Source organism: Abramis brama (assembly GCF_963993115.1).
Source record: "Abramis brama genome assembly, chromosome: 22".
NCBI lineage: Eukaryota > Metazoa > Chordata > Actinopteri > Cypriniformes > Leuciscidae > Abramis > Abramis brama.
Window position 1 is genome coordinate 6,359,326 of NC_139984.1, and position 57,212 is coordinate 6,416,537.

The following is a 57,212-nucleotide window of genomic DNA, read 5'->3' on the forward strand; positions in this document are numbered from 1 at the left end:
ACATTGTGTCAGATAGAGGCTCACAGTTCACCTCTCATGTCTGGAAAGCCTTCTTTCATCTTTTCTGAGTATCTGTGAGCTTATCTTCCGGCTATCACCCCCAAACCAACGGCCAAACCAAATGCAAGATTCAGGAAATTGGACGTTACCTGCAGTCATACTGCCACAACCACCAACACAGCTGGAAACGCTTCCTACCATGGACCAAGTGTGCACAGAACTCCCTTTGTTAAAATATCACAGGACTCACCCCCTTCCAGTGTATACTTGGCTACCAACCACCCCTATTTCTTTGATCGGGTGAGCCATCAGAGATTCCAACAGTCAATCACTGGTTTCAAGAGAGCGAGAGGATGTGGGACTAGGATCATGTCCATCTGCAGGGGGATGTTCAAAGGCACAAGAGTCAGGTCGATGCCAGAAGAGCAGTAACACCCACCTACCATCCGGGACAAAAGGTCTGACTCTCCACCAGGAACATCCGCTGACTCCCAGATTTATTGGCCCATTCACCAGGTCGTTCAGCTCCACTCACTCATTCCTAATTACCAGAGTACTAACCTGCCACACCTGTCACATCCTGTCAAGCACCCATTATAAGCAGACTGCTCTCACTCACTAGCTACGTTTACATGGACACAATCGGAATGAAATCAGTACGATTGATGAATGTTTACATGAATGATAAATAAAGTAATCGGGTTGATGTGCGCGTTTATATGTCACAAGTTTCAAATCGGATCTGATGTGTTGAACATGCGCACACTGCACACCTATACAGAGTTTCCCGCTTTTCGCGCATAAATATTCTCCTCTATTGGTTCTTTATTTGTTTTAAACAGCAGGCATAATATTAATTCGTCTCTGGTCATAATTTAGAGCATATTAACCGTTTTGCCGTGCTGCTTATTGATCACGCAGTAAAAATGCCCCTCCCCGCGGCCAAAACCAGACGTCTGTGGATGAGAATCCAAAACAAGGACTGGTGGGACGTTGTCCTGCTTTACTTCACAGACGCGCGAGTGAAATGAGAATTTTAGAATGGCGGGAAACTTATTAATATGACACTTTATTCAACAGGGAGAACAGCTCGTTCCACGCGTCATACGTCATTACGCTAGTTAACGTCATTGCACATGCGCAGTCCTTTCAGTTTCGGTTTTCAATCCGATCAAGTGTTTACATGTTCTCTCGATCGGATTACAAAAGGGATAAACCACCCCTTTCAATCCGATCAAAATTTCATTCGGATCGAGCTCAATCGGATCGATTAAGGTGTTTACATGGAGTTTTTTTAGTCCGATTGAGCCGTCAATCCGATTATAAGTGTCCATGTAAACACAGCTAATCATTGTCTGGTCTCGTCAGTCTCAACACGGGAGTGAACTTACCTGACAACTTACCTTCATGTACTTACCTTCATCGTCTTCAAGACACTTGTTCCTTCTACCCAGTTATCCTCATCGTGTTCATCCTTCCTTCAAGAAGAAAATAATTGTCAGTTAAGTTTGACTGTCGTTTGAACTGCTTATTCACTCACCTGTTTGACGATCCTATAGATCGCAACCAATCAGTGAATAAAGAACTGTTACATGTCTCCTCTCCTGTTTCCTGACACCACCCAATTTGGCAGCACTGCTCCTGATATTTACAGGCTTTTATACAGCATGCAATTAATTCATCTCAGCTTTAAATGAGGCTAAGGCAAAGATAGCAAGCACACTGAAGATAAAGACTATAGTACTGTATCCTTATGATTTCACTATGATTAAGATTTATACTTCAATACAATAACTGCTCTTTTCCTTCAACATTAAATCTTTACTGTCTTGTAGAAAGCATGTGAATTGATTTGATAAAGTTTTGTGGACATGACATGTTTGGTAATGTTTAGTTAATGTAAATGTCTTATATTTGTATGATTCATAATATACGTGGTATTTGTAAGCAATAAGGTACAAGAGGCTGTGCTGTATCGTGAATAAGTCACGGCTGAAGGGCGTTGTTAGGCACGACGCGAAGCGGAGATACATAATATATGTGGTCTATCTATAGTATGACCACATATTGTCATACTGTACTCCCATAATACTGAATGTTGTTGTAATGTAATATATTTATACATTATTATACAATATACATTATTATGCAGCATGTGCAATCAAAATTTAGCAGCTGAGGTTTAATATTTAACACTTGTATGCCCCAGATTACAACATAGAAATGAATAACAGTCTCTTCTGTCAACATTAATGTATTTGTATTCTGAATTCAGTTATTCTAGATTAATCTATTGGTGTCCATTTAACAAGCAAGTGTGTGTGTGTGTGTGTGTGTGTGTGTGTGTGTGTGTGTGTGTGTGTGTGTGTGTGTGTGTGTGTGTGTGTGTGTGTGTGTGTGTGTGAGTTTGTTTTCATGACAACTGAGGACATTTTTATGATAACACACCTGCAAATGAGGACACTCGGGAAAATAGGTGATATATGAGGACATTTTGGGTGTCCTCATTTTTCAAATGGCTTTAAAAACATACTAAGCAGTGTTTTTTTTTTTATGTAAAAATGCAGAATGTTTCCTGTGATGGGTAGGTTTAGGGATAGGGGCAGTGTAGGGGGATAGAATATACAGTTTGTACAGTATAAAAACCATTACGCCTATGGAATGTCCTCACAAATCACATAAACATGGCTGTGTGTGTGTGTGTGTGTGTGTGTGTGTGTGTGTGTGTGTGATAAAAAATATTTTTTTTTGTATTATATATAACCATTACAGGGAATTTAAGAAAATGTATTAAGGAAGCATGCGTTATATGGATCAAAGGTGACAGTAAAGGCATGTACTGTTATATTTCAAAATAAAATTATATTTCAAATAAAGCTGTTCTTTTGAACTTTCTATTCATCAAAGAATTCCATCAGCATATTCGAATGATTTATGAAGGATCATGTGACAATGAAGACTGGCGTAATGATGCTGAAAATTCAGTATAGTTACAGGAATAAGTTACATTTTACTATATATTTACAGAGAAAAGAGTTCATTTAAATTGTAATAATATTTCTCAATATTACTGTATTTTTGATCAAAAGAAAGAACTTTTTTGGAAAACAAAACAAAAATCTTACAGACCACCTTAATGCATATCTTATTATGCATGTCAAATATTCGACCCCATAATTCACTGATTAAATTATCAGAATCAAGTCAAAATCATTGTAATCAAATCTATTTATATTGTCATCTGTTGTACTGGCAGTCATTTGTCAGTCTGCAGATGCTGATGTCACACCCCAGGTTCCAAAGGTCAGCGTTGACATGCCTACAATAATGGTCCTTATGTGTTGGACTCTGTGGAAAATATGCCATTAGAAGCACATATGCATATCAGTTAATTAGTAACTAAACTTGATTGCATAATTGCAGTTAAAAGCATCATATTCTGTAAAGGGTTTTACAGCACTTTTATTTAGAACTTACATTTAAATCTTGCAATGTTACATACAAAAAATAGGTGTTGGCCTGCATATAGAATTGCTTGGAAATACTTTGGACTTTGTTTTTTTTGTACAACATCAATTCCATTTTTGTTATATGTATTTGGAATTAATTTTATGTCACAATGCCAAAACTGTAGCAATTTTTGTCACGGGTGGAATAACAGTGAAGTGGGGATTCAATTGCAGGAAATGAAGGATCATTAATTAAGTGGTAAAATAAAACAAAACTACCCCGAGGGGGGAAAACAAGACAGGCATCTCAAAACCTGACTTTGGGAGGAAAAACCAGAAACACGAGGATACATGAAGTGACGAACCAGCACAGGACTGCAAACACAGGGAGACTAAATAGGAAAGCAAACAAAAGAGGGCAACGAGGGAAGCAGGTGGGGCAAATTAATCAATCAGGTAACAAGATGGAACGGGCTAGACAATCAACGGGAGAGCACATGGCACAAAGAAACACATGACAAGCCATGTGCTCACAACAGACAGGACTATAACACAAGCACATGACAAACCGGGAGTGTCAGAGCTCTGTCACCAAACCAAGATGTAAACTAGACAGAAGTGACAGTAGCGGCCAAAAGTGATGTTCGGCCTTGGAAAATTGACATCTTTTACCCTTTATTCAAATATTATCAAAAATCTGTTAAATATTTTGTAAGCATATTGTGTATTTGTGCTTGGACCCAACCATTTTATTTGTGATAACACAATGACACATGCTAAATTGTGCCAACATAATTTCTTTGTATGACAGTCTGGCAAAAAATAATGAACACAAGCACAAATGAGAGAGAACCAATGAAATATTAATAACTGATTATGTTGTAGTCAATGTATGTTTTTTCCTGTGATCTTTTTGGTTTTATATGCATTTTAAAAATAAAGCTGTAGTTTGTCTTTCTTTTTTTTTGCCAAAAGATTTTGCCTACTTCACTGTAAAAAGTATTTTAATGCTTTGGAGTGCACAAGTATATTGCAGGATGGCTTACTTCCCCCAAATTAAAAGTTTTTATCTAAAGAGTAATGATCAGATGTTATTTTTCAATAAGACAGTGCTCTTGTTCAAATTGCAAAGACAACCAAAATGTGGCTTGAGAACAAGTTTATCAGGCTCATGTTTTGTCCTGGTCAGAGTCCTGATTTGAACCCTATAGTGAACATTTGGTCTCACCTTAAACTCAAATGAACTGGAAGACTTTTTCCAACTACTCATAAACTGTTTGAAGCCACTGACATTGAGTGGAACAACACTGACTCTTCTTCCTGAAAAAAAAGCTGTCTGCAAGTTGGGGAAGGCTACTCCGTGCTAACTTACTTTATTTACGGTATTTGTGCATTCGGTCTTTGTCAGATGACGTCACACACACTCGAGTAAAATCTGGCTCAGTCGGGCGGCCAGTTCTCCTCTGGCCAACTAACAAACACGGTGTGATTATTATTCAGACTGCATAACAAGTCAGAAAACAGTCATTCAAAAATGTAATCCAGTTCCTTTTGCTTTAAGATCGGATTAATCAAGCCAGTATAGAGATGAAGCTGGTCTGTGCAGAGGACTTGTCTGGTTCGTGTGGTCTTTGCTGAGGTTCTGTCCCGATGGTTATGTCCATGAGGCCTTCAGAGGGGACTGTCTACTTGACAGGATCTCTGCTGACATTCAGGGCATTGTGGTCGTGTACAATGTAACAAATACATTGGGTGTTTTGGGAAGTGTTCCTGGTTCTGTTTGACCTAATTTATGCAGCCTAACAATCCTTTAACGGTTGTGAATTATAGAAATGTGATTATGTGCTATGTGTATGCCATGTTGAATAGAGGTATTTTAGTCTAGATTTAAACTGAAAAACTTCCTGAAAAAGGCTAGGAAAACTGATCCAGAATTTCGGTGCTAAATAGGAGAAGAATCTACTGCCAGCAGTTGATTTTGATATTCTTGATATAGGTATTATCAACTGCTCAGAATTTTAAAGATCGCAACAGACGTGAAGGACTAAAATGCGTTAAGAGCTCGCTCAAGTACAGAGCAGCTAAGCCATTTAGTGCTTTGTAAGTAATTAGCAAGATTTTAAAATGTATGTGATGTTTGATAGGGAGCCAATGCAGAACCAGGCTACTATGGTCATACTTCATGATTTGTGTAAAAACTCTAGCTTCTGCATTTTGGCTAGAAATATATAGAAATATAGAGCTGAGTATCATCAGCATAACAGTGAAAAGTAATGGCATCCTTCCTAATGATATCTCCCAAGAGTTAATCCGGAGCGTGAGTCTTGACACCTACTTAGCGTCGCGCCAGCCTCAAGATCTCTCACTGTTTACATGTAGCCTACAAGACACTCCGATTGATGCACATGTGCAAACAGACAGTAAAATGCTGCTCTTATTTGCTCTCTTAACTTACATGTTATGCCCTCTTTTTGTCCATAATGGAGCGTGCGTCACGTCACCTTTAAGCGTTGCGCCAGCCACAACTAAAGCCTGGTTCACACGGGACGATTTTAAAATTGTCGGCCGATTTTCCTAACCTGAGAGACCCCACACACGGCGATAAAAAATCACGGGTCTAAAGCCTGGATCACACGGGACGATTTTAAAATTGTCGGCCGATTTTCCAAACCTGAGAGACCCCACACACGGGGATAAAAAATCACGGGTCTAACAGTTTTGGTCGTACAGTGTGTGGTGCGCAGCCACACTGCAAAATCAACACATCACACACGAACTGATTTGACTCCCGAGCATTACCAGGTCAGACGGGAAATCTCGCAAAATCCCTCGAGATCAAACGTGACTTCAGAGTAAACAATCATGGCGGACGAAGAGGATGCAGTGGCGATAGTTTGTAGTTTGTTTTTAACAGAAAAAAAATGTTATCAAAAGAAAAGGCGATGATCTCCGACGTCCACCGGACTTTCTGGTGCGCCATGCCGCCGGCTGTTTTGATTTTGTTTCCCGGTGCTTCCTCGCCGCCTCGTCACCTCGCTTTCTGATTGGCTACACGCCACAGTCCACAGGCTGCGTGCTCGTTTATCCCCGGGGGACACCACACACGAGAAGAAATCGGGCCAAATAAATCCAACATGTTGGATATCCCCGATTTGAGATCGGAGCGGTCCCAACGTCCTTCCCAGCAGACGAGAGCAGTCTTAACACACCACACACGGCAGGAATATCTGATCAGATTATTTTACGATGCCGAGTGCGGGAAGCACGAGGACGTGATCGCTGTTTATATTGGACTTTGGACTTTGTTGCTGCAGCGCCATGTGCTCGACTTTGTTTTGTTCAGGTGGGTGACTGAAGGAGCACTGGCTGGTGCGCCTCATCCCACTGCTGTCTGGGGAGGCATAGGCGGCCACCCAACAACTGCCGGTCCAGAATCTCCTGGTCTTTGACGACCTCAAGAGGGCCATCTTGCAGCGGGTCGGCCGGAGCCCAGAGCAACACCACCAGCAATTTCGGTTGTTGGATATGGGCGACAATGGCCGACCCTTCGTGATGGCCCAACAGCTCCGGGACTCCTGCCGCAAGTGGTTACTGGCCGAGGAAAGCGACGTCGAGAAAATCATCGACCGTGTGGTACTGGAGCAGTTTATCACTAGGCTCCCGAAGAAGACGACCGACGTTGCTGGACTCGGCCATCCATCTGGTGGAGGATCAGCTGGTGGCGTGCTCCAGGATCGGTAATACCCTCCTTAATATTTCTCTCCCTTCTTCTTTTTCAGTTTTTTCCCCCTCTACCCCCTCACAGCGGCCTATCCCGCTCACTAGGACCCGTCCACCGAGTCCATTCAGAGGTCCACCAGGGGCAGCCCAGGGGATTCGCCTCTGCCGGAGCGGAAGCCTCTCCTCCTTTTTCCCTGCTCTCTCCACGCCAATCCCTTGGCCCACTTCCTGCCACTAGGGCGGCGGGGAGGTCTGGGCCGGCCTGCTAGTGTTGTGGGGACCCGGACCATTTCATTGATAGATGTCCCATGATGGATATAGGGAAAATGATCTGGGTCCCAGACATCCAGCAGGCTGCCCAAGATCAGGCTGGCCAGTAAATACCTGTGAGTATTAAGGGGGTACCTATCAGGCTCTGGTGGATTCCAGCTGTAACCAAACCTCGATCAACCAAAGCCTGATTCAACCTGAGGCATTGGATATGAGCTGCATGGTTCGGGTAAGGTGTGTGCACGGGGACGTGGTGAATTATCCCTTAATGTCAGCTGTGATTCAATTTAGGGGTCAAAAGCATAGGATAGAGGTGGCAGTTAACCCGCACCTCAGGCATCCGCTGATTTTGGGAACAAATCGGCCAGCTTTTAGTGAATTGATCAGGGGCTTATGTGCGGATGCCTCTTGTGTACAGAAAGTGCAGGATAGCGAGGCGACGGTACGGATGGGAGAGACGGAACCGGGACCCTCGAGACTGGATTCAGGGGAACCGAGCGCAATCGAGAGACAGATTATCTCGGAGCGCGATGAATTTCCCCTGGAGCAGTCTCAGGATGAGTCATTAAAACACGCCTTTGAACAGGTCCATACCATGGTCAGTCTCTCCCACCCGACCGTCCGCTCACCTATCCCTATTTTTCGATTATTAAAGATAGGTTGTATCGAGTGACACAAGACACTCAGTCAAAGCAGATTACAACCCAATTGTTAGTACCAAAAAGCCGTCGGGAAATGCTTTTCCAGGCGGCTCATTCTAATCCCATGGCAAGACATTTAGGACAAATAACAGCACTTATGCCTGGCTCACACTACAGGAGTTTTAAAATCCTAACCAATTGTAAAATCTGGTTGCAGCACACACTTAAGGAGAATCTTTGCAGATTTTCTTCCCTCAAATCTTAAACATGCTCACACTACAAGATTTGAAAATCGCGGCACATCACGCACTACAAAATTTTATTAAGATTATCGTGCCAGAGGAAGCGCCTCATGTGATCTCACGCAGCAGATCTGAAGCGGAAAAGCTTGTAAACACAATATCTGTCCTTCATATCAAGTCATATTTGTGAAAAGGTAGCCGTGACCAAGGAAAGCGAAATCTTTCAAAAATCATCCTTTTAACATTTAAAGGGATTGTTCGGAGTAAAATAAACCTAGGGTCCTTTGCACCATGACCTCGAGCCAAACACCCCCCCAGAAGCCTTTTTTCCCTTGGTTGAACATTATTAAAGTTAGAGCTTATTTAGAGATATCAGCCGGATGGCTTAGTGCAGGCGCTAATGGATCCTATGATGTATCTCGTAAATTACCCCTCTAATAATGCCCAGAATGGTACCAAACTTCTACAGTAGGAGAAATAGGTTCTGTACTCATAAAACGAGGCATTGGAAAGTTTGTAAGTACATCAGGAGTTTATTTAAATAACACTTGCCTGACGGCTCATGCTACCGCTAACCCGGACGTCGACGTCACTTCAGTGATTTGGGAAAAGCCCGTAAAAGTCCTGGCAGAAAGCGACAACTTAGTGTTAACTAATAATTGTTGCAAACTGGTACTACCAACAAAATATTACTGCATTCCTGGAACTGGGTGTCGTTATGGTAAGAATGAGAATATAGAAGGAAATTAAGATATATTTATTACTTTTAGAGTTACAGGCTATTACTATATATATATGTATGTGAAGAGTTCAGATGCAAAAGCCTCTAAGTGCCATTTGAGATTTTCTTCTAGAATGATAATTTTTATCAAGCTCATATATTTAAGTTCAGTAATTTCACTTAAATGGCAATGAAGATTACCTATTAGTTGTCATTTAAGTGAAATTACTGAACTTAAATATACGAGCTTGATAAAAATGATAATTCTAGAAGCAAATTTCAAATTGCACTTAGAGGCTTTTGCATCTGAACTCTTCATATATATATATATATATATATATATATATATATATATATGATAGTAATAATAGTAACTCGGTTAAGTATCAATACTTACGGGGTTAGTTGTTTGTTCAGATCACTAACCCTGTTATAGTGATCCCTGTCTTCGCAAACAACACTAAATATTTGTGTGAAATGAATATGTGTATATTACAATGAGGGAAAAAAATAAAATTAAAATGTTTTCAAATCAAATTTATAAAATGGAAATAATTCAGTTGATGGTCATGTTTATATTTAGAGCTGCCTGATATGTGGTATGCAAAATGCCTCAATATACAGAAGAAATATCCGCTTAGATTAGTGAGGAGTTTCCCAAACATTTAAAAATACATGAAGAAATACATTGAACGCTTAACCACACAAACTCAGTGAACCCGCAGATAAGCTAATTACGCTGTTTACTGTGGATATGACAACAACAAACGGTGTGTATTGCATTTAATTTTTAGCTTGATGGAGTAGTATAATATGTGTAGTTTACTTTCATATGACATTTTTATCTGATATCATAAAGATAAAATAGGCAATGCAGACGAGAGAGAGACAGAGAGAGAGAGAGAGAGAGAGAGAGAGAGAGAGAGAGAGAGAGAATGTGTGCGTGGATAAGAATAAATCAACAACTTTAAATAGTTCTATATTATATTTTAGTATTTTTAAATGTTTTTATAATAGTTTTTTTTTAAATATTCATAATTAATTCAACATGCAAAAATATCTTACATAATTGTTTAAATATCAGAAAAGATTAATATTATATTTATATTTGTTTTAGCTCAATACGGCTCTTGTTTAATTGATCTTTATGGAATTTTTTGCATGAGAAAATTAATACTGTATGTACAGTTTTTTTTCACCAGTCATGTTTCAAACATGTGAGTTTATATTTTCACAGTAATCATAATAATACATGCAGTGTGATGTTTATGTGATGTAAATATCTCTGATTTCATATTATTTCTGTTTCACTGAATTTCCAATAAAAGTTACAACTATTATAGAAGATGGAATCTCCCATTTTAAAGACTGATCCTAATAAGTAATACATAGTCAGTAGTCAATTAACAGACACCTTTACCCCAAGTGATTTACAGTACACGTATTACAGGTACAAACTCCCTGGAATAAACTAAGGTTATGTGTTTTATTCAAGGTCACAATTATGAGTTTATGGACCAACCATTGGATGTTCAGCGTCTCAAAGCTGGACTCTTCTGATTACCAGTCCCACAGCACTGCATCCATAGTCATACATGTCAACGCTAAAGAAATAAATGATTTAGACCCATCCTGAACACCAGAATGACTTTCATTTCCAAGAATTAGTGACAAAAGGACCTAGCAGTCGGCAATCGTGTTGAATTCTCCATTTCACACAGTTATCTTTTTATGGCTGTGTGGGCAGAGATATTTTGTTTTACAGGTCAAGGGTTTTCTTCAAGAAAGATTTAGTTTGCTCAATTTTCCATGCAAATCATTTTAGTGTCAATGGAAACATCTGCAAGGTCAGCAAGGTATTCTGTCTCTATTCTGTTATATTTGAGGTATTATTCATGTCCATATTGCAAATAGTGACTGGGTTAAGTATCAATACTTAATACTTACAGGGTTAGTTGTTTGTTCAGATCACTAACCCTGTTATAGTGATCCCTGTCTTCGCAAACAACACTATATATTTGTGTGAAATGAATATGTGTATTAATATACAATGAGGGAAAACATTTAAATTAAAATGTTTTCAAATCAAATGGAAATAATTCAGTTGATGGTCATGTTTATATTTAGAGCTGCCTGAAATGTGGCATGCAAAATGCCTCAATATACAGAAGAAATACCTTAGATTAGTGAGGAGTTTCCAAAACATTTAAAAATACATAAAGTTATAATGCAACAGCCTTTTGCCTTGTTGAAGTGAGATCATGATTTATTGTATCATCTACTCTCTTGGGGTTTAAGAGTTGAACGCTTAGCCACACAAACTCAGTGAACCCGCAGATAAGCTAATTAAACTGTTTACTGTGGATATGACAACAACAAACGGTGTGTATTGCATTTAATTTTTAGCTTGATGAAGTAGTATAATATGTCTAGTTTACTTTCATATGACATTTTTATTTGATATCATAAAGATAAAATAGGCAATGCAGACGAGAGAGAGACAGAGAGAGAGAGAGACAGAGAGAGAGAGAGAGAGAGAGAGAGAGAGACAGAGAGAGAGAGAGAGAGAATGTGCTTGGATAAGAATAAATTTACAACTTTAAATAGTTCTATATTATATTTTTAGTATTTTTAAATGTTTTTGTAACAGTTTTTTTTAAACTATTCATAATTAATTCAACATGCAAAAATATATTACATAATTGTTTAATATCAGAAAAGATTAATATTATATTTATATTTGTTTTAGCTCAATACGGCTCTTGTTTAATTGATCTTTATGGAATTTTTTGCATGAGAAAATTAATACTGTATGTACAGTTTTTTTTCACCAGTCATGTTTCAAACATGTGAGTTTATATTTTCACAGTAATCATAATAATACATGCAGTGTGATGTTTATGTGATGTAAATATCTCTGATTTCATATTATTTCTGTTTCACTGAATTTCCAATAAAAGTTACAACTATTTCATAATGTCTCTCATGAGTTTTTTTTTTTCTTTTCTTTTACCTTTTTTTTTCAAATGAACACCTAAATAGAAGTGTATAAAAATATATTGTATAATATAAAATTTTATTTATCATTTATAAAATATAAAAGTATAATGTGGAATTCTGTTTGGAAGGTGTCATTAACATTTTCCAAATAAAACTTAAGATAATAGTATTTTAATGGTGGACATAAATTTAGGCTACGTTACTTTTTTATTTTGTTTACATGTTTAATTCATGTATAAATATGTATTAGGTATTTACTGTAAAAAGATTTTAAGTCTTACCATCTACATGTCTCTTGAAGTGACGTCATAATAGCAAATCAATTCAACCTAATTCATGGAATTATTAAAAAATAATTGCATTAATTATAATAATACTATCCACAGATAAAATACTTTTAAATACTAAAACCTATCTATTATTATCTGAATCGGTATAAAAAAATAAAAAATAAACCTTTTTGTGATATGGCAGATTGTCCAAAGTACTGTTGCGATACAGAAGTGTATGGTTTAGGTGTGGGTGAATGTGCATAAATCAATCTCATCCTCACCTTTGACTGCACATTACTGCATATGCATGTAACAGGATGGGAGGGAACTTCAGGTCAGTTATACTGCTAAAAATAGCTGTTAATCATTGAACATCATTTAAACATGCTAAGACCTTCTTGCCCCCATGGTGTCATTAAGATGCTGTTATTGAATAGTTTTATTAAGATTTAGCCATACACATATCTTGTCTTCTGGAGACAAGCAATGCTGAACTACTGTCTTCTGAACCCCAACTGTAATGTACACTTTTTGTCAATAGAGGGCAGACTCTTATTGTGACAAAATATATATTTTCTCCAAAGATATATAGCTCTAAAAATTGTTCTAAATATAAAAGAATAGCAAAGTCCACACCACCAGAGGTGGACAGTAACAAAGTACATTTACTTGAGTACTATACTTAAGTACACTTTTTGAGTATCTGTACTTTACTTGAGTATTATTTTTTCTGGAAACTTTTTACTTTAACTTCACTACATTTGAAAGATAAATATCGTACTTTTTACTCCACTACAAATCTGTCAAGGTCCTTGAGTAGAAAGTAACATCAGTCAGTGGATGATTTTGGTTGCAGGGGTTGCATTTTGGTTGGAAATGAAAGTCGGGTTGACGTCAGAACCCTGCATCTGATTGACATCAGAACCCGACGTCAGATTGACGTTGGATATTGATTGAAAATAAAAGACGGGTTGACGTCAGAACCCGACTGATGTTGGTTTCTGACGTCAACCCGATTTTCATTTTCAACCACAATACAACGTCGGTCCAACGTTGGAGATCAACGTCAATCTGACATTGGATTCTGACATAAACCTGATTTTCATTTTCAACGTTGGGTTTGGTCTTCTAAATGCGACTTTTGTCACTTTTTTGGAGCACCCTTGCTTATAGATAACAGTAAGGCTAACATATTCATACTAAAAGCCAAAAAACTTTAAATAGGGCAATATTTGAGGGAACAGCCATTTGGGTGTCCGAAACCATTGTGGACGTTATTGAGTGCACTTATTCAATCTTACATTCAATCTCACATTCAATTCCACTACTGGAACTGTGTTCTAGAAATAAATTTGATATTGATATGAGGGTAGGCAGGCGTAGATTCAGAGGCATACGGTACTTTAAGTATTACATACAACACTGCAACAATAATAAAACAATGCATTGACATTTACTTTTTACTTTTGATACTTAAGTATTTTTAAAAACGAGTACTTCTGTACTTTTACTTAAGTAAAAATAGGTCTTTACAACTTTTACTTGTAACGGAGTAATATTTGACCAGTAGTATCTGTACTTTCACTCAAGTAAGGAAGTTGTGTACTTCGTCCACCTCTGCACACCACAACTATAACCATAGGCTGCTCACTGCAGAGCCGGTGGGAGGAGCTAGATGTCCAGCTCCCCCTCGCTGGATGTAGTGGGAGGAGCTAGACGGTCCAACCACACCCTAACCTGCCGAACTGATTTCAATTCCATGTCTTCTTGAGCAAGTACACGCAAAATGATGTCAAAATTACATTTTTGACAAGTATCAACGTACACACAGTTGGTTATATCTTAAGTGAACGTAAACATTTAAGAATGTGTGTCAATATAACGAATCCATGCATTATGTCTTAAAGTGACAGCAACCTTTTCTTTCCTATGTCAATAATGTTAATCAAACAACAACAACTAAAGAGACAATCTCTCACTGCTCTTAACTAAATAACTTATGTAGCTTTAATAGGTATCTGTGTATATTTACTTTATACAGTAATACAGTTTTCACAAGCACTGTTTGTATAATTTTACCTTTGTTCTCTTGTATTTATTTGTGCTATTGCTTATTATTTGTTTATTTGTTCGTATTTTATTATTGAATTTACTTGTCTTTAATATCTGAACCTTATGTTACACTGAGAAAAACAATAAGTAGAATTTACTCAATTTTTATAAGGCAAGTTTTTGCACGAATTTTTTTCAAGTAAATTTCACAATGATGGAAATTAAGTAAATCTACTTAACTAAGCCGAGTAAAATTCACAAAGTGAATAAGTACAAATAACTTGGCCTGTTAAATTATATTGAGTAATTTTTACTTACAAATCTGATGTAATTAATATAATTAAGTAAAACCACTTGATATTTTAAATAAATTTTACTTGTTTTATGCAGTGCTGGAAATTATTTTAAATTAAATGTTACTTGTATAATCTGACAAAATAATACTGTGACAATGTGCTGTTAAGATTAATTTATTAAGCAATAAGCATACTGAAACATTTCAGTGATACATTAAATGCAAAATACAATTAGCAGGTTTTTCCTCAAGGGTACAGTTCTGCAGTCACAAAATGAGTGAGTCAACAAAGCAGATAAATGCCTATGAACATCCACTGTACAAAAACATGCAAATTAAGTCCATTTTAAATTTCAGTATCAAAACATGACATTAACAAACTGCTGTCACAAATTAAACCTGCTAACCAAGCCTTATCCTTAAAAAGGAAACTCATAAAAGTCCTTACCCACTACATTTAGAAAGCCGTTTAAGATAATAAAAAACCTGAAATACAAATCCTGCAATTTGTAAATGTAAAAATTTTTGTACAAAACAGTTTTCTCAAATGATGGCAACCATTATCAACTCGGTTGCATGCACATCTGTTATGTTAAAAACAAATACAAATATAAATGTAAAGGTTGCACACAAAGAACATTTTGGAGCAAGAGTCAACAAGGCAGATAAATGCCTATTAACATCCACAGTACAAAAACATGTAAATTAAATCGAGATCAATCTAAATTTCAGTATCAAAACATGACATTAACAAACTGCTGTCACAAATTGCTAACCAAGCCCCTACCCTTAAAAAGAAAACTCATAAAGTCCTTACCCAATACATTTAGAAAGCCGTTTAAGCTAATAAAAAAACTGAAATACAAATCCTGCAATTTGTAAATGTAAAAACATTTGTACAAAACAGTTTTCTCAAATGATGGCAACCATTGTCATCTCAGTTGAATGCACATCTGTTATGTAAACAACAAATACAAATATAAATGTAAAGGCAGCACACAATGAACATTATGGATCAAGAGTCAAAAAGGCAGATAAATGCCATATGAACATCCAGGGAAACATTTCAAGCAAGCAGCTTGTTTTTCAAAGATCGCACTTTCGGAGAGAGCTTCAGACCATCAAGATCCAGAAACAGCTTCTGGAAAACCTCAAATGTGTACTTTAGCTTGGAGGGATATTGAAGATTTAAGGCATAAATCAGTCCCATCAGAAGAGCACAAGCTTTCACAGTATTTCCACATTTAGTTAGGACATTTCTTCCTTCAAGCACAATGGACACCACTGGCTCTCCGTCTCCATTTCCATGGACAAGAATCTTCAGGACATCTTCCGCGAAGTTTTCTTGATTGCCATCCTTAAGCAATCCAGGAGGATGAGGGGAAAAGCACATTTAAAAGGTTAATACCCTCATAAGCTGTAATGTTGTATAAACATTAAAGAAAAAATGTCCTTCTTTGCACATGACAGGCTGGAGCAGCCTACCAGGCTTTGCAGTCTTGTGTCACCAATATGAGAATGACTGGTCTTCAGTGATTGGGAAATTAGTCATTTTTACTTAAGTTCCAAATTTATATTTTTGGATGAAATATTTGATGGCTTATTTACCCAAACTTGTATTGTTTGAACATCCGAACCAATAAACATCCCAATATCCAGTGTGTTGTGTGGAGTCAGCATCTACCCCTCACAAGGATCACTGAGTTTCTTGGGCCGGTTGCCTTGATGACTGTTGCCAGGGGTGACACTGACCACATGCAACACACACTTGAGGAGAATGGTTTAAATTTATTAATTCATTTACTCAACCTCATTTCATTCCAAACCTATAAGACCTTTTCTCATCTTCAAAACACAAATGAAGATAATTTTGATGAAAGCCGAGCTAAAAATCTGAACTAAAATTTTAACAGTAAATATTTACTCTTTTCATTTTTGGGTGTACTATCTTCATAAATATTTTTCATTTCTAACACTTTGAATATCTTATGTGGCAGATTGGATAGAAATGATTAGCATAACATGTCTGGGACTTACACTGCAGTCTTTGAAAAGATTCTCCTCCACCTCACCCAGATATTCAATGAGACTGCGGATCACGGTATCTCGTTTTTTCTCAATGGTGTGGCCCTGTGAAGAGATTTATTTATAATAATCAATACTAAAGAATTGTCATTTGACAACCTTTTTTCAATTTTTAAGATTTCATAAAAGTAAACATTTTAAAAATGTTTGTTTGTTTGAAGGGTTTCAGTTAGTAAAATAGACAGAAAGACAGATGGAGGGACAGATAGAAGAGTGTGGAGGAATGGGTGTCATCGAGCAGCATTTGTAATTGATGACCACCACATTTTAGCAGCCATTACACAAATCAACATAACAGAATATTAACAGAGGTGTAAAGTCCAGGGATCAGAAAGTAAAAGTCCTGCCATGTTTATTCCACCCATGAACTCAGCCAGCTGATTTCACTAATTAGTTCTCTCTCCTGGCTGAAAAACTGTGCTAATAGGTTGGTTTTACGTGACGTCACGCTGCTGCAATGGAGAGCACGAAATTCAGTTGGAGGGCAGGAAGTGAAATAGCTGAGGATCTGCCGTCTGAAAAAGGCCAATGTTTTGTGTAGTTTACAGCTGCTCCAATCGTTCTAACCAAGAAAAGGGAAAGGGTTTTTATAGAGTACTGAAGATTGTCACTCATAAAGGTGAGAAATGTAAAAAGCTCACAGAACAACACCGTAAAAAGTGGATTTTTAACACAAGTTACGTCTGCGGTCGGGAGGAGCAGAGTCTGTTAAAGGGATAGTTCACACAAAAATGAAAATTCTGTCATCATTTACAAGTTCCAAACTTGTGTGAGTTTCTTTGTTCTGCTCAACACAAAGGAAGATGTTTGGAAGAATGTTTGTAACCAAACAGATCTCGGTCCCCATTGACTATAATAGACTATGGTAGTCAATGGGGACCGAGATCTGTTGATTACAAACATTCTTCCAAACATCTTCCTTTGTGTTGAGCAGAACAAAGAAACTCACACAAGTTTGGAACTTGTAAATGATGACAGAATTTTCATTGGTGATGTTTGGCAAACTTCTCATACATCGCAGAGCTAGGATCAAGCATATTTCGCGTCCGCCCATCTGTGCAAGAGAATTTAACCCTTTAAGCATGCGCGATGTTTCAGATAGTATGGCAAGTGTAAACACATGAATCGGATATAAGAATGTGTAAACGGACGGTCAAAAAAAAAAAAAAAAAACTCTGATAAAGGTACAATACGGACACTCCGCAACAGTTTACTCAATAGACGTATTCTCCATGTTTACTTCCTGCCCTCCATCTGAAATCGCCCTGCCTTCGTGCACGTGACTGAAACCCAGCTATTAGCAAATCCAGGTGATTGGAACAAATTACCAGCCCGTTCTCATCCCAAGGCGTCATAATACTGACGCTGTTGACATTTCGTCTGCATCAAACGCACATGGCACCCTTTATCGTCAATATGAGACGCAGATAGAAATGAGCCAGGAGGCGCCTCCTAGCGGTCTAACCCTAAACCTACCCCAGAACTAAACCTACCCATATCCTGTGCGTGTCATATTGACGCTAAAGGGTGCCATGTGCGTTCGATGTAGACGAAATGTCACAAGGGTCAGTATGTGACGTCCAAGGATGAGAATGCGTTGAAATTACTGAGGACTTTTACTTTCTGACCCTGGACTTTACACCTCTGTTCATACAGCTACTTTTTTTGCATACCTGAAGCAATGCACTGAGCCGTGGCTGTATCTTGACTCCTGCAACACCTCCCTTAGCTTTCAAAAGCTCCAAGATTTTTGGTGTGTAGCCATCTAGTTTGTACATAAAGGTTTGCTCCAGGGGTACAGCAGTAATTCTTCGGAATTCCTCCTTAATCTGTAAAGAGTTAAATAATTCATACAGAAAAAAATCCTTATATGGATATCAAACAATCAAAATATAACACCTACAATAATGTAACTTACCTGTGCTTCTGTGAATAAAGCAGGCCATCTCTCCTGGCAATCTTTAATTGGTGGGCTGAGATTGACAAATTCATGTCGTCTGTATGAGAATGTTTTAGACATTTTCTCTGCAATGACTCTCTGATTGTCTTTCTTTTTGATTTCCTCCAGCAAAGTTTGACGTTCATTTTCTAGACTCTCAAGGGATTCCCCGTTAGGGTGTGGTGGAAGATAATTCAGTTCAGCTTTTTTTGGTTTTTTGACATTCTTGCTAGGAACTCTTTCATTTGGATGCTTCGTTTTCAAGGTGTTAACTGCAAGCTCTGGGTAGGCTAGCTCTCGGTTTCTTAACTTAGAACGATAGTTGCCCATTTTGTATTTCAGACTCTGTTGCCAGCCGTACATCCCTGAAAAACATCCAGGTTCCTTCAGGCATGGATTCTTTTCTATCAAAGCCTCTATGACTGACTGTATCTGGAGATTTGTGGGATATGCAGTGTATTTAAATATGGATTCAGCAAGCTTCTGCAGGATGTCAGATTTCACACTATGATTTTGAAGGAGAGTACCATCTTCAAAATATGTTTGATTTCCAGTTTGTAGAACTCTTTCAATATCAAAGGAAAACTCTGGAACTTCAAATTTTTCTGGCCACTTTTCCGTGCGACCCTCAGATGGTGCCAATCGCAATGTCTCTCTAGAACTGGTTGAGGCTTGGTCATCTGTAGAATGCTGATCCAAATCTCTTGGAGTTAAGATGTCAGAGTCACAAACCGGTGTCAGTGTCAAAATTACTGATGGCTCTTCTACTTTTCGAACGATTTTGATTGAGCCCTTGTTCATAATGTCATCAGTAGAGGTCAGAGTAAAAAACTGACCAAAATCAGTGTCCATGTACATGAGACTGAAATGTCCATCCAATTGAAAAGTCTCTTTTACAATTGTCAGAAGATCATCGACTGTGTTTGGAATCCCATTTGGAAGGAACAATTTCCGTACGTCATGGTCCTGTAGAATTACTCGTAGTACAGCTGGGCTAGGTGAGGACATTGTTGGTTTTTCACAATCTCAACCTAAAAGGAAAAACAAAGTAAAGAAATGGATTTAGCTGCTTAATTTTAATTTCATAACTGCTACCACAGTCTCTCTTACTTTCTCTTGCATATATTTTACACGACATGCACCTGCACACACACACACTTCATTACATTAATACAATCTTTTCATCATCATCATCATTAACAAAATACTACACAATAGGGTTGGGCGGCATTACGGTAATATCGGATACCGCGGGATCTTAAAATAGCACCGTTATCAGTTTCAATACCGTCATAACCGGCACTTATATAGCCTATAATATATATAATTTATTTATTGCCTAAAAAATGCTTATGTGTGGTTGCAGTTTGGCAATATTTCTGGTTCCAACCGAATGAGAAGGGAGAGGCGGTAAATACTGACGAGGCAATTTGTAAATTAAATTTGTAAAAAGGTGACCAAGAGAGATGTAAACACCTCTAACCTAATGTCGCATCTCCGAAACAACTGCTGCCAGGATGCATTTTGTTCTAGAGTTCATTAAATAAGCGCATTAATTTTCGTATTTGTTAAAATATTATAATGTTATTTTTTCCATCTTTGTTGATTATGAAAAGTGAACTGCACAAATAAGATAGGATGCATCGGGAGTCAGACGATTTGACTACTTCAATAAATTTCGTTTTGTAAAAGGTCTCTTTAAAACGAATTTTGTTTTGTATAAATTGTATCTTAATTTAATAAATTTTTCATCAATCAATTGCCTGGATTTAATATAATCATGACATGATGGGCGCTGGCATGCCGCGGTCACTTGCATTGAAATCTCATAAATTAACCGAAACTCGGAGATGGCGATCGTCAATTTCTTTAAACAAAACAATTCAAAACGAAAAGAAATATACGGTAGCCTACTCTGATTAATCCATGATGTGCATTTCTCTCTATAGCGTTCACAGAAGATGGCTATCGTCAATTTCTTTAAACGAAACAATTCAAAACGAAAAGAAAAAGGCCACTCTGATTATTTAATCCATGATGTGCATTTCACTCTAGGCACGTTCATACGGAGATGCGATCATCAATTTCATTAAACGAAACCATACAAAACGAAAAGAAATAAACTAGCCTACTCTCTGTAATCCATGATGTGCATTTCTCTCTATTGTTCACTATGGAGATGGCGATCGTCAATTTCTTTAAATGAAACATTTCAAAACGAATAGAAATATAGTCTTAAATAATCAATAATGTGCATTTCTCTCTATAGGCGCGTTCACTACAGAGATGGCGATCGTCAACTTCCATCTTTGCAGAAAAGTTTTATTAATAAAAATCAATGGACACGCGTCACCGGATTACAAAGGCACTTCTTGCTTGTTGCACGCACACAGATATGTTGAATAATGGTGGGCTCGGGCTCATAATAACAGTTAATGCCGTCGGCCGGACTCAGACACAACGTGCACGGCTTGAATTTTTTTTTTTGCCCAATCTGGCATTCAGTTTCTGAACGGTGTAGGCACAAGCCAACAGTTTGGTGATGCCGTCTGAGCCCATTATGTCATATTTTTTAATTAGTCACGGTAATACCGTATACCCCGGTAAAATAGGGAGGAGGTTTGACGGTATCAAAATTCGAATACCGCCCAAGCCTACTACACAAGCACACTCTTATTGAGAAAAAAAAATATCATAGCAGTTTTGTATAATGAAAATGACTCGTAATAATGTAATATAATTTTGGGTACATAACCTTTTAATTAATGCAAATGTAGTGTTTTAGAGACACCATCGATTTTCCTCCCATGGTGTAAGCTGCCAGTGGATAAACGTCCGTTAGCTGGGCTTGTTGGAGGACTTTAATATTACGAGTGGGTTCTAACATAAAAACCCTGAGATGTTCATTGTACCAGGCACTTTGCAGCCTGACAACAAAAATTAGGTCATCTTGAACAACAACCATTTGAATAATTTCTGCGAAGTCAGGTAATCCTCCAGTTGAGCCAAATGCTAACATCATTCCAACAGTGTAGTCTGTACCCAAATACTCCACCTTATTTGTCACGTGTACTGCAGTGGCATTGGGCAATTGTTTTCTCACGGTTTCTTTTATTCCTTCATTTAGCAGTTCAAGTGGCACTTTGGACATTTTTGTCACAGAAATGGCAGGCCTTGCATGATCAGAGTCATACAAATGGAACGCAATCATTGTTTGATGCTTTCTTGCCAGAGACATCAAAACATTCCTGAAGCAACCAGTTTGCCGAAGAACCTTCTTAAAGAAGCGGTGTTTGGCCTCGAACCTCATAGTCCATAATGCCACCAGGGGGCCGAAGTCTTTAATAAGCTGAGGGTAGTGCTCAAGAAAGTGATGTTTGGGAAGCAGCCTCTTTTGGGGAAAAAGTTCAAGAAACCTATGTCGATGTTCAGATATCTTGCTGTCAAGAAAACCGATGCTTGCATCTGAAAAGACAGGTGATAGAGCAAGATCAACAACATCTTTTAGAGTCATTATCAACTGCCATGCCTTTTCATCCTCTGGTATTTTATCTCCAATCATTAGTGACAGCAACCTCAGTAAACACCAGTTTTCGTGGGCGTTGCCACCGATGCTGGTTTTACTTGTAGACACAAAGTTTGGTGCAACAACTTGAGGTGAGTTTGTTCTGTCGCTCCATTTGTATGGGAATGTTTTGATTCGATGGTTGAGCTCAGCAAGAGTGAAATACTTCTTCTTGATCAATACATCCAAACACAGCGCCAATTCAACTGGTACAATTCCCTCAAGCAAGTCATGAAGCACATCAGGAGGATAACCTGATATTACATGAAAGTGATTCAGTCTGTTGCTAATTGGACATTGGGCTTTCACCCCAAAGCAATGGGTTCCAGTCCTTAAAGCTGTCTGAACATGTGTTTCGTGTTCTTGTTTATTTCTTGGGGAAAATGCACCAGATCTGACCTCGAACTCTTGGAATTGGGAACGTGACCCCGTACAAAATCTGCAGATGTATGACCCGGTAAAGTTTTCAAGAAAACCTCCAACTGCATGAGCACCAAGATTGTCAGCAATCACACAGAACACTGTGCCCTTGATAAATCTCCCAAAAGAGGACACAAAAACACCATCTTGCTCCAAGCTCTTGAGATCAGTCAACAATGGTTCAAGTACACGAGAATATCCATATTTCTTTGCATCATTTGCTTTACAAAGCAAAGCCAGATAGATGGATGTCAATGAGGAGCGTGAGATACTTCGAATGTTTCCCAGCACCCAATAAACGGCAGTAACTTTGTGTTTTTTTCTAGATGTCCCGAGAGGATTACACACCTCAAAATCATCAATGTAGAGTATAATAGGGATTTTTACACCATCTCCAGAAAAAAAGATACTTTCTTTGAAATGTGAACCATCACAAAAGGATTCATAAGTACTTTTAGAGCTTTGTGTATTCCTAAGCGCCTCATCGTTCCTTTCTAAAATCTGTGACAACAATTGCAAAAGGGGAACATACTGGAATGTGCTGTTTTCATCTAGTATGTACTCTACAGGTTCAACAATAGAGAATTGCTCCTTCAGAAATCTCTCTCTTTTGTATGAGGTGTGGAAAGGTCCATCCACCCCAAGAGCTGCATTTAGCGGATTAAGGGAGGTAAGATTTTCCACCAAGTCTAAGACTACCGACTCATCAACATGGCAACAATTACTTTTTAAAGTCGTCTCAATAATCTGTTTGATAACTGGACTTGAAGCAGTTGATATTATAAATTGTAATTCATCTATTATTTCATCAATGCACTTATTAGAAACATTAAAAACACTTTCTAATTTAATAAAAAGACAACCCAACTTTTTGTTGATTATTTTGACAAAATCTAGTTCTTCCTCAACAGGTTCACAGAAATTACTATTATCAACAATCAATTCAGTATCTTCAGGTGTTTGACAAGTGTAATTTTGAAGGATTGATGGTTTGAAATGTTCAAGTGAGTGGGGAGTATGCTTCCTGCTTTTATGAGATGCAAAAGTTGAATATATATTTGTACTGTACTCACAATTATTGAAAACACAGGTCACTGTTTCATATTTTTTTAGATGACCTCGAATGTGCTCAAAGTATTGTTTTTCTGAATGGTTAGTAACTGAATTACAAACCAGACACCTAAACGATAAGGCCTGTGTAGAGTCCAATGACTCTCTGTGATTTTTGGACAAATGAGAGTGAAGTGCACTCCAGGTCCTTAAGCAACAAGGACAATCTGAGTAAGGGCAAGGAATTGAGCGGTTTTGTGTGCTGTGCCAGTGCTTCAGTCTGTAATGTTTTAAAAGTTCAGATCTTTTCAATGTAGCAAAGTTACATGTTTTGCACAACCACCTCATGTGAAAATTAATGAAGATTTGATTGAAGAAAGTTCATTCTGAAATGCTTGAATCAATACAAAAAAAAACACTGTACCCCTGTGGACTTAAGGGAGTGTGTTCGGTCTCTCACTTTGTCCCTTTCAAATGGTTTACAGCAGCGGAAAAATACCCGAGAAATATCCTGCAATTAAGAAAAGAAAGAGAAAAATTACTTTTTAATTCAAGTTAATTAATTTGTATTAACATTATTAATTTAACTTATACCAAATCAAATTAAAAACATTAAAACATCCTGCATGACCTTATCTCATAGTCATTTCCTCACATTAAAGCTAACATGTACTAGGCTAACACACAGCATGCAGATATCATGGCTACGAATTAGGAATTTGGGAGTACATATTTTTCATTCGTTTTGATTTGTTTTTGTAACTTATTAAGGCACCTAATTATTGTCATTTAAAACGTCACGATTTAGTAAAAGCAGGGACCATTTAATAGATAGTATGCACGATTTAGCAAATGAATGAGGGAATGAATTATATTGTGCACGATGAGGGAACGAGAACATTCTCGCTTAGGCCTATTGTTAATTCGTGGCCAATATTTGTCACCTATAAAGAAAATTGCACACATAATAACAAATATTAAACAAAAAGATCATGATTTAAGTATCATATTCATGGTTTTTAGGTGTAATTACTGATAAATCGTGTAAAACGTAAAGTTTAAAACTGAGAAAAAAATATGGCTAACGTCTTACAAAGCTAACTCGTCATTAACCCTCTTGGGTCGACAAACGCGTCCGCGCGTTTTGCTCGATTTTTTTTTCACATAGGCCTACATAGCAGCAAAAACTTAAAATACTCATTTTTGGTCATGATGAAGATTACAGACGTGAGAAATATGAAAAAATAAACTGTTAAATGACTACTTTTCCCACATACAATCGAAATAAAACATTGTGCTTTTGTAAAAGGAAGGAAATAAAAAGGGTGCTGCCTCTCCATCTCCGTGAATTTTTTTTCTGGAGCACATCTCTAAACTTAAGAACACTAAACTTTTCAAATGTATAATGAAGTGATGACAAGACAATCGTTGAATTAATCAAAAAATCCGTAAAATAATGCAGTTTTTAACTGTTGCTTACCTGTCGAGAGCAGTCCGGTCGAGATGGTCGAGACTCGAGACCCGTTGAAGTGGAGATTCGAAATCCCTCAATCATCGCGTGTGTTCTTCTTGCCGCGCATGCGCAGATTCCTTTCTTCAAGGACTAAATTTTACTTGATTTTTTTAAATTTCCTTCAAGTACTTAATTAATGCATGTAAATATGCTAGAGAGTCAGAAGTCAATTTTACTTGTCTGTTGAATGTCTAATATTTACAAGTAAAAAATGAGTATATAATTAGGATTTACTTAATATACTGTAGTTTTCATTTTTACAAAATGATTCTTAGCAAAAGATACATGATTTTTCCTGTTTTATTTACTTTGACATAAAATCATTTTTTACAGTGTAGTTAGGTTGGTATTAGTTTTTGCTGTGATCGTAAATTGGAATAAAGAAGAATTGCCTAAAATGTTGGTATCGTAAGGTTATAGGTCAAAAACAATGAAAGTAATAACTTTATTTATTTATTTAGACGGGGCCAGTGAATGTCAGGGCAACTATCAGATGTAAAAAAAATAATAATAATAATAATAGTTTCGAGCCCTGAGTTAATAGTTTTGTTTTTTAGCTAGTTAACAGTAATACTTGTAATGATATGACATTTTTCTGTTAGTCAAACAGTAGCCTACACGTGTACCAATTTGATCTGTACTGCAGAAAGACTAGTATCATTATATCATTTATAAAATGTTGTATTGACTTGGTACCAATTTAAGTACCGGTAGGCTACTTTTCACTTACTAAATATAGTAATGTAGAGCTGCCGATTTAAAGAGGCAATCGTCTCTTCGCATTCTCACTGAGGGCTAACCGTCTCTTGAATAGAATAGAATAGAATAGAATAGAATAGAATAGAATAGAATAGAATAGATATTTCCAAAGTTTTACTGATGCAGAGAGAAAATACAGGATTTTACATTGTTTTATTTCAAGGTTGTATCACTGATACATGGCCTATATTTGCCTGCATGCACTGAGTGCGGTGAGGTGAGGTGAAGTGAAGTTAAGGGCCACCCGCTCTGGACTTTAGAGCAGTGACACGCGCGGGCTCTCCTGCAGGTGTATATAAGACACCTGTGCGCCTCCTCTATAGGTAGATCCTGGACTTACATCCACCACACACTCACAGGACACACAAGGTAGGAACATCGGTCTAAAATCATTTTGCTAAGTGCTTCGCAAAGCATGCTTGGTGTTAACTGAGAATTTTAACAGATCGATAGATATTTTCATGCTTTTGTATGTTTCTATACATAAGGATTTGAGGCTCTTGAGCTGCTTTAACCTTTTTCTGGGCCAGTGTTTAGTGATCTGGGTGTATCAGAGCAAGCATGTGCTCACAGTAGAGGAGTTTTTTAATCATGAGTGTCAGGGAGTGAATAAACTGTTGCTTAATGGTGTGGTGGAAATGACAGAATATTGACGTATTAATGGTCTGCTGACAGACTGGTCATTTCTCAGTATATAAGTAAACACAATGAATCTGTGTGCATTTGCGAGATATTAACACGTCCAGCACAATCCCAGCAGCAGGTGAGCCGACAATCGTGAAGACTAAATCACTGCTGTTTAACTGAGAAAGAAAGAAAGAAAGAAAGAAAGAAAGAAAGAAAGAAAGAAAGAAAGGAAAGAAAGAAAGAAAGAAAGAAAGAAAGAAAGAAAGAAAGAAAGAGAAAGAAAGACTTGTTTACTTTTTTTACATATATAGGCTACTTTAAGTTGTTTATTGTTTGTAATTAGCCTACTACTTTCTAAATAGAAAATAACTTTTTTACTCTTAATTTTCTTGTTTATTGTTTTCATCACTGCTTTAAAAAAAGAAAGACTTAATTTTGTACTTTTATATTTACATATTTACTTGAAGTTCTTTATTGTTTGTAATCACTGCTTTCTAAATAGAAAATAACTTTTTTAATTTTAGTTTTCTTTAAACTGTTTATTGTTTTTATCACTGCTCTATAAAGAAAAAAATATTTACCTTTATTTACATATTTACTTTAAGCTGTTTATTGTTTTTAATCACTGCCTTACAAATCAGAAAGAAAGACTTTTTTACTTTTGCTTAGAAAGAAACTTTACTTAGAAAGAAAGAAAGAAAGAAAGAAAGAAAGAAAGAAAGAAAGAACATTTACTTAGAATGAAAGAAAGAAAGAAAGAAAGAAAGAAAAAAAGAAAGAAAGAAAGAAAGAAAAACATTACTTAGAAAAAAGAAAGAACTTTTACTTAGAAACAAAGGAAAGAAAGAAAGAAATGCAGAAATGCAGAAATGCAGAAAGAAATGCAGAAAGAAATGCAGAAAGAAATGCAGAAAGAAAGAAAGATGTTTGACCTAGCTGATAATGTGTGTGTTATGTGTGTTGTAACTGAAGGCAATGGCCCCGACAGCTGAGGCTCATCTCGCCACGCCGCCGGAACTCGGTACGTGTCCCGTATAAATCCACTTCCACTTCCACACCGGGGCGCACTTCCTTCCCCCCCCCCTTTTCCCTTTCCCTGCTTTCTTCCTCTCATGCGGTCGGCATGTCTTTACTCTCACAGACGCAGACCGCCCGGTCAAAGATGCAACCGAACCCGAACCTCGGTCTTACACGGCGGCAGAAGAGTCCGAGTCCGAGTCGGAGGAGGACCCGTGGGATCTCCCCGAGCTCCGGGACACCGGGGAGAAGTGGTCCGGTAAGAGCAGAGCAGAGCAGCGCACGAGCAGCCGGACTGAACTGAACCCAGCGCGCGCCTCACACTCTTTGTGTGTGTGTGTCTGTGTGTTCTTCTCCCGCAGATCTCGACACGAGGGGGAAAGTTCTGCGCGTTCTCAAGACCATCGTGAAGTTCGTTCTCCTGGTCGGTTTGCTCTACGTGTTCGTCTGCTCTCTGGACATCCTCAGCTCCGCTTTCCAGCTGGTAGGAGGTAACTATAAACTTTCTTTAACTTCTTTGAACTTTACAACTTTTGTTTTTCTTAATAAGTTATAGAGAGAGAGAGAAATTGTGCTGTACTAAACTGTCGTATAAAGTGAACAGGTCTTTTGGCAAAGTGAGAGACTTTTGAAACGTGCCATATACAATAAATACTGAGAAGGTGCTGAAACGTGGCATTCTTCTGACCAAACCTGTGTGTGTGTATAAATAACAATGAAGAAATAAATATTTATCCGTTACTGGAATATATATTTTCCAGGAATAGATAAATGTTTATTTATTTTCTGCAACATAGGAATACATATAGCTCATTCTCCCTAATTTGTTATGCCATTTGATTCTGAAACGCATTACATGTAAACACTGTCTGCATTGTGCGCTGCGCTACGCTGGCATTTAAAGTCTCCTGTTGTTAATTTCATCCATTAAAACTCATCTTTGATCCCACAAGTTGACACATTTAAACGTTTTTTCCTTTGAAAAAACAAAAACCAAAAAAAACTTCATGGCTTAAAATAGCCTGAATGTAACTATACACCCTTGCCTTATTTAGGATACGCGGTTCTATGAATATGTAAATTAGCCCCGCCTCCACTCACTCACTCATTCCAGCTCAGAGATCCACTCGATGACAAATCACACATTGGCCTGATTGGTTACAAGGTAGTTTGTGACGTCAGAAACACCAGTTCACTGGTTCGCAGTTTTAAGGAGAAAATACTCAGCAATGGTGTTCTGTTGACTTATGAATTTGTACATAGTCTTAAAGCATATTAAAATAATAATAATATAACTCTTTAAATTACTTGATATTCTCTCACTATATCAATATCACCCTGTCCTACGCTGAAAAGTCATTCTATAAAACATTTAAAAGCTGCTTTTTAAAGAAGTTCTTCAATGAAAACAATAGTTATTGAGGGTAAAACGCTATTTCAGTTTTCTTATATAAATAGTCTTGTATAAACAATTCTTATTTTTTTTTTTTTTGTTGAGCATTTTAATTCAGATTAGAGTATTTTAAAATGTGAATCATTTATTCATCTAAATACTTTTAGGACAGTCTGTGGCCATTTCCATAGAAGTTTACTGACTTTTTTCACTTTTAATACTTTTTTACTTCTATGCTGTGTAACTCTTCTGTGTTGTCCTTTTTTTCTGTAGAACTATTTTTGTCTTATTTATTAACTTAAGAACTCTTCTATGCTTTATAATGCTCTATACTCTATTCAATCATTGAAACACAAGCAACTGTACTATAGGATATTAACAGTGTTGGTTATAATGCATTGACATGTAATTACTGTGATTTAATTACTATCCCTTTAGGCTACTCTTATTTTTTCTTTTTACTTTTTTTATTCATCAGAATTACTTATGATGTAATTGCATTAAATACTGTTTAGACTATAGAACAATTCTTTAAAACAAGTTGGTTTAACATCAAAATGTAACATCTAATATCAAAATGTATGTTTTAAATGTCCCTTAAATACTTTGGTCAGTTCAAGAATCATTTATGCAATTTTATTTTATTTATTTTGAAAGAATTAAGAGCAGTTTCACATCTATCCTTGTATTGTTCAGCTGCTCGAGGTTGATATGGGATTTAGAAAGTAATAAGTAATGCATTATTTTTTAGAGAGAGTAATTAGTACAGTAATCTAATCACACTGTTGATGTAATTAGTAGTTTTTTTAGTTTTTATTGAAAGGATCCCCATTAGCTACAGCCGTGCTGCTGCTATTCTTCCTGGGGTCCTGAAAAATATGTACATAAACAAAAAGAAAAAAGTCAAATAAATGGAAAAGGTAAATACACATACACATGCACATATACACATACATATACACATGTATATACACATATCAACGTACATATGTACCCTCATACGGGCATGAAATATACACACATATAAAAACACATTCATACACATACGCCTATAAATATACCTACACATGTGCATGTACACACATATTCACACACATATATAAATAAATATAAACAGTCAGATGTATTATTTTGATAGATGCTGTTTTACATATAATTTAAATTTATTGACATTGTTAGTAAGTATGATATGCTTTGGCAGTTTATTCCATTCCTTCATACCTCTGAACATAACAGTGTTTTTTATGGCATTTGTTCTTGCTATGGGTAAGGTGAAGTTGCCTGATGATTGTCTACACTGAAAGAAAGATGCTTGAACAAAACAGAAAGCAATTTTGAGATGGAAATGTTTCTTATGAGAATTAACAGTGAATACAACAGTCTATCTTCGACCAACAACCAGTTAAGATCTTTGTGCATTAATATAATATTTCTCCTATAGCTGCACTTAAGTGCTACACGAGCAGCTCTATTCTGTATTTGTAATTTATTCATATATTCACCAGTGGCATTTGACCAAACTGCTGGGCAATAGTCGAGGTATGTCAATATTAGTGCTTTCATCGCATAATTCGTAATATTTGAAGTTAAAAAATGTGCATGTCTTCTCATAATAGATATACCTCTTCCCATTTTTGCAATAATATTATTATGTTTTTTCCATGATAATCTAGAACTACTTGTAACTACTTGGGTAACACTTTAGAATACTGTTCCTTCATTAATGAATAACTACTCAGGAGTAACGCACTAGTAACATTCTAGTAACTACTATTAACTAACAAGAAACTCTGATTAATGAATTAGCAAGTAATAGTGCAAAGTTGAATGTGTTTGTTCAATATTAGCTAATGAGTAACTACTATTTTCCATACCTCACTGAAGACTAAGAACTACACAGGTTCATAATTAATAATGCATAATGTATAATATATAATATAAGGTAATGGTAACCCATTAGTAATGACTCAAGTGTTACGACATCCTTCTAAAGGAACTACTAATTATTTGGATCAGTATTCTAAAGTGAAGATCATGGGGACACACTAGAATGACTAAAGTGTTTCCAAATCCATCGGAAGGAATTGCTATTCAAAATCTTACAAAAATTTCAAAAGCGTACAATGACTTTGGTCAATATTAGATAGTTATCATGTTTTTCACTTATACTGAGAATACTGATCCAAATATGTAGTCAAGTAGTGTTTATGATATAGTAACACTTGAGTCATTACTAGTGGGTGACCGTTACCTTTTATTATAAGCTATGCATTATTCATGTTAATTCTGAACCTGTACATATAGTTTTCTGGGAGGTGTGAAAAAAAAATAGTAGTTACTGATTAGCTACTAGTGAACTACCACATTCAACTGAGCATGATTACCTACTAACTCGTTAATCAGAGTTTCTTGTTAGTTAATAGTAGGTACTTGAATATTAATAGTGTGTTACTCATGTGTTCCTGTGTAGTTAGTCATTAATGAAGGAACAGTATTATAAAGTGTTACCACTACTTGTAAATACTTTTTGAGCACTTACCCAACACTGGATATTAATCATATTTTACTCTGTTGAAACTATATTTGTCAAACAAGGGGGGAAAAAGTGTTTGATCTTTTGTAGGTTGAAGGTGAAAATGCACTTCAAACAAATGGCACTTTATCAAAGCGCACGTCAGTTTAACATGGTTAATGTGTAAAAGAGGCATGTTATCTGTGAACAGAAGTAGATGTATCGTGGTTCTGTCACTGTGTGCAGGGAAGGCAGCGGGCGATATCTTCCAGGACAATGCGGTCCTGTCTAACCCGGTGGCTGGGCTGGTGATCGGAGTTCTGGTCACTGTTCTGGTTCAAAGCTCAAGCACATCGTCCTCCATTGTGGTCAGCATGGTGTCATCTGGATGTGAGTGTGTGTGTGTGTGTTTATGACTCGTGCTAATACAGATATCTGATACATGATAAGCACCTCCATGTTACAACAGTAGCACAAATTGTTTCAAAGTAAAAAGAAATGGATATCCAGGCTGTAAAGTGTGCAGCCGTTACCTTAACGCACCTCCACCTGAAATGACTCTTGAAAATTACAATCATTTGTTCATTGTAACGCATATTGATTCTGTCGTATTAAGTGTTTAATCTCAGTTGCTAGTTGAATTGTATTAGCGTATGTCGTACACTAGCGTTGGGATATTTTAGGAAATTAATACTTTTATTCAACAACAATGCATTACATTTATCAAAAGTGACAGTAAAAGACATTTATAATGTATCCATATTATAATGCATCCATCATTATATTACAAAGATTTTTATTTCAAATTAATGCTATTCTTTTGAACTATTCTATGCTTTTCAACACTGATGATAATACATTTTTCATATTAGAATGATTTCTGAAGGATCATGTGACACTGAAGACTGGAGTAATGATGCTGAAAATTCAGCTTCGATCACAGGAATAAATTACATTTTAAAAATAATACAATAGAAAAGTTATTTTTAATTGTAGTAGTGTTAGGGTTTTTTTCTGTATTATTGATAGATGCAGTCTTGGTGAGCATAAGAGACTCATTTCAAAAACATTTTTCAACTTCTGAATGGTAGTTTAAATATAATTTTTCTCTGTAAATTTCAGTGTTGGAGGTGAAGTCAGCCGTGCCAATCATCATGGGTGCCAATATCGGCACTTCTGTGACAAACACCATCGTGGCCGTGATGCAAGCTGGAGACCGCAATGAGTTTCGCAGGTATACCCAACTGTGGATATAGCTTTTTTGTTCGTGTTAAACAGTGTTCCCACAGTCATGGACAACATAAAAGTTCATCAAGTTATAAAACTCTGATGTCCAGGCCTGGAAAAGTCACGTAAATAAACAAAATCTTTTTTTCTTTGCTTTGTTCTAAAATTTTTGATCACCTAAATATTGCTGTTGTGAGTTTTTGTCATTTTTAAAAGGGTCATGACATGAGAAATCAAATTTGCCTTGGTCTTTTTATATATAACAGGTCTTTGTACCAATAAAACATCCTGCATCTTGTTTCAGAGCTTAAAAATAAGCTCCAAAAACGGCTCGTTTTGATATTGCGGGATCTGTGACGTCACACAGGAAAATACATTTGTATATGAAACTTCATCTCATCATCTCTGAACAATGCCTGAACTTTGTATTTTGAGCACTTCTTGCGTTGTTTTTGCCTCTTCACGATGACTCGCTTAATTTAGTTCTAAATTGCTTTGGACAAAAGCGTCTGCTAAATGACTAAATGTAAAAATGTAAATCTTTAGTTCAATGTATTAAACTTCATCTCCTAGGCCCCGCCCACTGGCGTTCAGTCTGACATGTTCCTACACTGGATGCGAGCGTCACGTTGCATCAAAAGCAAATAGAACCCATTATAATGACTGATGCTGTCTACACTGGATACAGTATACAGACGCGTGTTCAGTTTACTCCACGCTTGAGTCTGGAAGAGTGAAAGAATGTTCATTTTGAATCGTTCAGTTTAAACAGCTAATTTGCTGATTTCTGTTCAGACTTCAGAAGGATTCCAGCGTCAGCAACAAGTGGATGGTTTAATTTAATGACGTCCCGGATCTCATCAGAGGATTATATGTTTGTTCGGAGCATTTTGTTTTGTAATCGAGGCACAGTGTAATGGAGAGTTCGCAGAGAAACTTGTTGCCAGCTGTTTTGAATCTGACAGCAGCTGCATCACAAAACGCAAGTAAACGATTTCATAATGCTTTGTCTGTAAACGACGGTTTTATATGGATAAGGTTTTCAGAACACTCACTCGTGTGCTATAGCAAGTGGGCATTGATACTGTTTCTTAGGCAATGACGTTAGCCAATCATAACCATGGCCGTTTGCTGACAAGCCTTAAAGGAGCAACGCCTTAAAAACTGATCATTTCAGACAGAGGGTCAGAATGAGGGTTAAAGATTAAAATTTAAAATTAAGAAAAAAATTATTAACATTTATAAGTGAACCTCAAGGAACATATTAAAATAATAAAACGAATCAATGTCATGACCCCTTTAAACATGCCTCCAAATTAGTGTGATAACATCTGTTGATGGTCATTGGATTAATGTGTATGCTAATACACTATTTTTGCCTGAAGATAAAGTGGTGCAAAAGTAGCAGTGAAATGGCTCTTTTTCAGCCACTTTGAAGTTTCTTGCTGAAGGAAATGGAGTTGCACATCTGAGAAATGGGATTTGACATTCATTCTGTGTGGTTCAGGGCGTTTGCTGGTGCTACGGTCCATGACTTCTTTAACTGGCTGTCTGTCCTGGTGCTGTTGCCTCTGGAGTGGGCCTCAGGATTCCTCTACAAGCTCACCGAACTTGTCATTGACTCCTTTAACATTCAGAGCGGTGCAGACGCTCCGGAACTGTTAAAGGTCATCACTGAACCCCTCACCAAGAACATCATTGAGGTGAGGTCAACATCAGTGCTTATGAAGTAGACCTGTCGGTTTATCTAGGAGCTGTTACTTCATCTGTCAGCTGATCATATAAGCTCCTTTGCTGCCACTCCTTTGCATAAACTCTTTCGTCACATCTAGTTTTGTCATTGTTATTGTCCCATAAATTAACGCCCAACAAGTTGTTAGCAGCTGCAACAATTTTGTCAGTTACTTGTGTTTCTTATGGTGACTTCAAGTCATATCAGAAAGATTGTATTTATGATTTATGGCACATGAAGGCCACCACAATGTAATTGTTACAAGTGGGGAAACTAAAGATTGAGCCTAGAGTTTCAAAGTTGGGGATGTGTCAGTGAGAAAACAACACGAGCGCAATGGAAACAGCTTCTTTATTGACGGTAAATTTGTTAAAGTGTTTAAAATGACTGTTTTTTGTTTTTTATATGCTAGTTTGCATGTCTAAAATATGATAGTGTTGTACATTAGCGATAGAAGATATAACAGTTCAGTTTACAGCTTCTTCATAAATTCAATAATCACTTAACCCTTGTGTGGTGTTCATATTTTTGTTATTCAGCCAGTGTTCGTGGGTCTGGTGGACCCGCTGCATTTTTGGATTTTTAATTCAACATAATCAAATAATTTATGTTAAAATACTCAACAGATGTTTACTTCATCCCAATTACAAGCAATATAAACAGCATTTATGGTTAATATTTCCTCTTTAGCTTTGTTAGATCACATTTAAGAATTGCAACCTTGTGCGGGAACAGCAGGGGTAGAAACAAAACTCACTTTTGGACTCACACTCTCTCACACTTATAAGTGTGTGTGTGTGTGCATGTGAGAGAGAGATTGTGTGTATACACACAATCTCTCTCTCACATGCACACACACACACACCACTCTCCATAGACTTAATGGTTTTTATACTGTACAAACTGTATATTCTATCTCCTTAAACTAACCCTACCCCTAAACCTACCCATCACACACAGCTTTCTGCATTTTTACATTTTCAAAAAAATATAATTTAGTATGTTTATTAACCCATTTCCCTCATGGGGACCGCTGGCTGGTCCCCACAATGGAGGTGATCTCAGGTTTTACTATCCTTGTGGGGACATTTGGTTCCCACAATGTAATATAAACCAAACACACACATAAACACACACACTGTAAAAAATGTCTAGCCTCTCCAAGTCAAAATGTTCTAGTGACTGATCACATCTAAATTTTTAAATTGGCCCAAGTGCAATTCTTGTTGCAATAGTCTGTTAACATTGGCTCATTGAGAAATAATACGTCAGACTAATTGAAAAATTTAGATGTAACCAGTCACTAGAAAATTTTGACTTGGGGATGTAATTTTTTTTACAGTGCACACACTGTAAAAACAAATTACATCCCCAAGTCAAAAATTTCAAGTGACCGATAGCATCTAAAATTTTCAATTAGTCTGACGTATTATTTCTCATTGAGCCAATGTTAAAAAAACATTGATGTCACACAGATGTCCTCATAACCATGTTTACGTTGTAATGCCCATGTCATTATACACATTTGTGTCCTCATAAACCATATACAAGAACACACACACACACATACACACACACAATAACAGCAAGCCCTGACAGGAGGAGGACAGAGTAAAGGTAAACAGGACCTAAAATTTCCACACTTTTATTAGCCCCGGGTCCAGTGGACCCGAACATCCTTAGTGTAATATAAATGTGTAGGGGGGGGGGGTGTACAGTGTGTGGTCATTGAAAATGTGTTCTGATATATGTTCTTCACAGAAAATGAGCCAAGGCCAATGAGTCTGAGGCTGAAAAAATAATTAATTGTATCATTTTTCTTTTGATAAAAAATGAAAACGGGTCCTACAGGCCCGAACACCATACAAGGGTTAAAGCAAAAACACACCTGATGCACATTTATTCTTTTTTTTTTAGAAGTAGTTAAAAAACCTTGCTGTGTTTAGTAGAAAGGGTACATCACCATTTTAAGGCCCCGACATACCACAAGCAGAATCGAAGAAAGAACTGGTGTGACGTAATTTCGAGAGAGAAAAAAATCAGGCCAAAACAAAATTTGTTTGGTGTTCGTTTCAGCGTGCCAAAGCCAACTTTCTGGAAAAGTTCGCTTTGGCTGGTAAATGCTGTAAGAGGTGGGTGTGGCTCTGAGGCTCCGCCTTCTTTGACGTGAAATTAATTCATTTGTCTGTTCCGTCCGTCGAGGTCAAACGTTTACAAGTTATAACATTAACACTGGAGAGTCGCTTTTATAGTAAAAACTGACGTTATTCTACTTGAAAGAGACACTTTTTTATGTTTAATACTGTAAAGCTGCTTGATTTTAAGGAATCTATTGTATAAAGTGCTGTTTGAATAAACGTGACATGACAGGATAGTGCCGAATTGCAGAGCTTGTGCAAACGTCTCACTGCTGTCATTTTTGTTATTTAGAGGAAAGCACGTAGCACATATTTACATATTCATCTAACCGTCGCTCTCAGCAGTGTGGACGGCATCAGATGTTCGCTAACAGTATATCGCTGCTCACGTATTCGAACATCTTTTTACCCCTTAGTGAAGAACGAAAAAGATATCAGAACTGACTGTTATCAGGGTCTTTACTCCGCCAAAGTGACTTGAATGCATAATTACGACTTCCCAACTTGTAAATACGAACTTCCCAAGAGGACACACCAATATTTCTGTTGCAATACATTGGGTGGTTCAAAATCTGACGCCTCATATTTTTTTTACCCCAAAAGTGTATTTAGACAATTGAATATCTAATGATCTCTATGAACTTGCTTTGCTCTCTACCGTATGCTACCTCAAGTATCTTTATTGAGAACCTTTTTTCCCCTTGTTCTTCCAGCTGGACACCTCTGTGATCCGTGACATCGCCACTGGAGACCCTGCGGCCCGGAACAAAAGTTTGATCAAGATCTGGTGTAAAACGCAAAAAGTCACGGTGAGGGAACTGAAAATGGGTTGAGTCCAGAGCTCCCATTATTTATCGTCAGTCACCAGATTAGGCTGTTAAAACATGAGGAAATAGGATTTATCATACTGATGGGAATTCAAAAGTGAAATATTGGGTCTATATACAAATACAGATATGCAAGACTTTTATCTAAATTCATGATACATTTTGTTAGGAGATAAGGTTAGGAGATAAGGTTAGGAGATAAGGTTAGGAGATTTGTTAGAGCTGTTGCTCTGATTCGAAACTTAGCACACTGCCTTGCTGCCTTTTTGACCGTCATTCAAAAAGTTGTCCTAATGCACAGAACACAGAGACTAATGCTGCATCCAAAATCAAATACTTCCCTACTATAAAAGTAGGCAAAAAAACAGTTAGCCAAAAAAAGCATGTCCAAATACAAAGTATTTGAAAAACAGTTGGCAAAAAGTCCCTGGATGACCAGCTACTTCTGGTGAGATTCTGAAGTGTGTCTCTGATGGACACTTTACTATCCCATGAGGCCACGGGAGAGGATTTATGAATGGAAGTGAAGTGACGCACCAGACGCCATTGATCACGTGACAGTAACATCCTGAGGGATGTAGTACATCTGAATTTCATTCATACTATCCATATTCATTCTATATAGAGCATACTTTGTTAATGGTCGCAAATTACATTTTTAAATGTAGTACCTACTCAGACATTATGCAGTGTAATAGTGTTAGCATGTTGCTAAGCTAACAATGTGATACTCTAATGGAGTGGTGCAGGTATGACGTTAGAAATAAATGTTGTGATGTTATTTCCATCAAGAGGTGCATCAGTTTTTGGTCTTTGCGTTACGTCATCATTTCATAGAGTGGTGCAGGTATGACACACTTTGTAGGCCAAAACGTGGAAACGAGTTAGCATTTTAACACTTCTGGTTCTATCGTCCCCAAGTCAATGGGTTTTTTGAATGGGGTTTTGGTTGAATGACTGAAATAAGGTCTGTGGGGAACACAAGCTCAAGACACTTTCACGTTTTATTCTACAACGTAAAGTACATCAGTATTACCCCACTCGTGATTTTAAGCTGTTATGTAGTCTTGGAAAAAGGCGGTTGCTAACAAGTGGCTAATGGGACTACAGAGACCATAGAGGAGATTAAACGTCATCACGCTGAACATGTAAACCCAGTCCGCTTTTACAGCCTCATTATGCTTATAATTGTGCTCTTATAAACAATTCTAACTCAAATGGTCTGGGAAAATGTTTTTAGATAAGAACTGAAAGAGTTGTGGGAAGCTTAGTAAAGGTGACGTTGAATTCGTGGGACCGTGGTGTGGTTTGTTTATAACCTACATTTAGCTTTTTACTTCAGGTGACAGCTTCAAAATTCATTATAAGTTGTGTTCATCTGTGATAATTATCTTGATGGACAAAACGGTTGTCAAATGTTTGTTGACTGCAGAGCTTGTTTTTTGCGATAATTCAAAAGCCTATGGAAAAATCCTATTGGGTTTTTGTCGAGGGAACCAGTGTGATGCGAACTGCCGATTGACCTACAAAGTGGCATCATACTTGCACCACTCTATATGCATAAATACACACACCACACACATATTGTGTAAAATAGACCATTTTTAGTTTTTTAATTATTTTCACTGACACGTTTTAGTATTAAGTATAGGCCAATCAACTACTTGGCATATATTAGTATATATATTGGCATATATTTCCACACCGTAATATGTTCTGTATGTATTTGTTAGATAGCCAGCCAGGACAAAAGCTTTACATTCTCTCTCTCTTATGTGAGGTTTCAGTCTGAGGATGTACTCTTCGTCCATTTCAGAACCTTGTGAATATATCAGTCCCTGGACTTGCAAACTGCACCCCTAATGCTCTCTGCTGGACTGAGGACGACCAGGTCTGGACTCAAGAGAACCAAACAGAAACGCTCAACTTAAAAAAATGTGAGTGTCTCTGCTCTGTTTGATGTGGATCTTGTAGCAACCATCCTGGACCTTCCTGGATCAACAGCTAAAGCGTAAAATCAGTCCATTTCCCGTTCTCTTCCTTGCATAGTTCACTTATTTTAGCTTGAAGCCATTGACTCTCACAGTCATGAATACAATGGCTTCTCTTAAATGCTGAGGGAGATCTTTGCTTCACCTTTCCCCTTATCCCATCCATCTACCCTACCTTTTCAATGGGGCTATTCTTCATGACAGCCGAGGCCAGCGTACCTCAACAAAGGACTTTTCTCTGGGTATAGATTTGGGTGATTTAAATCAATGCTAGCAGTTAGATAACATGTTGAAATTCCAGCCTTGACTTGGTTGACTGGACTCGAGTATTTAATCATTGAGTCCTTCAACTGTGAAAGAGTATGCTTGGCTCTTTAAGGAGCACCTTAGTGTAGCACTTCCCGGACTGAGAATTTTTAAAACATTTTCAGTAAACTATATCTGGGGATTTCAATGACACCCAAATTTGTTAATGCCCTTGCAAGGAACCACCTTCTTAAAACACCAAGGCAGCTATAAATGGTATATTTCTTTGGTTGTTTTTAATACATTTTTACACCATTTTTCTCTGAACCTTTGTAACAGTTACCATTGCAGCCCCTTGGCTGATTTTAAAAATGATTGAACTATCAAATAAAGAAACCAACTACTTGTAGTAACAATCTCATTAGCATAATTTGTACTTAATATCTTAAAATAGCCCTCCGTATCTTTTAAGATTTTGCAGTATCATTAGGGGCCAAGCACCAATATTTATGGCAGCCCATAGAACCTCTTGCAGAAAAATTATAAATTAAGCACACCAATAGAGGACAATCTGAACATTAACCACAGCGAATTTGGAGTGTGTAACTAAATCCCTCTAACTCCACCAACTGTTCAAAGTTGCAGTAACTTTTATGCTTATAACTTTTGAACTGTAAGGGCAAGAAACTTTCCCTCTGGTTCCTTGGCTCAAGACGATTCAATTGCATTCACCATGACCATTTTTCAGCCATTTAGAATTTTTCGAAAAACCTGCTTTTTTTAACTTGTCCTTGACAGTTCTTCCGATTTGCAAAAAAAAGTTATGAAAAAAGCGTTTTGACAAACCTAACCACTCTCAAGTTACGTGCAAACGATTTTAACGAAGAGAACGGAAAATTGGATGCTATATCGAATAGCTGTCTACAACATCTAGACTATATCTTCACAATGATTTAGCGTATTGAGACAAGTTTTGGTACGTCATCACAAGCATGACCTGAAGCTACATTCAGGGTTTCGGCACTGCGCCACCTACTGGTCAAGAGATATGAAAATGGCTAATTTTGCATCTAACATCTGAACTGTTTGCTCAAATCATAAAACTGGTCTCTTTTAAGTCAGTGCAGCATGCCGAATCGAATGATACCCAATTATCCCATATCTGCCAGTTTGAAATTTGTCATAAAATTCTGCATTTTAAGAACGCATTAGTGCATCGTTACAAAACTTGGTCTGTGTCACCAGGACTGTGCCATGAAGATACTCAACGTTTCTGGTCAATTTGGTAATTACATTTTAAAAAATTCTAATACCTTTTGATTAATTTTGCCTATTTTAATTAAACTGATCTTGATAGATTCCTTGTCACTCACTGTCATACTGAGAACAATGACACCAATTATGCCATATTCACTCGAACTTGCTGTCTGCCATTTAGATTTTAATTTTTTTAACATATATACATTTTTTTCATTTTACTATTAGACCATTAGTCTGATTTTCACAAAAATCAGCACAGATCACATTCAGACCATTCTGACAAAAAAATTATTAAAAGCTTTTCGATTGACTAAACCGTTCTTGAATAACACTTCAACAAATGTGATGGCCTGGTGCCAAGCTGATTCTGAGGCTGTAACTCTGCAACGCTTTGGCATGTTGACACCGAACTTTGTATGTGTCATCGTGTCCTCACACTGACCACACAACATCAATTTGATAACCGTGCCACCTATTGGTCAAAAGTGATAAGTAATTGAATCATATTACAAGTGATTATATTTGTAAAAAAAAATCAGCCATTTTGACTAAAATAATCTAAAAAGATATTTTAGTTAATCAATGTTGCATGACAAACCAACTAACCCAACCTAGGGTGGTTTGCTGGTTTTCCAGCTGATAAATGCCCCCAAATCCTCTAAAACTGATGCAAACCAACATGACTTCCCAACCCGTTTCATGAACGTTGCTTTATATTTCCGTAATCTCTGACAGAGTCGTCCTCATCTCTCTCTTCAGGTACTCACATGTTTGTGTTCGCTGATCTACCTGACCTGGCCGTGGGGTTGATTTTGTTGGCTCTGTCATTGCTGGCTCTCTGTACCTGCCTCATTCTGATCGTCAAGCTGCTGAACTCCATGTTGAAGGGTCAGGTGGCGGTCGTCATCAAAAAGGTGCTCAACACAGGTGAGTCAACATGAGAGATTAATCTTCTGCTGATAAGCTCTGCTGTTAATTGCTAATATTAACCTGTGATACACACTCTTGTGACTTTTCCAGAGTTGAAGACAAAGACACATGTGGCAAATATTTGACCCTGTAATAAAAACATACATTTGGTAATCCTTCCCAGAATTCCGTCCCAGCACATTCCTGTAGGTGTAGTGCTTACTGTAAGTGTATCCTGTCATATGATAGTCAGCACAGGTGATTCAGTCCTGCTGCCTGATGAGCTGAACAGGAACATTATATGAGCCTGAGTGTGTCTGAGTGCCACAGGTGTGTGTATGTGCAGGTGCTGTTGCTATCAGAGGACACTCGGGTACATCCATCTACTGTACTTACAGTTTAACCAATGCAACCGTCACAGCCCAACAACTAACAATTGATGAACCCGACTAATTAATCTAGCCTTTTTTTAGCTTTACTATTTTAGTGGATGAGTTAAGAGTCATTGACTGAGTTTGGAAAAGCATATTTCTGCTACATGGGATAAAGAGTAAGATTAGTATGCTATTCTGAATTCTGCCATTGTCATTATATGATCCTTGCTCATCAATCCTACCCATTTGGCCCCTAAGAAGTAGCTATTTATAACGCCAATGAACAAAATCACTTTTATGAAGGTTTGCTGTGTAAAGGCCCTTTTACACCAAGGACTTTAGCTATGAATGTTTAGTAATTGTTCTAATTCTATGAATATTTAGTAATTTTTCTAATTCTAACAGAATAGTGAAGTCCACACCACCACCATAAGTCATTACACAGAGGAACGACATCACTGGAATCACTTTTCTTTTTAGCTCATGATTGATAAAACCATTGACAGCCAATCAGAATCCACTTCTTCAGAATCCAGACTTTAAAAAGCTCAAGCATGTAAAGCAGCCGATGACAACTGCATTTAAATCTGCGTTAAATAAAATAAAAGGAATAAAAATGGCTAAGAAAACATGTACACCAATTAAAACTCATAAAATCATTGTAATAAAAAGTGCGGTAAAACATGTCTCTTATGTGAGACAGTGTCACAAAATTACAAAGGAAGAGATCCCTTATAATTAATCCGACATTCATTTTATACAATATGTTTATGGTTAAGTAGTTCTGTCAGTCCATGGAAACACTTTGTGGCCCAAAGGTGGTAGGATTTGTAACAAATTCACTAGCTTCAAACTTTTAGTTTCAAGTTTAGTAGTTGATAGTTTTTTATGTTTTTCATACTAAACATATTGTTCATGACCTTTCTAATACGGCTTTAACTGTTGCCAGATTTCCCCTTCCCCTTCGCCTGGCTCACAGGATATCTTGCCATCCTTGTTGGAGCGGGAATGACCTTCATTGTTCAGAGCAGCTCGGTCTTCACCTCAGCCATCACTCCACTAGTCGGTCAGTAGAGAAACCCTTTAACTGCCATACAAGTACATCTGCAGGTCTTCATGCTGGTCATATTGATCGGGCTGGTGGTCAAAATGGTGCAGGTTGAGTCACAATTGCATTTGATCCTACTTAGAAAATAAGCCTACTTAGAGATTTTACCTAGCATTTCAGATCAAGTGCAGCCTTGGTAATCATTAAGTTGATTACATTTAAGATGATTTGGTCTGTGACGTATTTGATTGTTGATGATTTCTATATAAAATGTCTTTACAAAAACAGTAGAAGATCATAATAAATGATTTGTGAATAACCTAATGAACCAATCATTCTTCCCAGCACTGCTGTATATTGTGACACTTAACATGCTAAGTGGGTAAATGTTATGTACTTAAGCCTTGTCGCCTTTTTCTTCCTATTCAGGTATTGGTGTCATTAGCATCGAGAGGGCTTATCCACTCACGCTGGGCTCCAACATTGGCACAACAACCACTGCTATTCTAGCTGCTTTAGCCAGTCCTGGAGAGACACTGGCTAACTCACTACAGGTTTGTTACTGCCCTGCTGGGAGAATAAGAGGGGTGAACGGTACACAAAAATGACAGTTCAGAACGTACCTCGGTATTGAATTCACAGTTTGGTATCTTTTCAGTAGAGCAGTGGGCTTAATAAACAGTTTACTGAGCAAACTGTGTCTATCTTTAAATAAATACTGTCAATAATGCTTCAATCGATAACAACAAACCGTTTATGGTGCTTTGTAATTTGGGGAAGAGATTTGCGAAAATTGCAGACGAGAATTTCTGACTCCGTGTGCAAGGACCTTAAGGTTACAATTATTGCGTTCCTATTCTAATCCGCTCCGTCTATTTTTACATGCATGTCCGTGCCAGTTTTTCACCAAATTTCGTGACCTTACGAGGTGCTGTTGTCACCATAAGCCTAATCCCAACACTAACCCGAATCATACCGTCACTACAGCACATACTATACTGTACGTATACGGTCACACAATTTGATGGATCACTAAATTCTGCGAAACGTAGACTCGCTTGCTGTCAGGCTAATCCTTTATCCGAAATGGAAATACTTGTTTTACATTTACAGGCAAGTATATAATGTTCATTACAAATACATGCACCGTTTCACCCCTATTAAAAAGTTCTAGTTTAAGTTGCTGTTTTGATTTGTATTACTCTGAACACCGATTAAATGACTATATCATTTGTATTTTCTTCCAGATTTCTCTCTGTCACTTCTTTTTCAACATCTGTGGTATCCTACTGTGGTATCCCATCCCCTTCACGCGCATCCCTATCCGAATGGCCAAAGCTCTGGGCGACATTACGGCCAAGTATCGCTGGTTCGCGGCGCTGTATCTCTTCCTGTGCTTCCTCCTTTTCCCGCTGTCAGTCCTAGGCCTCTCCATTGCAGGGTGGCAGGTCTTGGTGGGGGTCGGAGTGCCTGTTGTGGTCTTTGCGATCGCTGTGGTCATAGTGAACATCATGCAGAAACGCTGCCCGCGCTTCCTGCCCTCATTCCTCCGCAGCTGGGACTTCTTGCCCAAACCGTTGCACTCCCTCAAACCCTGGGACAGAGTGGTTACCGCCGGCATGACTTTCTGCAGGACTCGCTGCTGCTGCTGCTGCAAGTGTTGCAAAGAAAAAGAGAACGATGAAGAGACGGATGACATTAAAACCAAGGATAGAAGTTTGGAGATGTATGACAATCCAACGCTCACTATAGAGGATGAGGCCAAAATAAATGCAACGCATTTATAACGCTTAACGGACCCTTTTTTATGTAAAGCATTGTTTATAATTTAACCTGTTCTGATAATCACAGGGTGAAGCAACATGAGTAATGCAAGATTTCAGAACTACAGTAGTCAACATTTGAAGTGGATCAAAACCTTTCATCACTGTAGTAATACAGCACTGGATACAATATAAGTAAAAGCTGCTATTTTTAGTTATAATGATGCATTCACCTCATGTTAAAATGTAGAGGACTACTTAATTCTACTTGAAGCTTTTCATGTCTACGGACTCTATTTATTCTGAAATGGTTTGTTTTTATGGCAATGATCAGCATACCAAATTAGATTCATGTGCGACTTTGTTGTTGATGACAGCAAAATATTTAATCGCTATACTAATTTAACATTATATGCAAAATGTTTAAAGAACATGTGAAACTAATGTCCCGCCACAATTTCCTGTTTTAACAGGAAGTACTATATCAGCACAGGAAAGAATATTGCACTTGCCAAGCAATTAGCGAGGTCTTTCAGAACAATGCATTAGGTACACCCATAGATATCATATAATAAAGGCTAGATGTCTTGTGCGCGCTGCTGGCCAATGGAGGTCGACGTCCGCACGTGGCGGCCATCTTGCCACAGACAGCTCGCTCACTCGTAACATTGTGTTTTAATGGTGCATGTACTTTTAAATAACCATAACTTGCTCAATTTTCTACCGATTTTCAAACGGTTTGGTTTGTTATAAACGTCAGAGATGTAGTTATGACACTGCATATATGAATAATTATAACATACATGTTCAAGCATTCGGAATTATAGCCACGTTAATAACGTTTGTAAGAAACCAAACCGTTTGTAAATCCGTCAAGATTTCAGCGAGATAAGAGTATTTGTGTTCGTGCTGATCACTCACCTTACATCAGAGCCTGCCTGTGACAAGATGGCCAAACGGTGATGCCGGAAGTGACTCCGCCGTAAGACATCTAGCCTTTATTATATGATATCTATGGGTACACCGACTATAAAATGACACCATGGTGCAGAAGTTGCTACCTAACTGTTGATGCTACTGTTGTGGTGGTTCTTTGTAACTGACATACCAGAGCTTTCATGAAATGAGTTTGTATAAATCTTCAGTATTTAAAAAAATATACTAATATGGAGGTAAGCATGCACAAAAAAAAAAAAGCAGACTCTTGACCGTAATTTTGCACATTATGTAGAACAATGTAAAGATGTGTTTGTTTGTTTTTAGGTCTTTGTAAATATACAATTTGAGGGGTTTTTTTAATGTCTGATTTGTACTGCTGCAGTTTGTAATTTCATTAAGATTTTTAGACTTAAAATATGTCTTTACTCCTATGTAAGATATTGTCTTTCAATTAGTATTAAAACAACATGAGAACACTGGATCTGATTTTTAGAACCTGATGTTTTCTTTAAGACCTACTTAGACTAAACTTGTTAATTTTTAACTCCTTATCTCTTTATAGCTTTATATTGTTAGACAAAGATGCTCTAGTTTCAATTTGTTTTGTTTGAATTATTAATCGCAATACTTATCAGAATGAGCGGGCATCTGGGCGAGTTCTGTTATCATGTGTAGGGTAAGTAATGAGACAACAGCCAGAAACTCTTTGTACTGTGCACAAAGTTCTACGACTACTTCATGGATGAAACTGAGAAAATACAGATGAAAGTACAATTCTGCTTGGGGATAAGGCCAAAACAAAGTATGTTTTACTGAGCCTTTGAAGTCACCTGTAGGAGGAATACAGGGCCATGATTTTGCAATTCGTCCCCTCAGTTTATAAACCGTAAAATCTCAGATTCTTAAATTGTTCCCTCGTTTTAACAGATTGTGCCCATGGATTATTAAACTGCACCCACAAGTTCCCACTCTGCTCTCAGATTTGTAAATCATACCTATATATAGTTTGTACCTACAAAAATTATAAACCGTTAACTTAATTGTCACAACATGAAGAAGCACATTTAGGTTGTCACTTTTCCAGTGAGGAAACATACAGTATGCAATTAAATGCCATTTGATTCAAGATTACTAGGTAAGATCAACAAACAACTTATAGCATTCAAATAAGGTAAACGGAACTTCCCATGCCTTGAGTTGTTTGTTGAAACCATGATCATGATCACGTTTACGATTGTTTATTGTTTATTATGTTTTTGTTTTTGTTTTTGCTTTTGCTTTCGCAAGGGTTAAAAGATTAACATTCATTTGGGGGTTTGTTAGCATTGCTGCCGATGGAATGCAGTGTTTAGAGTTAGAACACTAGAAGTTCGTAGTGCGTGTGACAGACCATGGTAGTTAGAATTGTTTTCTGTTATTTAAATCAAATCAAATCAAATCAAGTATATTTGTATAGCGCTTTTCACAATACAGATTGTATCAAAGCAGCTTCACAGTATTAAAATAAAATAATACAACAAAGTTTGTTTCTAGTGGAATTTATTGATTGATAGAATAAAATTAAATATCCCCAAAATATCCCCAACTGAGCAAGCCAAAGGCAACAGTGGCAAGGAACCGAAAAACTCCATCAAGTGACCTAATGGTGTCCTAAAACTTAGTCGGAGAGTGATCACCACGCATGGTATTTATTGTTTTTTATTAAGTCAGTGTAGTTTATTTAAGGCGGCGTATACGCTGAAGATTTCCCGTTTACCTCTTAAACTCGTAACATGTATTTTTTGAATATTTATTTTCCATGGATTTGTGTGTGGATAAGTGTGTGGATGAGGTTACCTCTACAAGAATAATTACTACCCATCCGAACCAGAAACCTTGGATGAATGTTGAGGTTAGAGCTCTTTTGAGAGCTTTTTTTTTTATATATATATAAAAAATAACAGTATGATTTAGACATTTTATATGCAACAATATTTGACTATGTATGTCCTAATTTAGTACTAATTTTATTCTTGCATTGTCTATTCTAGTTTATTTATTTATTTATTTTCTGATATTGTAATTGTGCTATTTATTGACGAAGCTGCTTTGACATACACTTTAGTTTCTAATGTTTTACTGGTTAATGTTTTTATCTTGTGTTTCAAAAGGGACCTTAGTACTTGGTTTCGTTCCTTCATGTTAAAATATGTGTATGGAATGACGGGGGGACGTTCGGTTTCATTCCTACTGACCACAAGAGGCAGTGTAAACACTATTGGTACACTACATGAGGAATACATGAGGAAAATCCCTTTTTCATTTATTGCTAAAACACTTGAACGAGTCATGTTCAATCAAGCCTCTACCTTTCTTACACAGAACAACCTCCTGGACAACAACCAGTCTGGTTTCAAAAGCAGCCACTAAACTGAGACTGCCCTGCTCTCGGTTATTGAAGCTCTGAGACTGGCAAGAGCAGCTTCCAAATCATTAGTACTCATCTTGATGGATCGGTCTGCTGCTTTTGACACAGTTAACCACCTAATCCTCCTTTCAACCCTCATGATGCTGGGCACCTCAGGAACTGCACTCCAATGGTTTGAGTCTTGGGTCCTTCAGGGTGTCCTGGAGGGGTAAGGTGACTATATCGCAACATCTAGCTACTGGGGTGCCTCAGGGCTCAGTGCTTGGACCACTGCTTCTCCATCTACATGTCATCACTAGGATCTGTCATTCAGAGACATGGTTTTTCAAATCACTGCTATGCTGATGACACACAACCCTACCCTCTCATTCCAGCCAGATGATCTGACGGTTGCTGCTCGCATCTCGGCCTGTCTGACAGACATTTCTTGCTGGATGAAGGACCACCACCTTCAATTCAACCTTGCAAAGACAGAAGTGATTGTAATCTCAGCCAACCCAACACTTTATCACAACTTCTCCATTCAGCTAGGTTCATCAACCATAACTCCATCCAGGACAGCCAGGAACCTTGGAGTTGTGATTGATGATCAATTGAACTTCACAGACCACATTGCTAGAACTGCCCGGTCCTGTAGATTTGCCTTATACAACATTAGGAAGATCAAGGCCCATCCTATCGGAGAATGTTACACAACTCCTTGTCCAAGCTCTTGTTCTATCCAGACTGGATTATTGTAATGCTCTCTTGGCAGGCTTTCCTGCATGCACTGTCAAACCTCTGCAACTGATCCAGATTGTGTCACACCTCTCTTCATCAATTTGGACTGGTTGCCAATTGCCGCTCGCATCAAATTAATTTTCACCTACAGAAAAACCACTGGTTCGGCACCTTTATACCTGAAATCACTACTTCATTCTTATGTGCCCTCCAGAAGCTTGCATTCTGTAAGTAAAAGGTGTCTTGTGGTGCCATCCCAAAGAGGCACAAAATCACTTTCATTGACCTTTACCTGGACTGTTCCCTGCTGGTGGAATGACCTGCCTAACTCAACCCAAGCTGCTGAGTCATTAGCCATTTTCAAGAAATGCATATTTTTCATCAACACTTGACCTATTAATACTAGCACTTACTATTATATTCTGTATATCCATTTATTTTTTTTTTATTTTTTAATTGTTACTGTAACCGGCCCTACTTGACCCGCTCTGAGCGGGACTCTAACCGGCACTTCTAGCCGTGTAAGAGACCGTGTAAGAGACGTCAGGTGGGGGAGGCTCTGCAAGAAGATAGTAACTACAAAGGGTGGTAGCACCATTAAACTCTTTCATTACCTCAAGCAGCATCCTGTGCAGTACGAGCAATGCATGAAACTCTGTGAGCCATCATCACTAGCCTCAGCCTCTTCATCTGCCAAAAAATCTGGTAGGCCTGTCGTCCCTAAACAAATAAAGCTGGTCGATTCATTCTCTTGCGGTGTGCCATATGCGAGAAATAGTAAAAAGCGATATCGAGATGTCACATTTTTTTATATATCGCACAGCCCTGACGTGTACTGTGTTATGTGTACTGTGCTAGACTAAATGGGACTAGTCACAGCACTTGTATATTGTTGCCCTATTGTTGGTTTGATTGCTTCTATTGTTCTCCTCATTTGTAAGTCTCTTTGGATAAAAGCGTCTGCTAAATGATTAAATGTAAATGTAAAATGTAAATTAATTCCACTCACCTGATAAAAAATTAAGGCCGCTCCTGAAGAACCACACAACTCATGACATGAGCAGCAGCAATGTTTACCTTATAAAATCTGGTAAACATGCACAGAGATGCCCAGGCAGCAGGCATTGCATATGTCCGCCAAGAAGACTCCTCTAAAGGCAGCACATGAAGATGAGATGGCCCAAGCAGAATCAGAAGTTAAACCCAAGGGTTATAGTTTCTCTGTTACCCTGTAAGCCAGTGTAATTGTCTAAACTATCCAGTTAGACAACCTCTACTTCGACACAGAAGCACCTTTCTTCACACCACCGTAGCAGACAAATAATTGGTCTGATTGAGCAGTAGTCTCCACATAACATTTCAAGGCACGAACGGGACACAAAAGTTGAGCACTCGAATCAGACCCTGAAGAATTCTGAAAAGAGGACAGCTCAATGCTCTGGTTTATGAACTGAGGAAGAAGAAAAAAAAAGAAGGATTGGGTCGTAGGACCACCCCAGAGCAACCAATGCAAGCACAACTTGCTAACCAACAGTGCATGCAACTCACTGACACGTTTTGCAGAAGCAATAGCCAACAAAAATCTGTCTTTAAGGACATCTTTTTCATATCAAGGCTCTGTAAGGGCTAAAACCGAAATGAACAAAGGAATGGAAGGAAAATGAGGATGTTGCGCAACCTTCAGAAAACTTACAAGGTTTGCCCCTTTCAGAAGTTTAAGTAACAAAGGAAACCATGGTCTGGCTGAGTAGCACACTGTGCTTGCACAGGGAGATCATCCTCATCCTCCTTGATCTGAGTGCTGCCTTTGACACCATTTCTCATAACATCCTCCTTGACAGATTAGTCTCTATTGGTTTTACTGATACACCCTTGGAGTGGTTTAAATCATATCTCTCTTGCCGCATTCAGTTTATCAGTTTATCCAGCTCAAACATTTCAAATCAGAGCTATCCCCTGTCACTAACGGTGTTCCCCAGGGCTCTGTCCTGGGGCCCCTTCTGTTCATCATCTATCTGCTTCCACTTGGCCATATCTTTCGTCAATTTAACATCCATTTCCACTGCTATGCGGATGACACCCAGCTCTACTTGTCCACCAAACCTACCGCATCTCTCCTACCCACTTCCCTTTCTGATTGCCTAACGGAAATCAAATCCTGGTTCTCTTGCAACTTCCTCAAACTCAAAACCGAGGTTCTCCTCAGTGGCACCAAATCCACATTGACTAAATCTGACAGTTTTTCTCTTACCATTGACAACTCCACAGTTTCCCCCTCCCCTCAGGTCAAGAGTCTGGGTGTGATCCTAGATAGCACACTTTCATTTCAAGCTCACACTAATAATGTCACTCAGTCTGCATACTTCCATTTACGTAACATTAATCGCCTCCGACCGTCTCTCTCACCCACTAGTATAGCCATTCTCGTTCACACACTGGTCACATCCCGTACTGATTATTATAATTCTCTTCTCGTTGGTCTTCCTCTCAAATCCATACATAAACTTCAACTGGTTCAGAACTCTGCTGCCCGACTCATCACTAGAACCCCTTCTATTAATCATATTACTCCTGTCCTTCAGCAGCTTCATTGGCTCCCAGTTAAATACCACATTGATTTCAAGATTTTGCTTCTGACCTTTAAGGCTATTCATAACCTCGCTCCTCTGTACCTCACCGACCTCCTTCATATTAACACACCCACCCGTACTCTTAGGTCGTCTTCTTCTATTCATCTCACTGTACCTCCGATTAATTTGACCACCATGGGGGTTCTGAGCCTTCAGTCGCTCTGCCCCTTGTCTTTGGAACTCCCTTCCACCAGACATCCGCAACATTGACTCACTTTCTATTTTTAAATCCCGCCTGAAAACACATCTTTTTAAACTGGCATATTCCACGTGATCTTGCTTTCTTAATCTTTGTTCTAGTTGTTATGTACCCTGATTTTATGCACTGTAATTATAGTTGTTAAATTTTATCGATTTATTGCTGTATTGTTTTATTATGTTTTGTGAGGTGACCTTGAGTGCTCAGAAAGGCACCTATAAATAAAATATTATTATTATTATTATTATTATTATTATTATCATCATCATGTGTAACGTTTCACAAAACAGAGGGATAGATGGAAACGCAAAGAGTAGGCAATTCAGCCATTTGTAAGACCCAAGGTGAGTGGTCATCTCTGAAGTAAAAATATCTACCTCTGCTCTTCCAAACCACAGTTGATCCCTGGAAAGAGCATCCGCTGTTTGGTTGCATGCTTCCAAAAGTTTTACGCCAGCCCAACAGGAAGTCAGCTATTATGGGTTGTTTGAAAAACGTATGCAATGGAATTTGAAACACTTCTCCTAGGGAATTCAAACTTGGTCAGCATGAAGTCAAGACATTGAGGATGAAAAATTGCCAGGGGATTTTTGATATCTCGTTTAAATTTGTACTTGTATTTAAAAATACCTGCAGATTACATTACAATTAATTTCTGTAATGACAGCTATAATTACACTGTTGACCATTCCCTAATCCCACCCTTAAACCTACCCATACCACCCAACCATACGGGTAAGCACCTAACCTCACCCGTATACACCTCAATGTGTTCAAACATGAGCAAGTACATTATACCTAACTATTTATTTATTTTTTTATAAGTACATAGTAGTTAAATAAGACACCTAATATAATGTGTGAGCGTTTTTTTCTTGATATGATAAGGGCATCTAAAGTTATTTAAATCAAAATAATTGAAAGTTTTACATCTTTAACTAAAAACATTTTAGAACAACATTTTAGTCTCTCCCTATGGAGGATTCCTTTACCACTCTAGAGATTCGTTTCGCGTACCTACCCCGAAGTGACAAAATACAATAAAAATCTGTATCAAAATTTAGAAGGAAAGACCAGTACTTTGTTTAGGCTTGGTTTGTAGGTAATTACAAACCTGTGCACATATATTCAAACGCACATAACTATAGTACCAATTCTTAATGCGCATGTGAACGCCATCAGCATTTCTCACAGGTTCGCGTTTAAAGTCTGTGTAGAGAGAATGGTGTCATCTTAGCTGCCCCTAATTTAATAACTAATGATCGTTGCGACGGAAGCGAATCAATCAAAACTAACTTTAGCTGGAAAATAACTTTATTAAAGAACCGCTATAAAGCCAAAACAATCTCTGTTACCTTAAATTATACGTTTATCTCTGTAAAGCTTCTTTGAAACAATCAGCATTGTTAAAAGCGCTATATAAATGAAGATGACTTGACTTGACTTAACAATAATGAAATAGAATAATAATAATAATAGATAAGCTTAGCTTAAATGTTTTTCATAGGCACATTCAGCGCAGTTGAATCACCTGACTTCCTGGTTGCACCACCTGACTTTTGCAACTAATTTTACAATGAACGAGCTTCTACTTGGATGCCTGTATTAAGTTTTTCCTATCATACATAGAATAAAGAGGTTTATGATAAAATAGCCTTTTCCTAGTTTTACATTGTACCACCTGACATGGAAAGCGTACCAACCTACCATACTTGAAAATAGCTATATTTATCAGTATGTGAGAGAGATCTACAAACCTTTACTCTCTGCCAAAAGGATCAGTTGGTCTCCTCTGGATGATGCATTATCCTTATCAGCATTATCATGCATCAGGGTAAACCATCTAAATCAAGACTTCACAAAGAATGACTGAATAAACCATGCATATATAGACAGTTATCAAGGGTAATGACACACAGGTGGAAGTGATCAAACAATAATGAGTCCAGATAATGGGTTATGGGAAGTGTAGTTGTTGATTGAGTGGCAATAGTCTGAGGTGGAGTGCCCTCTGCTGGCTATCAAGGGCACTCCAGCTCCACTGCAAACATACAATAATATATTATTTTTAGTCTCTTATTATTAAAACACCATTTTAAATAGTTTTCTTAGTCTGTTCATTTGTGTGGACGGTTGCGCCACCTGACATTTTGGGAGTTTAAGATACCAAAACATAAAATAATATTGGTAACACTTTATTTTGATGGTCCCTTTTAAACATTTATAAGTATTTTTGCAACTACATGTCAACTAACTCTCATTAGAGTATTAGTAGACTGCCTGCTTAATATCTGCTAACTCTTTATTGTGATGCTCCTCTAACAGACATTCTACTGACTATAAGTAACTTTGCAACTACATGTCAACTTATTCTAACCCAAACCCTACCAGGTCTACTGATACTCTACTAACACTCTAATGAGAGTTAGTAGACATGCAGGTGTTGACAGGTGAAATAATCTGTTCAGTTAATCAGTTGAGAAAACAATAAAGCATGTAATCATTACATTGGGCCATAAGGAAGAACTATTCTCATCCTATTTGTGATGTCAAGACAAAGTTCAGAATGGTATGTTCTGTTAATTCCACTATCAGCAGCAGCAGTACATATGATAGGGAACATGCAATAACAGCAAATAGCAGCAAATAAATTAATAATTAAAACAATCAGATCAATTCCTCACAGTCCCTTCTCATCCAGATACACTATTGTGAGAAGTGAACATGGAAATTGTGTCAAATCAACAACAATATTGTTGCCTGAGAGGGCAAAGTAATTAACAGTAATATCAGTTCATTTCCAATCACTTGAAATAAAAAAATCACTTTATATTTGTGAATAGGTGTTTGATTAGCATTTAGGAAAAACAGATTATTAAAGATGTTAACTGAGCCACCCACCACCAAGCAAGCACAACCTAGTTACTGGGCTTTTTTGCTTCATCCTCTTGTTAATGCAAACGAGCATGTCCAGGCTGAAGCCCAGGAGCCTACAATCTGAATTATTAAATAATTATTTTTATATGGGAGTTTACAGCAGTGACAACTGTATTCTATAACTGAACTCACAACTGCACAATCCTATAAAATCTAGGATTATACAGGATTATATATCGACAATGCGGGTTATACGCAACAAACTTCTGTATTCTCTAAAACAGGTCACATCACTTCCGGTTCAGATCTTTTGTACATGCTACGTTAAATATGGAGGTGTTTTACTCAAGATGCCCTCAAAGGAGCTTCCAAAGATGAGCAAGCAGTGTCCATGGCAGGGTTGCAACAATAAAACAGCAACAATAAAATTAGCTAGATTAGCTAATTACCTCAAAAGTCATGGCATTGTGGTTTTTACGTAGTTTAGGTGTTGTGCCTGTTTGTCCCTGTTGGTCAGTACAAATTAATCTTGCAACCCTGAGTTTGTTCAGCTACCATCATGGTACCCAATGATGCCCCGGCAAGATTACAAGATTTATTTTAAGTTGACAAAACCAAACCAATTCAATCAGGCTTTGTTGGCACTATGATACACTGAACATTAACATTCTCTGTCAACTCATGTCTTGATCCTAAGTTCATGGAGCATGTGCACATGAAAGTGTGACATCAGTATAGCAAACAGCCAATTAAATGCCTTGATACTGTGATTTACTTCTCGTCAGAAAATCAAATTCTTCTGCCGAAGATTAAGAGACTGAAGAAAATAAAGTACATAAATGCATTACACAGCAAGAAGAAAATATCTTGTTATATCAGTGCAAGTGAAAGTTATGACATTAGTTTAGGTATACAGATAATAGGTATACAGACACTCATTTAAACTAAATGGTTAATAGTATATAATAATAATAATAGGTCTGTGTGATCCTGCCAACTGCCACTTTAAAGGGGTCATGAACTGGCTTTTTAATTTTTTTTATATTGATGTCTGAGGTCAACTTATGACGTTTGCTTGGTTTTTACATTCAAAAACATCAAAATGAAAAAGTAATAGGCTATTTTCTATCCTGGTTTTGAGCCTAGCCCCTGAAACGCTCGGTTTTTATGGGCGTGCCGCATTGAAGACTTGGAAGTAAACACCCACTGCTATGATTGGATAACAGTTTTGCATATTATAATGAGTTTCATGTAATGCGCGAATCGGTGGGCGGGGCTAAACAGGCAGTGTTGAAGTAGGCATTGATCTTCTTCTGCGGAGGCGGTGTTTGATACCCTTTGACGTCATAGATCCCCACTTTGAAAAACCTGTCGTTCGATGTGCCTGGTGTCAATAACAGCTTTTATTGGACTAACAAGGACGTTTTCAGTTCTGAAACTTACAGGATATTCTTATAGTATGATGACCTCTTATACGTCAAAAGCTCAAGGAAAATTTGATTTCTCAGTTCATCACCCCTTTAACCAATAGTATTTGGACACCCCGGGTTGCCAGTTGGTGGAAAACACAGCATGGAAGCAAACAAACTGAGTTAGAGATCACAGAATCTACCAGACCTAAAAAGCCTCCTGTTACGTGTCCTCAATCTGGCAACCCATGTGAGTGTGGAGTATGAGGAGTGGGGGGTGGGGTAAACAACTTGCTCCAATATTTTGAATTTAAACTGCAGTACCCATTTCAACCCCTAGCTGTCAATGTTACACAGTACTTTCTGCGGACAAGCGGATGCGATGTTTATGTGACATAAAGCCTATAGATCTTAGTCAGGACTGCACTAGTGCCATATTTAACTCTTGACAGGAATGAAAACAAGGCTGTGAGGGATAGAAGTATTGTGTGTTCAATGGACCGTACTGTTGTTTAACAACATACCTCAGCACAGCTGATTAAATGTCTTTCCAAAAAAAAGATACTGGACACACGTTACTGTCACAGGGTTGTTGTAAGTAGCACACAAGGAAATACGAAACAATAATCGTTTAATAATAGTCCAACAGGAACACGTAGGAGAAATGCAGGTGAACACAATCAACACATTAATGAGACAGGACAAGAAACAGAGGAAAACTCGGGGCTTAAATACACAGGGACTAACGAGTTAATTATTTGAAGAACAGGTGAATGGAATACATAATCAGTCACATTGGGAAACTGGGTTAAGTGACAGGCACAGGGAAAACATAAAGCTCCAACGTGATGCGTAACACGAGAATGAACCTCATTGGTTCTTCATGAAGCTCAAACGTGATGCGTAACATGAGAATGAACCTCATTGGTTCTTGCAGAAGCTCAAACGTGATGCGTAACACGAGAATGAACCTC

At 37.7% G+C, this 57,212-nt stretch overlaps 2 protein-coding genes across 3 annotated transcripts; one reads left to right on the forward strand and one right to left on the reverse strand.

The window, feature by feature from the left end:
* Window positions 1-15,444: 15,444 nt before the first annotated feature.
* Window positions 15,445-24,197, reverse strand: LOC311073564 (sterile alpha motif domain-containing protein 3-like). Its single transcript, XM_084099423.1, has 5 exons — window positions 24,146-24,197; window positions 18,666-19,717; window positions 18,421-18,576; window positions 16,700-16,792; window positions 15,445-16,019 (listed from the first exon to the last, which is right to left on the reverse strand). The coding sequence occupies exons 2-5, from the start codon at window positions 19,692-19,694 to the stop codon at window positions 15,729-15,731; spliced, it is 1,569 nt and encodes a 522-aa protein (XP_083955549.1). The 5' UTR covers window positions 19,695-19,717; window positions 24,146-24,197; the 3' UTR covers window positions 15,445-15,728.
* A 2,108-nt stretch (window positions 24,198-26,305) lies between these two features.
* Window positions 26,306-46,241, forward strand: slc34a2b (solute carrier family 34 member 2b). Of its 2 annotated transcripts, none has more exons than XM_084099215.1 (13): window positions 26,306-26,362; window positions 27,593-27,641; window positions 27,762-27,896; window positions 28,000-28,128; window positions 31,789-31,932; window positions 32,665-32,776; window positions 34,277-34,472; window positions 37,353-37,448; window positions 39,283-39,403; window positions 41,723-41,890; window positions 43,196-43,312; window positions 43,724-43,848; window positions 44,542-46,241. In XM_084099215.1, the coding sequence occupies exons 2-13, from the start codon at window positions 27,596-27,598 to the stop codon at window positions 45,079-45,081; spliced, it is 1,929 nt and encodes a 642-aa protein (XP_083955341.1). In that variant the 5' UTR covers window positions 26,306-26,362; window positions 27,593-27,595; the 3' UTR covers window positions 45,082-46,241. The 2 variants fall into 2 exon arrangements, with proteins under 2 accessions (XP_083955341.1, XP_083955342.1); XM_084099216.1 differs by lacking the exon at window positions 26,306-26,362 and adding an exon at window positions 26,732-26,756 and having other exon boundaries at window positions 44,542-45,215.
* The last annotated feature ends 10,971 nt before the right edge of the window (window positions 46,242-57,212 follow it).

Coding starts and splice junctions, on each gene's coding strand:
- LOC311073564 (XM_084099423.1), bottom strand. CDS start 19,694: ATGTCCTCACCTAGCCCAGCTGTACTACGAGTAATTCTACAGGACCAT. Junction 16,793..18,420: donor GGCTCAGTGCATTGCTTCAG/GTATGCAAAAAA, acceptor ATCTCTTCACAG/GGCCACACCATTGAGAAAAA. Junction 16,020..16,699: donor ATCTTTTCAAAGACTGCAGT/GTAAGTCCCAGA, acceptor GGATTGCTTAAG/GATGGCAATCAAGAAAACTT.
- slc34a2b (XM_084099215.1), top strand. CDS start 27,596: ATGGCCCCGACAGCTGAGGCTCATCTCGCCACGCCGCCGGAACTCG. Junction 28,129..31,788: donor CGCTTTCCAGCTGGTAGGAG/GTAACTATAAAC, acceptor CACTGTGTGCAG/GGAAGGCAGCGGGCGATATC. Junction 39,404..41,722: donor AACGCTCAACTTAAAAAAAT/GTGAGTGTCTCT, acceptor CTCTCTCTTCAG/GTACTCACATGTTTGTGTTC.